At 38.8% G+C, this 72,089-nt stretch overlaps 4 protein-coding genes across 4 annotated transcripts; 2 read left to right on the top strand and 2 right to left on the bottom strand.

Annotated features, from left to right (window-relative positions):
• Positions 1–2,509: 2,509 nt before the first annotated feature.
• On the bottom strand, positions 2,510–11,775 carry LOC139719115 (peroxisome assembly protein 10-B-like). Its single transcript, XM_071630546.1, has 7 exons — positions 11,571–11,775; positions 6,903–6,983; positions 6,350–6,426; positions 4,773–5,024; positions 4,157–4,320; positions 3,381–3,516; positions 2,510–2,584 (listed from the first exon to the last, which is right to left on the bottom strand). The coding sequence occupies exons 1-7, from the start codon at positions 11,686–11,688 to the stop codon at positions 2,510–2,512; spliced, it is 903 nt and encodes a 300-aa protein (XP_071486647.1). The 5' UTR covers positions 11,689–11,775.
• A 9,505-nt stretch (positions 11,776–21,280) lies between these two features.
• LOC139719104 (uncharacterized) lies at positions 21,281–35,034 on the top strand. The gene is made up of 12 exons (XM_071630537.1): positions 21,281–21,673; positions 23,952–24,131; positions 24,966–25,153; positions 25,706–25,917; positions 26,733–26,829; positions 28,046–28,177; positions 28,916–29,113; positions 29,880–29,970; positions 31,315–31,438; positions 32,063–32,148; positions 32,278–32,411; positions 34,877–35,034. Exons 1-12 carry the CDS (start codon positions 21,348–21,350, stop codon positions 35,032–35,034), a joined length of 1,926 nt encoding a protein of 641 aa, XP_071486638.1. The 5' UTR covers positions 21,281–21,347.
• Positions 35,035–45,401: 10,367 nt separating this feature from the next.
• Positions 45,402–50,020, top strand: LOC139719139 (bifunctional peptidase and (3S)-lysyl hydroxylase Jmjd7-like). The gene is made up of 4 exons (XM_071630571.1): positions 45,402–46,160; positions 46,947–47,145; positions 48,151–48,271; positions 49,853–50,020. Exons 1-4 carry the CDS (start codon positions 45,404–45,406, stop codon positions 50,018–50,020), a joined length of 1,245 nt encoding a protein of 414 aa, XP_071486672.1. The 5' UTR covers positions 45,402–45,403.
• Positions 50,021–62,281: 12,261 nt separating this feature from the next.
• On the bottom strand, positions 62,282–71,433 carry LOC139719100 (uncharacterized). Its single transcript, XM_071630534.1, has 4 exons — positions 71,382–71,433; positions 68,077–68,192; positions 66,975–67,055; positions 62,282–65,812 (listed from the first exon to the last, which is right to left on the bottom strand). Exons 2-4 carry the CDS (start codon positions 68,183–68,185, stop codon positions 64,746–64,748), a joined length of 1,257 nt encoding a protein of 418 aa, XP_071486635.1. The 5' UTR covers positions 68,186–68,192; positions 71,382–71,433; the 3' UTR covers positions 62,282–64,745.
• Positions 71,434–72,089: the final 656 nt, after the last annotated feature.

The raw sequence follows: 72,089 nt of genomic DNA, 5'->3' as shown, positions 1-72,089 counted from the left end.
ACAAATAATTTTGATACATAAGTTTGTTCAGTATATCACAGTTTACAGTTATCTTCATATATACAATGTATCTAGTTGATAATTGTACCTGTAACAATGTGAGCCCCTAAAAAAGTGATGGAGCCAGATGCCTATACTGTATACAGTAAATCTGAATGAAAACCCAGCCAGCCCCATGACCCCACACACATAGTCACAATCATCACGAAGATGACATCACCACAAACCTAAAGTGGCAGCAAAAGACATGGACATACTTGGATTTTAGAATTAGAAATGATGTCCGTCAGAAAAAAAAAATAACAAAAATGTTATCCCGCTTTGATGTGTACTGATTTCCTTTCTTTATTCCCCTTTTTTTATTTTCAAATTAAACTTACCCAAAATGATAGCCATGTGTGGTATCCTACGTAGTATAGACTTTCATTATACAGAACACAAAAATAACAAACTTTCATAATGACAAGATTTAGTACTTTCTTTTAAACAAAAGTTCACAGGATTCGTTTTTGTTTGCTTCTTTTTTTTTCTTTTTTTTTTGCATAAGTAGGGAACACAATCTCTGGCAATTATTGATAAGCTGTAGGCAACCACCTGAACTGTTTGGGTGGTAGTGATACACCTTACTTTATGTAGTTTTCACTATTGCCGTACTTAATCACTTTGAGCTGGCATTCTACAGACTTTAGAATGTCCTCTTACTTGAATAACCATCAGTTTTGAAAGTAGCATGAAGAAACACCCCCTACAATAATATAATCCACCTTCTCAAGGTACTGTCAAACCTATCTATAAGGGCCACCTAAGTGAGTAAAAAACTAGAAATGTCGCTATGGCGACTGGTATGCCTCCGCCATAATCCATGATTCTCCTAATAGGTCTAGATAGTACATGTGGACAATGTGTGACTACATTTTCACAAAATTGGTAAAATATTAAAATGACAAGTTCGTCACAAATGTGTAGAATATTCACCTTCCTTGACCTACATGTAGGTTTAATTGGATGAATAGGAGAGCATGTATTTGGGATTTAAGGACTTTAACTGGACTTTGACCCATTCATACATTTATGCATTGAGTAATTTTTGAGGTATGGAGAAAAAGTGCAATTTCTGTTACCATTTTCATCTGGCCTTTAACCCTAAAATTCATAAGATAATCACTGTCAGGCAGAACATGCAGTGTATATGTAGTACTTTTCAAGATAACTTGAGCCACTTTAGAGATATGGAGAAAAAATTAGTTCAGCACTTTCACTTGATCTTTGACCTTTTGACCTTTGAGGCAAAAACAAAAGGAAAAAAAAACTTTCCAGAGAATCTCTATTAGGTTATACATGTATGCATACACTAAGTGTAACAAAAAATGTATCCTCCTGGCATTGCATAAACATGAGGGAAATAGTAAAATTTTGAAGTGTTGCCCTTGACCTTTGACCCCTGACCTTTGAGCCCATGAACCCTAAATTCTCTAGATAATCACTGCCAGTCAGTACATTTATATATACTATGTTCCATGAAGATACCATGAACAATTTCCATGGTACAGAGAAAAAAGGTGAAGTTTTAATATTTTTACTTGACCTTTTGACCTTTGACCTTTGACCTCATGACCCAAACTTTCACCAGAGAATCTTAATTGGGTAAGACATGTATACATTAAGTTTCAAGAAAATATCTTTAGGCATTGCATAGATATGGTGGAAATAGTGAAATTGTATGTATTTGACCTTGACCTTTTGACCTTTGACCTTGAGCATGTGCACCCAAAAGTTGATAGGCACAACTTCACCCCCTAATACACATACATGCCAAGTTTCATTAGGATACCTCAACAGCTTTTGATAGTTACCTTGTCCACAAAATTCATTACGGACGGAAGGACGGACGGACGGAAGGACAACCCGAAAACATAATGCCTCCGGCACCACTTCGTGGCGGAGGCATAAAAAAGTGGTCATTATTGGCAGGTGGCTGCTGTGGCTGCTGTGGCTGGGGTCTATAAAATCCCCCCCCCCCCCCCCCCCCAAGATGTGGCTTGTCCTGGGGGGGGGGATTTTCATTTCAATTATTAGTGGATGCATATGGCAGGTGGCCACTATAGACAGGTGGCTGCTGAGGAAGGTTTGACTGCAATTTGGCTGAGGCAAGAACAAGTGATGACTATCTGAAAGGATATATTAGTCTCCTTCCAGACTGAGCTGTATGAAAGTGACAAATGGAGAAGGAAAAAACACCCAAAACAAATCCCAAACAAAACCAAATTTAAATCCAAACCAAACATGTGGAATCAGGCTTGACAGGCACAGGAAGATGGGAACCTATACACAAAAAAAAAGGTTTAATCAAAGCAGAGTGGGCAGATGGCAAGATTTTGTGGGTTCATCACCAAACTATCGGCCTCGGCAGTGATATGAGATGATTGGCGTGGAGCGATTGAATGAAATTGTGAGTGTGCGCAACTGGGTTTCACCGGCAACGCTGTCAACTTCTGCCATAGTTCCACTGTCAACTTCTGTCGTAGTTCTGAAGGCGGACGAGCCTGGACGGCTGGAAACAGTCACGGCAGATTGGACACTCGGGCTGTGGAGAGTAAGAGAAGGGAGGGAAATGCGGGCAATTAATCATGAACATTGCATGACATGATGAGAACAAAAATATTGTGCAGTCAACTTTAGGATCGTAAATAAATGCCGAATAATAGGCTACGTCAATGAAAGTAAAAGTCCAAATGCACATTTGCAGCCTTACAATGTACATGTTATTTCTCTAAATATGCAGAAGTTGACTAGTGCATATTGAAAGTCAGTGTGTTTTTCTCATTTCCATCAAGATCTATTTTACGTGGAGATGACTGTATTCTCAGCACACTGCAAGCTTTCAGTGGTTTGTGCTCCAGAAAACTTTCTTTATCATTCATAGAGTATGGAATAACTACAGATAGTTTTAGTAAGAAATTGTTTATTGTCATTTCTTCAAATCAACAGATAGATTAAGCTTAACAAGAAATATCATTTTACATGTATACACTGAATTTTTTTGTATGAATTGATGAATAGAAAATTAATTAAAAACTTAAAAAAACTAAACATCTACAGTCATAAAAAAGAAAAAAAAAAGAAAAAAATGAAAAGAACTGATATGGCAAAAAAATCCTTTGAATAATCTCAAATACATCAGAATATGAAGATGTGTGACTCAAATAGTAATGGCTCATGAAAATAAAGTGTACCTGCTTCTTTAAGCAAACTTTGAAAATAAATGGTTATATAAGAAAAAGAAAAACCATAATAGACGGAATGTGGTAAATATTATCACAGCCAAAACCAGTGCAAATTTTACTTTCTCTGTACTGATGGAGGCCCATGGAAATAGATACCTTTGTTCTACACCACTCCATAATACACTTCCAACAATAGAGGTGTCCACATGGGGTGCAAGTGGAATTTTGTCTTCTTTCCAGGCAGAGCGAACAGCGCCATCGTGGGTCCACTGGGTGCGAGTCTGCCATGGTCCTGTAAGAAACAGCGAAGAAAAAGTTGGCAGAGGTAAAATCTAACATATCATTTTGACAGCAATATGAGGTAGAGAGGATAGGTTCACAGAAGATATTTCTGACAGCAGTTATAATACATTGAACAGCATTGAATTTAAACACCTGTTCTATGTGGATTCAAGAAGACTAATATTAATTATTTGTATGTATTCAGAGTTTGTTTGAAGTATTGTTAAAAATTACATTATTCTTTTTCAGACTTTTTCACAAATGTTTGGGGGAAACACAACAATGAAACATGTATAATGGAAAGCTGTGTCATAAAGACAAATCACAGACTCGATTCTGCAGATTTATACATATTTCATATTTGTGGAAAAATGAGCAAAGAAAGTGGGATTAACAAAAATGTTGCGCAACAGACCACTATAGATCTGCATTATTGTTTGTTGGTTTTTCAATTTCTTTGTACATGGTTGGTCTTCTGATATAGAATATGGGATTATAAGAAAAGAAAGAAGAAAAAACTATACCAACAAAACAAAACAAGACAAAACAAAAATAGGAGATTCCCTTTAGTCATGTTGTTACAAAAATTAGTCTGGGGGCTTTCATACTGAAAGATACTACAAACATCTAAATAATCTACAAACACCAACCTCTCCTTCTCCTTCACAGCTAATGAATGCTGGCCACTCAAGACATGTCTGAGCTGCAGGGCATGCCACAACAAACTGACCCCCAGCTGGATGGCAGACAACCAGCCAAGGAGGTGGAAGCTTTTCTGGAGGCCCCTGGATACTGCCTGTCTCCGCACTTGTATCTGCATTGTTGTATGGTCATGATTGACAAGGTTTCAAACAACACAAGAATATTTAAATTTATGAAATTCTTGCATCAATTTTTCCCCTTTTTTATTGCAACTGATTGACAAATTGCCCTATATCGACATACGATGTAGGGCAATTTGTCATTCAGTTGCAATAAAACACACACACGCACACACACACACACACACAGAAGAATAGTACAGACTTGCACAGACACAATGCTGGAACTAGTGGAAAAACATAATAATATGCAAAATTTTCAGTGCATTTTTCTTTTGTTCTTTGTTCTTTTTGTACGGGGGGGGGGGGGGGGGGGGGGTGTCTTTTTCCTTCCATATCAATGTTTATATATCAATGATTATTTGTATCTTGCATGATCCCAAATTATTATTTCTTGCATTATAAATGTATAATCTGCTTGTAATCTGCTTGTAATCTAACTTACATAGTGGATGCCAGAGAACCGCTTAGCCAGGTGATAAAAGATGCCTCGCAGATAAAACACAGCAATGTGAATGCGATTGACAAAGGTCAGTGCACTTCGTAGGGTGGGAAGCCAGTGGTGAAGCCGGTCGCTAGCTCTCCGTGAGAGGCCGGGGAGGCGGCGACCAGACTCGAGCTGGAGGGCAACCCTGCTCAGGGTGACATCCAAGAGATAAGGTGCTCCTACATGGAGAGCTACCAGGAGCAGACGCCTCTGAAAAAAACAACAACAACAAAACAAAACAAAAAATGAAACCTAACCCTGTGAATGTAAAGTCCAATTCATACTGATCCCCATTATATCCAATTACAATGTATATAGCAACTCGTCCCTCCCCCCCCCCAAAAAAAAAACACTACATACAAATGAATCAAGAATATACATGAAGATTACACATCAATAAGCTGCTGAAGTAATGCCCATCCCAATCCTTACCAAATTTTAAAGTTTGACCTGTTGCTTCAATCAGTACTATGTTGTAAAGGCAGGTTAGACTGACATAGTCAGGTCTGACAATAATAGGGACCATTAAATCAGAAGTTAGCGTGTTGGGAGTGGCATCATAAGTGTCTGTGTTGATCATTGACAAGATAAATCCAACACCAGGGACTTTGTGTAGAATGGGAAAAGCTTGGAGAAACCCCCATGTTGAATATGCAAATTGCATGACACAGATTATATCTTTCCACAAATCTATGAAACAGAATTATTATTTGGTTTTTTTTTTCTCTTTCCGATGTTGTCACACCCCCCTGTCTTTATTTTATTTCTTTTATCAATATCTTTATCATTATTGTTATTATAATCATCATTACTATGTGTGTATATATACTTTGATTATTATGTTTAATTACTTTCATTTTGTTAGCCTCCTCCTGGTACACCTTTCAGGGCTCACTGTTTGCTCAGCCCCTCCCCCCCCCCCCCCCTTACTGTTGCCTTTTCACTCTTTCCCTTTCTTTATCCCTCTGGTGTTCCTTATCTTCTTTGATGTTGCCTCCCTTTTCATCCTTTTCCTTCAATGGTTGCCCAATGATCCTCAGGATCACCACTGACCCTCCTCTGCCTTTTGTCTGTCCACCCTCCTGCTCTAATCCCCCTCCCTTTACCTGCTGGGCTCCTTGCCCATGACCTCCCACCCTCTCCTTTGTTGTCTTTGTTCTGTGTACCCAGCCTGTCCCTGACTGTTCTTGTTGTGTAAGTCCTTATGTGATTGCTTTCCCTGCTTGTTTGTCATTTTGCCTCTGATGAAGATTCTGCTAGGATCGAAAGCTCAGGCCCCTTTTGACTCCATTGGCTCGCCTTTATTGGATAAGCAATTTTCAGCAGCCTTTTTTGTTACACTTGTTATTTGCTTCCTACAAAGCTGCAATTTAGTGTGAATTATGATTGCAAAACAAACATGGAATACTGAAAGCCTGATTAGTGATAAGAACGACAAAGTAGGAATTAAAGGGAAATGAGGAAATATTTTCTTTTTTAAATCAAAAGTGTTCCTATCACTAAAAAAAAAAAGTTTGTGTTTCCTCTCCTCTCACCAGATTAGATGGTACTGCCCTCTTTGTCTCATTGACCTGTAGAATGTTGACATACTCTTCTCCTAGTGTCTGGAATCCTGAAAAATGAGAACACGTTTAATAGCATTTGCAACGTAGATTTATGATAATTTATGCTGAATACAATATCACTCAATACTAGTATTGGTGTACAAAACTATTTTTTTGTTTCTTTGTAAACATTTCAACTAAGTAAAGGTCCTACAACTGTATATATGTGATTTTCAGGGCATATCTGACATAAAATGAAGTTAACAAGCTAGAATCTTTCATTACATTCTTTAATATCCACACAATGCTTCCCTGCTGGCTGAATATATTGTTATTGACTGACTTGGTTGAAAATGTTTTGCCTTATTTCCATCAATACATTCCACTTACTAGGAAGTATTCACAGACGATGAAACAACAGTATGAAAGTGATTATGGAACTGATATTCAAGAATGAAATTACTTATTCGCATTATGTTTGTGAAATCTCACTAACCACTCCCTCCCCCTTCTCCCCAAATATGTGCACTATAAGACTACTTACCAGCAATTGTTGTCAAGCCAAAGTACAGAGCATCAGAAATCAGGTCCAGTTCCTTTCTCCATCTTGCCCAAAATCTTGGCCCTGTGGATTAGGAAATCAGGTCATGGCAAACAATACAAAAAGGCCATCAATGATAAGTAATCTATTAAACTAAAACACAGCAAAATTGAGGTTTGGGATTAGTAGCACATGACATCTGTGGTGTAGCACAAACCTAAGCAAGCTAAGATTAAGAAAGAAAACATATTATGCAAAATTTCCTTTTGTTGTATAGGCAAGCATGGTATTACCGAACACCAGGTATTACCGGACACACACATTTTTGCGTAATAATGACATTCTGTAAGCGTGAGACTTCATAGATTAACCTTTCGAACAGATTTTTGTGTGGACTAAAATCGCAAAATATGCAACATAAAGATGTAAAAACGCGAAGAAATTCACATTTTACCTCAAATTTATAGTTGAGTGACCCGCACCTCATCATAGTTAATATTTATGCATGTTTGAATCACATTTCACGTCTGAAATTTTATGAAATCCCACTCACATACAGGCAAAATGCTGAAGATTCAAATATAACCAAAAGTTCACTGATCGATATCGGAAATTTGTAGCTAATCGTCCTCAAACGCAAATGATGCAGAATAGTTGTGTGCCAAGGGCCCCGCAACTCGTAATCCGCGCGTGCAGCTCCCATATAGACAAAGCAAAAAAACTAGAAGTAAAGAGTCTCAAAAGTTGTCGATTTCTCACAAGGTTTTATTGCGTGAACTTTTTGAAATGTTAAAGACAGACATTTTACTGTAAAATACGACATTTGAGCTTCATTTGCCGATTTTTTCTTTGTCATCCGCTCGGTGAGAATGTGTACGGTGATTTGTGGGATTAATTGTGATCCTGGTGCAAGGACTAGGTGCAAAAGACTCCGGTTATTCGATTACGAAAATCACATCCGGTAATACAATCAGCCATTCCATGTAACTAGACACCAGGACCTTAAAATTTCAAGTTCAAGCAATTAAGAAAGAGTATTCATATTTGGGTAGGTATATGATCAAAGGGTGTAAATCTAAATTTTTACTGCTTTTCACTTCCTAACAGCCGAGTTACACCTCCCAGAACAAAGATCACATTTACTACAAAAATGATGCCTCTTTGGTACTTTTTTGTATTTCACTATTTAAGGCATGTTCTATTATCTATAGATTCATACTTTTTTCACGTAAGGTCTTATTTTATACCTATTTTACCATATCAAGTTGTTTTTTTCATTTATATGTAATGAGTTTGGCAATATTTTCGATTGAAAACACCCTCGAAATGTGTCACGCGAGTCACAAAAATAAGTCTAAATTTTAGATCGCTTAAAAAGTAGTAGACTATATGAATTAAAGCTGATAAATAATGAGGATCTAAGAGTCCTCAGTCATACCAGAAAATAAGGTTTCCATTTGTAAACCCCTTCATTGTAAAAAAACACCAGAACATTTGTGTCACGCGAGTCACGCAAGGATTTCTTAGGGTTGTCACGCGAGTCACAGTTTACAAGTTTGAGAAAATTAAAGACCAGAATGATTGAGATTTTTAAAAATAAATTCTGCCTTGAAACTAAATCATGTAATATGTTTGATTTTCCCAGTAAAAGTAAATTTTTTATGTTAATTGGCAAATAAGTAGTGTTATAATAAGTAATGAATAGCTAACTGGATTGTCAGCTTCCGTCTGGTTGGTCAGTAGAAAAACTGGTAGGAGGTGGGTGGCCTCCTCATCAACAAAAAAGTTAAATGCATCAGGAACTCTTCATGAAAATTACATCTACTTGTACTGTATGTCAGCTCCACTTCTGTGAAGTTCTTAAAACATTGCTTCATAAAGTGGCAACAATCAGCAAGTTACATTGTATAAAAATGACAAGAAAATTGCTTCAAATCTTCCCTCAGATTTTGCTGTACTCCAAATTGGCTTCACTGAGAATCATTCATGCTCCAGTTAAGATAAAGTTCAATCTGCCATTTGGAATCAGGTGCATATAGCTCTCTACATATACATACCAATGTACATCAATCATGTGACCCCAGGAGAAAATTATTACAAGTCATTATCAATGATGAAGCCTACGTTAACAGACCATGGCAAAAATATGTTGTACACTGTAGATTTTTTGGATAAACTTCTTTAAGTGGTCAGCAGTGAAGTGCACTGGTCAAAATATGGTTATATGGTCCTGCAAGCCAATTCAAAATAGATTTCTTGTCAGTGCCCTATGCTGAATGGAGAAACACAACATTGACCAACAATGTAGTGTGGAATTTCAGCACTACAAGTCAAGGGAAAGATCCAGTTGAGTGGAGCAAGCCTGAAGCAACAAGGCTGCGGCTATGTGAAAAATGAAATCTTGTGCTCTACCTCCACTGCTGAGGAATTTTGTCTTGCTGTAATTCTTTAAACTCTTCTGACAACTTTCATCACAATCAAAGGGAAGTTGAAGATTGTTCTGAGGGTTTGTACCTCCCTGTTATCTTTGGAATATAGCTGCACCACATAACTTAATCATCCCTTCGATATATCACCTTAAAGTGAATATCTTGTCGCAAAAAGGTTCACTTCTCAGAGAAGCAGTGGTGATCTATCCAATAATGGCCGTAATGATGGTGGAAACGAGGATAATATTGGGCCTGCAAATGCAGGCCCAAAAGGCAATTGGCTGATGGTGGCAGCTGCCTTCAGCAGAAAGCATCCCGCTGCATCTCTGGCACAAGCCTCCTGTGTGGTCAGAAGTGACAATTACTTTAAGTCACCTAGAGAAAAGGGGAATATATTCTACTGGCTGGATAAAAGAGCCATGGCAGCCTGAATCACACATCTAATGCAAATTACAGCAGCCATATCTTGTCAACAATAGAAGACTTTAAATGAATGAAAAGATTGGGTCTAAAAAATAAAAATAGAATGGCCCCAACAAACTAGGCATGAAAACTGTCTCCACGAAGCAGTGATAAACTTTCTCAAACTACAGAAGAGACACTTTGGCAAAGAAAACTTAATATACACTGTAGTATATACTGTATCATGTAGTTTGCTATGTTTAAATAAGCAAAACATGGTGACCATTCTTCACATCAGACTCAGTAATGGTAGATAAAGAAAAAGAGTATCAGTATGTATGAGCATTATATATTATTATAAGAAGTGAGGATTCTTTGTGCATCAAAATAACTTTAAAGTTTCAAAAAGAGCTTTAATGGATTCATATAAATCCATAAACAAATATGCAAGTTAACCTAAAGAAAGTTTGAATTTGATTCATTTTGAATAGAAGACTAGTTTATACAATTATAGTAAATAAGAGAGAAAAAGAAAATTCATTGAAAAAGAATGATTTCCCGGAACTCTTGATTTGACAAGGGAAAAAAAGAGGTTCAAGTTTAGTTTTTTGCTGGATGTTTTATGCGTTAAATAAGCTATGAGCTCCCATGATCCCATCAGAGATTGGAGTTAGATGATTTCTTTGTTTTAAAGATATGTGTGATGAAACTAACCATAAATAACATATTAGGTTAAACATTTGGCTCATTTTACTCCATAAAACTATTATATTAGGCTCAACTTTTGGTCCTGAATGATACTCGTCACGCGAGTCACACTCATGTGTCACGCGAGTCACATTTTTTATATGCCAATTGAGTTAAAAGGAAAAGTCAAGGCCTGATAAAATTTTGATTATTTATCGCTTAATGTCTCAATATTGAATGCAGAAAATTCTGTGTACATAGGACAAGCACTTTCTTACGAAAATTCATTTACGTACAGTAAGGTCAGAAATCTTCAATAGTGTTGCGTCACACGAGTCACAACAAAAAAAGTGAAGTATCTCTTACTAGAATGACTTCACATCAAAAATTTCTATGAACCAATGTGAAGGGTCCATACCTTGATTGAAATATATAAACTAAACAGGTCTGCAAAATAAATTTTTCAAGTATTCAACCATAACAAGTCAAAATTTTGTATAAATGTCACGCGAGTCACAATGGAATGGCTGCAATGAGATTTTGCACCACGCAAAAAACAATTATTTTTAGAGAGGTATGTTTGAAGCATATTTTCTAAAAACTGGAATGAACAATCAATATAAGTTGGCTGGCTGCATTCGTAATTTCCAGGAGTATGTAAATAAACTGTGGTATTATTTTTAGCCGAAATTTCATCCTCTGAGTGCGGAATTCGAAGCCAGGAAAAAAAGCGTGCGGTAATTGGATCTACCACCCTACTAGAAATTTGTAGGATACAATCATAATCATGCATGCTCACACATTACCAATCACAAAAGCTGAGCCTGATGTGATGATAATATGTATAATCCTATTCCTAGATTTCATGACAAAAAAAAAAGGAATAAGAATTAAGAGAACATACTGTATGGGATGTGCAGTAGAAATTTGTATCTGCCAAGCACTGGAATAGAAATAGTGACAGGACATGGTTACTCAATAATATTTACTGAGCTAGAGAATCATCTCGTATACTGAGTCTAACGCTAGGTCTAGACCTATTTAATTCCAGGTTCACACTGCACTGACATAAAAAGAGCTTATTTCCATTCTTGAGTCTTGACCCTTAAAAAATTTCCCTGAAATCTTGGCTCACAGTCGAAGAATAATTTACCCATGAATGTCTGAATGGCATCATGCACTTGACCTCTCAGCTGTGCTTGGTAAGTCTCGTCCTTCTGATTGCTGCGTATAATTTCAGCCTGCCCCGCCGACTGGAAGGTGGTGGTCATCGCTGCGGAAGCTCCCCCAGGGCAGGCTTAGGGACGAATTGGCCGATGTGAGTGGTAGTGGGCGGGTAGACCTAGTTGTTGGCAAGATCAAGTCTAGATCTACACGCTTCTTGTGAAGATAACTTTGAGGGAGAGGTAATTCAGCACAACCAGCCCACTTCAGATTATGCTGCTGTCAAAATGAGATGGTGCAGATTGTGGATATCTATATTGACAGCGGATGATCAGGCTGATTTCGAGGCGAAGAAGTTTAAACAGTCCGGTTCGCGCCGCATCACCTCTAACGCCTAATGCCCATGGTACGGTACCCTGACTCGTATCATCACCTCGCAACCCGCCCGCCTCACCCATCCGCTCCGCTATAGCCCCGTTCTCTGCTCGCTCGCGCGGCTATAGGGCTGCGGTGGTAATGGTGAATATGAAAGGTGCTTAATAACTATGGAAAGCTGTACGGGTATTTTTCTTTATTATTATTATTATTATTATTATTATTTTTTTTTTTTTTTTTTTTTTTTTGAGGGCGGGAGCACTGACCATTGAACACCCCAGGTTCTCAGGACAGCAGTATTTTCATTTTATGTAAATGGAATCGCAATCTGACTCTACTGACAGAGGGTCATTCAATCAAATGAAATGCTGAAGATTGACTCCACAGTGGTTCTCAAAACTAGTGCACTGTCCATATTCCTGCTTCAGGTAGCCTGGCTAATTGGTGGCATCATTGTTTTCTCCTCCTTTTTTTTTTTTTTTTTTTTTTTTTGGTTTCATTTGCATGACATGCAAAAAGAAAGAGCAAAAGATAGAGAGAGGTTTCGGGATTAGAACAAGAAAGTAAAAAGACGCATCTCGCGCTTTATAGGGAGTTTCAGATTTTTGCGACGGACATTCAGAGAGAGAGAAAAAAACTGTTCTGAGCATGCGCAGAATCGCGTATCAAAGTCGATCTGTTTATAGCTCGCGTCGTCTGAGTTTTCACTACGCGTTCTGTGCTGTTTTTACATCCGCTCAAATCACGACGTAGAGAGCTACTTCAATGCACCGATCATATGTGGCGCCATTTTATTTTTTATAGGTTGCGTCTCGGAGTAATCTAGAGTTGTTGTTCAACACGACGCAGGAAAGAGGAGAACGTCCAATTCAAGCGTCGTCTCGAACGTCCGCGCCGCAAATCTAAATCAAGCGGTACGCACATAAATTATACATAAATAAGTGTGTGAGTGGGCGTGGGCGCGCGCGCGCGAGGCGACGCTTTCTGATACGTCATGTAGGCCTATTCTCATCCAGACGACCGCTGGAATTGTACGTGATGCAGACTAAAGCAGGCGCTTGTGATTTTGAAAATTACGTAATACAGACAACGGTCATACTAGTAGTCATAGGCGCCGGAAGTGGGGGGGCAGGGGGGGCGGCCGCCCCCCCAATCCAAAAAGTTGGGGGGCAAAACGCATTTTTGCCCCCCCAAAAAGCCCCCCCCCAAAAAAAAAAAAAAAATATAAACAAATAGAAATAATGATAATAAAAATAAATGAATAAACAAAGAAAATAAAATAAATATGTAGATCTGTATGAATAAAAGGGAAAAAATAAAGCTACAAACGGCAGCTTTTGGACTGTAAAATGTCAAAAATTTCAAGCTCGCTCGCTTCGCTCGCTCGCATCCAGCAGTTGAGCCCGATGCGCCTCCCCCTTAATTTCTAAAGCGAAAAACATAGCTACGACGGCAGTTGTTGGACTCTAGAATGTCAAAATTTTCAAGCTCGCTCGCTTCGCTCGCTCACATTGAATCGTTATGCCATTCTCCTAATGTTGCTGACAGTAATTGCCAGTAGTTGCGCCCGATGCCCCCACCCCTTAATTTCCAAAGCGAAAGATAAATATAGCTACAAACGGGAGTTTGGGGACTGTAAAATGTCAAAATTTTCAAGCTCGCTCGCTTCGTTCGCTCGCATTGAATCGTTATGCCACTCTCCTAATGTTGCTGCCAGTAATTGCCAGCAGTTGCGTCCGATGCCCCCCCCCCCCTTAATTTCCAAAGCGAAAGATATAGCTACAAACGGGAGTTTTGGGACTGTAAAATGTCAAAATTCTCAAGCTCGCTCGCTTTGCTCGCTTGCATTGAATCGTTATGCCATTCTCCTAATGTTGCTGCCAGTAATTGCCAGCAGTTGCGCCCGATGCGCCGCCCCATTTATTTCCAAAGTGAAAGATAAAGCTACAAACCCCAGTTTTGGGACTGTAGAATGTCAAAATTTTCAAGCTTGCTCGCTTCGCTCGCTCGCATTGAATCGTTATGCCATTCTCCTAGTGTTGCTGCCAATAATTGCCAGCAGTTGCGCCCGATGCGCCCCCATTTATTTCAAAGCGAAATATGTATATAGCTACAATTAAAACTCCAGTTTTGGAACTGTAGAATATCAAAATTTTCAAGCTCGCTCGCTTCGCTCGCTCGCATTTTATTGTTATGCCATTCACCTTATGTTGCTGACAGTATCTAATTTGTCGATCGTTTCACACCATCATTCCATAATCCATGTAAGGAAAACTTACAATGTTCCTCAATGACTGCGTTGTTGAATGTATCACATTCCGTAATGTATTGTAGTCCCATTATTGCTCACGCACACACGCACAAGCATACAGACCGTCAAAATTACTTTATGGTTCCCCCCATGTTTCGACCCACCGTACGCCACTTTACATTTATATATATATATATATATATATATATATATATATATATATATATATATAATAGATGTGTGTGTGTGTGTGTGTGTGTGTGTGTGTGTGTGTGTGTGTGTGTGTATGTGTATATTGTGTAACATATGCATGGTCTAATCTTGAGCCCCCTCCAATGTTTGCCCCCCCAATCCAAAACTGCTTCCGGCGCGCCTAGTAGTTCATGTACCTATAGTCGCACTTGCACAGTCTACGTTTGTGAGAGCTTTCCGCACTGTGTTGATGACATTATGAGATTGTATACCAAAGAAATTCTAATGTACTATAACGTGCGCACGTTCGCGCCTGTTCGGGAGCGGAAGTGCGGTCGAATGCCTCAGCGAAAGCTATAAAGTTCCCTGTCCTTCACCACCTTTGACATCATGTCATTTTAGCTTATACCGCTGTACTATAGGGCTTATATTAAAGAAACAACCTTCACATCATAATCATTGTTTCGATATACGACCTGTGTCCAGATTAATTTATTTAACGTTTCAGATGTGCGAACTTTCGGGACTTAGTATATTATTTTCAATGTTCTTTTCGATTATTAAATCAACGAGTCAAGACAATGTGCCATGGTTTTAACGACAAACGACGATGATAAGCTGTTTAAAAACATTTCTGCAGTTTTTACATGATTGAGCCACTCCAAAAATGTTGATTATGACAGTCAAGTTTTCTGCACTGTTTTTGTTTTTACTCCCGAAGTTGCACGTTCCTCAATCCAGTATCGAGACCATCGAAGCAAGCAACAAGCTTGCGTATCACTATAATCCCCTGTCATAATAACAGGAAACACTACTAAGATTCATGCAATATTGGAGCAATTGTTGCTGTCATTTTGGAGACAAATAATTTCAAATGACAACTGCTTGGTTTGGTCAACGGAAAAGTATGAAAATTATCAGTAGAATATAATTTTGGCCCATTTTTTAATTGATTTATCTATTCATACATATATCAATTGTTTATTTGTTTTTGTCACATACTCTTCTTTTGCTGTATTTTATATGATTCATATGCTTTTACATGGCCTCTAATGAAATAACTAAATGCTATGGTATAAACAATTAAAATAGGGACTGAAGGCTCCAGAGGAGGTAGCCATCACAGGGGACTCAAACCAGGGACTTCCTTCACGGTTGCTATATCCAAGTGGTCTTATCCACTATGGGCTGCTATACAATACCATCTTTATCTGCATCGATGAGATAATGCTTTAATGCTTTCAATAAACGCCTTTCTGAATGCACGATTCGTACTGACAAACGCCGCACCATGAATGATGCTGTTTGATGATGCTATGATACATGCGGCGTTATGAATCGTTTCCGGCATGTCCACTTGATATGCATACTGCACGACGAATATGAAACTAATGTTGCCGGTCATGATGACTGAAGTAAGCGTGACGAAGACGAGGGTGACGACGCCTCGTATCTTCGCACGATGTCGGGGCTGGAAATCGTGGTCCGCGCCCCCAGCAGGCTGACCATGGCCTGCAGCAGCTCGAGGAAAGAGAAGACGATCACGCTTCACCTGGCGATACGCGATCATGATAACATGTACATTGCAGATTAAGGCAATCAAGAGCGGCAGGAGACACGATGTTATCACTAAACTCAGCAGTGGAGAATGTTTCTTGACCAAGGTGTCCACCAGAGTTGAGTTGTCGAAGGTGCAGAGGCCTTCTAGAACGTCCTCTCTTATCGCAGTGTCTGCCCAGCAAGCGGCTGTTATAGTAACACCAGAGATGAAGACAAGTGAAACTGCAATTTTTACGATGATGGGTCGAACGACAGTGGGGTGGTACAATGGGAAAGCGATAGCCAAGTGGCGCTCAAATGCTATCAGACTACCGATTGTGATTGAGAAATACATGGTCATTGCAATTCCTATGATCACAAATTTGCACGACCCGTGATGAATGGATGCCCAGTCATTAAAACTGATGGTGGAGTAAGTAACAGACATCAAGACACTGCCTGTCATGTCGACAAATGTGAGGGCTTGATAGAGAAGTTTCTGTGCTCCCTCAAACACGTCTTCTCTGGTACATAAGATGTACATTGTTACAGGACTAACTGTAAGAGTTGTAAACAACACAACGGCATAGACCATACCAAGAAGGAAAGACATTTTACGTGTGTTCGGTAATTATATGTTTCTTCGAATTTCTTGGGCAACAGTAATGATAGCCTGTGCAAAGGATGCTATTAGGCCCCCTATATTTCTGCTGGCGTTTGTATGCGTGCTTGTTTATTCGTTTTTGATTCTTTAGTCCGTTGGCAATTCTATACTCGACGGCTTTGGAACGGATTTTTTTAGAGTAGATCCATTGTGGTCAGAAGTGACCAGGGATCAATGATCGCTTGCGATGCGGGTTATGATTGATCGATTATTAGTTAGTGAACAGTTCCAGTGTCCTTGACAGAGGTTTGCGCTCTCGATCGTGAGATGGGTTTATAAACCTAAAAGCGTTCCCTCTTTCCTGGCCATAAATCCCGGTAATAATAGTGTCAACAATTTTGATTTTCTTGCGCTCACAGTATTTATCACTAACAAGCCATGAGTGAGCGAGAACGATCGAATGCCATAACTACGAATGTATCAATAAACAGATAATACATGTACATGCAAATGTAACTTTTTCTTTTTGGATAAGCGCTGAAGTTGTGTGAAGATTTAAACGATGATCCAGTAAACTGCGATCTCCGGATGCGGCGACAAGAAGGGCAGATTATGTATTTTTGTCCCTTGCAGATCACTCCATTACTCAAAATATTTAAACAAAATGTTCATATTTTAATGATGGTCACTCGACAATGGACTCGATGCATATTCCGAACAATGCGGATAGAGAGAACACAAATGACAATGATACTCAAATGTTCCGTCGTCGTAGATAAGCCTCCTTTTCAAATTGCTGTAGATTATTTCAGGAAGCATTTAGCTTGTATCCTGATGCATGATCATGGCAACCACTTTATGATCCTCGGTAGAATCTGATCGAAGCTGCTTGGTCGAAGTCAATATCAATACACATTGCATAAACTGTCTTTTGCGTATTCAGGCACGTCACCTCAGTGTATCCATGTTACGTTATAAATGGGAGCACACCTGAAAACTGATTTTGATGGAGATATCATAACGGTCATTTAACGGACATAATTTGACAGGAGGGGTGAGTCCCTCCACCTGGACGCTACACACGACTGTAAATTCGCTGGATTGTAGACTGGCTTCGAATTAGCAACACAGAAAATCCCAGCAACAAAGAATCGATTTCGCGGTGAAGTGAAATGAAAGGCAATTCAAACCAGGCAAAATTGGTTTGAATAAGGGGGAATATTTCTATTTCAAGCGATTTAGTTCAATTTAGTTCAAATCGAATCAATTCATTTCAACTCAATGCAATCGAAATCAATCCAATCCGGTCGAGTTCCATTGAGTCATGTGTTGACAGTAAGTTGTTCCTCAACGACTCCGTGGTGTCTTGTCACTAACCACTTGACTAACAAACAGGTCGTAAGATGGCTGAAATTGTGCAAATTGCGCATATACGGAAATTATACCAGATTCAATAAGTATGATGATGACATTTCGTTCTTGGAAAGTAGGTAATTACAACTGGATGGGTGGATGACAAGTAGAAGTGGTTGCCTCGCTGTCCAACTTGAAGGAACAGATGCATCACAAAATGTAAAGAAAAAGTGGGAAAACTACATGCAATTGCAACAGAATATTGCTATTACGCCCCTATAGCTGTCACAGACATCTCAGCAACTTTTGTGTGAGAGATACACTATTGTGCGTTGTGTGTGTGTGTGTGTGTGTGTGTGTGTGTGTGTGTGCGTGTTTGCTATTCAAAACAGGACAAAAATTCAATCTCCCTGCTATAAATATTATAGCATTGGTAATATTCGGCGTCTCTGATACCACCCCCCCCCCCCCAGCTTATTGTGATGTGAATCAAGTACTAAACTGAGCATTACCTCTAGATAATCATAACGGCTAACGTTATCAATGATCCATGTGCTCTCAGAACTTAGATATTTGCTTTTTTAGATCTACAGCTATCGCTCTTGCCTGAAGGAAAAAAAAAGAGTTAGATGCATAGAAGAGATATAAAAACAACCAAAAGAGCAAACATGTGGCTTTATCATTAAAAGCCGAGTCTGAATTAAATTGAGATCTTAATTTACTGCTGAGCACTCGCCTCGTTGCAAACAATCATATAAAACTGGCTAAAATTTGATGATATGAGACACAGAGAGAGAGAGAGAGGAGGGGGGGGGGGGGAGAGGGAGAGAGAGAGAGGAGGGCGGGGGGGGGGGGGGGGATAGGGAGGCACGCGTCACATCACTAACTTGACAGCGCTTCACCCGTAATGAAAAATTGAGTCTCCTTATCGCATTAATGTTGACATGGAGCAATATTTATCGTTTCATTCAAATTAATCACGATGATGGGCCGAGGCCTTTAGCACTTTATTGTTCTATTTTTCTTTACCCGTGTAAGCCTACATCAACAATACCCAATGTATATAATTCAGATTATAGACAAATACTCCTCAAACACCGCGCCCGCGCGCGCATACACAAACATGACTGTAAAACATGATATATTCGCGGCACGAAATTTTCGCGAATCGGAGCCGACGGCCTTTTTCGTGGCAAGAAATTTTCGCGAATTGCCTCTTGCGTTCAATGCATATAGTGTAGATAAGAAATTCGCGTGCATTTTAATTTCGCGAATCTTGGCGCTCGCGAAATTCGCGAAATTAAAATGCACGCGAACATTTCTCGTTTTACAGTATACAGCCAAGACACGCCACTCACGTGTCTTATGCATGACTGCGTCTGCTTTTTATGCGTGCATTATTGTATACATGTGTTTTTGCGATAATATACAAATGATGCACAGGATAGAGTGTGTTAGTGTAGGCGTGGTGCACTCGAGGGTATTTACAATTGTGAAACATGCACTACATTGTAAATACCCGAGAGTGAGCTACGCCTCTACTAACGCCACGAAATAATCCTGTGCATCATTTGTTTTATAAAATGGGTCGAAAATTCGAAAACTAACATCATTTTTCAGCGTTTTTCAAGTACCTTTGTGGGTCAACACGTCCGAAGATGTTCGTCCCAAACATTTACGCACGTCGCATTCGCGGAAGTCCCGCACATACAGTATAAGTATAATGGGGGGTTGGGTTTCCGCACACTTAAGTTCCCGCATGAAAACTTACTTATTTTACATAGAATATGCACCCTTTACCTTAAAGACTTGATATAGACTCCTCATATAGGCCTACTAGACAACATACTCTGAAAACGGCGTGAGAATTAACCTGCTAAATCGTTGGATTTGCTCTTCAAAGTGACTCCATGTACGCGTCCGGTCCCATAACGCTTGGTCTACTGTACTGTACAAAGTGTACGTATAGTAGAGTATACGTACGTACGCCACACATGTTATGCACAAGGGAAGACAGGCCGGCCGGCCGGCAGCCCGAACTAGAAGTTGTTTACAGGATTGACAGCGCGTATGCATGCAATTCATCAAAGGAGCCGCCGCGCGCACAGACGATCGGCAATCTACCATAGGATTACAGGCAGTGCAATTGTACTGAAGTAAAGGAAGGAGGTGTGTCTCATTTCAGCGCTTCCTATTGGCTACATTCTTGAACCCATTTTATAATTGGTTATAGGTGTGCTTGTTTGTTTGTTTGCTTGCTTGCTTGCTTGTGTGTGTGTGTGTGTGTGTGTGTGTGAGTGAATACTTAGTATGCCTACAAGAAAGAGCTCATATTGACTACCGATACTTTGTAATTCACACAAAAGATATGTACATACAACCTGTTATTTCAACAGGTGTGACAGCAAGTGTTATTTGCACCCTGTATCAAAACCCCCTCCCACAAAGAAAAAACACATCACCACCAAAAACAACAACAACAAATAGACACACGCACACATACACATACACACAGACAGACAAGAGAAAACTAAATAAAATATTTTTGGGACAAAAGAAAAGGAAAGAAGAAAGGCATAATGTATGCGGAATCAGTAAAAGTAAAACGGAGGAAAGTTTTATGAGGAGGATGATGTGATATCTACAGCAGGGCTCGACACTAATCTCTTTTTCTCCTCCGGTCACCCGTTCGGACCACTAAAATTTTTAAAACTGAAGTTTTTTGTGGCCAAAAATAAAATGAAACATAACGATCCACTTTGAATTCTTCAGTGCCCGATCGAGCCACCAAAAGATAGCCATGTTGGAAATTTAGTGGCCCGGCGGCGTCGATTTTATGATGGCACCGGGCCACCGCTCATGAATGTCAAGTACTGTCACATCTTAGTGTAATCATGGTGAAATCGGGCTGCTAAAATGTATTAGCAGTTTTAATGCCCACGTGCCCTATGGTTGAAAAAAGAAAATGGCCGGTGTAGTCAAACCAGGAGTCTTGTACCGTAGGGTAGGTCTGAGGCATAGAGCTGCATTTACAGCTCTATGGTCTGAGGCCACTTGACGCTAGTCATTGGTTATTTTCTACAGCCATACATTACCACTTATGAATAGGTACACTGCTGCATGGTACAGAAAAGGCAAGAGCAGCCCGAGTATGCAAGGGACCGGTTTTCCAATTCTTGTCCGTGAAAAAAAAAAAAGAAAAAAAGAAAAAAAAAAAGTGCTCATCTTGAGAAGAAAGCACGTAAATTCAAGTTCTTACTGTCGGCGTTCCATACTTCACGAATTGTTGGTTTTCCGCACCGCTGATTACGCAATCTACTCCGAAGCTTCGTTTGCATTTGTTGCGAGTGTTTTTATAATGTTTCAACTTTCTGTTTAGCCCTCTTTGGCGAACGACGACGCGGCAGTAGGTGTGGTCATGTGCCAGAAGTTCACTCTGATATCTCGTAAAAATGTCTCTCTGGTACCGAATACTTCAATCATTTATCTGTCTCTCTGCTGTGCTCATTCAAATCAAGGGACAAGGGCAGAGCAACGAAAATGAGAGGTTTCTGCCCACATTCACTCCGATCGAGCCGGACCTTGGACTACGCAGTTCTTTGCTAACGGACAGATCTATGAATGGGACTACGAGTTCTGAGAACCTGAGCAAACTGAAAGAGCCTAGTAGGAGCCTGGAAACCGCAAGTGGCCAGAAGATCACGATATTTGACAACGTGCTCGACTTCAAATTGCTGAATGCAGTACAGACTTACTGCAATTTTGTTGCATCATGGGAGTAAGTGAATGTCACTATCACTGTCAAGTGTCAGTGTGCACACCACTCAGCGTAGCCACATCCCACAATCACGAAAACTGCTATCTCATGATCTCGCAATCTCGTTACGTTGTATGTTAGTATACAAATACGTGAATGGTCACGAGTGCAATGCCAATGGTACCAGATTTCGCACGAGGTGAAAGAGATCAGCGGATAGAGGCGCTCTGTTCAACGAGGCGAAGCCGAGTTGAATAGTAATGAATAGTAAAGTTTAGTTGAATAGTAGTTGAATAGTAATAGTAATATCTTTTCATTTTTGAAGCGCCATGAGCTGAGCACTGAAAAGTGGACCTGTGTGCTATACAAGTAGCCACTATTATTATTATTATTATTAATGGTTATTAGTATAGTGCGCCTCATCTTTCACCAAGTGCGAAATCTGGTTCCATTGCACGAGTAAAAAGCATACACCGTTTTATACAACACCTCAAGCGTCCACTGATGCCATTTGGTACTCACAGTCACACTCACAGATTCTTGAATTTAGCACAGAAATGGCAACCATTTTCTGTGACAGATGAATGAGTAGCCTCACAGTCGTAGTCACCGTGTATGTACATTGTGTACGTACGTATACGAAACGAAGTTGTTTAAAAAAATGAGTGACAAAAGTACGTGCTTGTAAAGCGCGCTTGTAATTGTTGAGTGCGCGCGGCACATGTTTGTTTATTGTGACATCAGAGCACGTCAGTTCGGGAAACCCACTCACAAGGGGGGCCTCTCCTTATAAGTAACCCGTCCCCCTTATAAGTAATCCCGTCCCCCTTATAAGTAACCCCCGGGGCACCCCTTATAAGGAGTCTCCACGCTTTTTTGCAATGCAACGCGAAAATGAAAGGACTGCAGCAATTCGCTTGATTATGTCCATAAAGCTTCACAAGTTTCCTAGTTACTCACGAAATTTGAGCAAAATCGGTTTGAGGCATCATATCTAAAATCATGGATTTAAATGCGATGTCAAACGACCCATGCGAATGCTGAAATGCGAGCGATTACTGGCGTGAGTGTCGCCAGGCGCGGGATAGCCAGTCGCCACGTCTGCACTCAAGCATTGCCGCGCCGCCGCGCCTGGCGACACTCACGCCAGTAATCGCTCGCATTTCGGCATTCGCATGGGTCGTTTGACATCGCATTTAAATCCATGATTTTAGATATGATGCCTCAAACCGATTTTGCTCAAATTTCGTGAGTAACTAGGAAACTTGTGAAGCTTTATGGACATAATCAAGCGAATTACCGCAGTCCTTTCATTTTCGCGTTGCATTGCAAAAAAGCGTGGAGACTCCTTATAAGGGGTGCCCCGGGGGTTACTTATAAGGGGGACGGGGTTACTTATAAGGGGGACGGGTTACTTATAAGGAGGGGCCCCCCTTGTGAGTGGGTTTCCCGAACTGACGTGCAATGGAACATTTTGGTCAAACAAAATTGCACCGCTGAGACAGCCAGAGCGTGCAATGGAACTTTTCACTAAATGTCACGTGATGGGCAATCGACCAATCGGATAGCTACATTCTAAATAGGTGTTGTATAATTTCTAATATATGCAATCAATCATCTATGCAAGCCAGGGCCTGGCCAGTGTCAACCTTTTGTTGATGTACTGTCGAGTAATTAGTTAACGTCATTCATATCAACCAAGAAGTGGTGATTGTCTTGTTAACTTCAGGGCTAGGGCCTCTTGTTTGTATCATTCAATAATCTTGGCAGTGATGACCCGCACCCGATGACTGGTGAATGAACTCCCACTAAAGTCAGTTTTACCGCTGTCTTTGCCAAAAACCATTCGAATGTGGTTAATCAATGTATTGATTACAAGTCATTATTAATTAATGCACTTAATCCTTAATCAGTATCAGTGCTGAAGTACATTTGACATCAAATTTAAAGTGCTAGAAGGTCTACAGACTTACACTGTACAGTGAAGGTTTAGTACTTTTACTGTAATCTGAATTACAAATCCCTATCTCATACATGTTTTTACTGAGGACAATTTACTACCTGCTCTATATACATGTAATTATTGATTTACGTCTCAATTAGCGCATGTGAATTTATATGTCTGTATTTGATAAATATTTTCTCACTCTTTCTAAATTTTGTAATGTGGAGGTGCATACAGTAGGGAACTCTTGCATGGGCCAGAGCAAAAAGCACTCTTCCTTTAATATTCATATTCAGTGGACTATTATGCATCAAATCTAATTTGAAGCCATTTTCTCTTGTCTCTTCCATTCAGATTTAAAAATACCAAAGCAGATGATTGCGTGAGCCCCAGTCCATGGTTTGCAACGTTGGACCTTGAACCTTTTGAAAGCTCCGCTCTGCTCTCTGTGGTGAAAGAACACCTGGTGGTTATGGACGACGGTGCCCCAAATGTGTTTCTGCCGTACTCCATCAGTCTTCATGTCTTTCGAAGGTGCTATATAAGTGTCTCTATTTATAACATAGTAAAGTTATGTCATAATTTTGTGTTATTACATAGAACAGTACCATGTGCGAGACTAGATCATAGATGGCAATTTACCAGTAATTATGTTCATTTTCAAGAGAGGGAGACAGGAATGAAAGTACCTCCTAAAATTTTTTTTTTGTAGTCATGGTCCTGACTGAGATCCTGATTATCCGAGAAATTTTGGTTTGCATGTTTATCAAATTACATTAATTGTACTAGAAGGCCTATCAACATCAGAGTTTGAAGTGCAATTAACTGCGTAACAGTTGAAATAACAATGTACACTGTTCAGTGGCTAAGGTATAGAATGCTGTTATACTGTACATTGTACACATAAGTAGGTAATGAAATCACACTCGCATCTAAAATAAGAAACAAAGTGATCTATGACAATTGTTGTGGTGCAATTGCATCTCAATTACTTTAAAAATTGTGAACTCTTCAGGGGCATTTGGAATGAAATATAAGCATGAAGTGGAAGAACAGCTGTGTGATGCACTATTTGATACATTTGCAATAGCTTCTGTGTATAATCAGCAAGATAACCAAAGTTATTGTATTAGTGTGTGTACGTTGTATGTGTACACATATTTAATGATTTTCGATTCTTCTGACTGGGATGTGATAATCTTCCGAACAAATCATAAAAAGCAGCAGTTTATCCTTTACCAGCCCTTCATAATATGTCTATTTAAGTTTAACCCGTTCCATTCCGGAACCTGGTGGCCTGTGTGTTAAGTCTGTGGTGATTTCAAAATTCAGTATGGAGTGGGTTAATACTATTATTGTCTCGTGTAGGGGTGACCAGGTCTATTTGATGAGGGACAGCAGAGATGGCCAAACGGAGCGCTCTGTTCTCCTCTTCTTCAATCACTTCTGGCGCAAAAATGACTATGGAGAACTTTTGTTCTACGATGATGACAATGACAGCTTTGCAGCAGTCAGTCCAAAGTACAACAGAATGGTTGTATGGGACAGTTCAATTGGTAAGAACTTGCTGCAAGGAACTGTGAAACTCTGATAATATGTTTTGTGTGTATTCCTTGTGCATTTGTTTATTTTTTACTTTAGCTCAAATAAAGGTTAAAATTCAAGATAATGCTTTTCTTTTCTTGTTTAACAAATTGGAAGCAAGCAACATGAGCTTTCCAGTAAAAGTGTCTGATTGTTTTGCTGCCAGGAATAAGAAAATACTCATGATATTCCTTTACAAATTCAAATCCAGTCACCACAAGATTTGGAATCTCTCTTGAATCTCTTGAATATGTATCGTCATACTTTCAATGAATCAATCGTGTGTACAATGTATTTAATATTCCTTGCTGTTATAAAAGCTATTTGAAATGATTCTGTTTGACCCCTCATACAATTTTGCAAGTGGGTTATTGACTGCTCATTTGATCACAATTTAAAATAAATAAACCAATGAACAAATAACAAACAAGCAAATGAACAAATAACAAACAAACAAATAAACAAATAATGTCTCCCTTACCCCTTTGAGCAATTGTGCTTGCAATTTGTGCATTTCTGAGCAGGTTATATTCACAAGCCCCCAAGCATGGACTTCAAGCAAGGAATGGTGTGTTTGAAGTTGAAATTCACAACCAATGAAACAAAGCATGCTGAGGCCCAGCAATCAATAAGACGCCACATTGAAGAAAGGACAGATGCAAGACGGAAGCTCTTCTCCGAGATGAAGGGGTCAGAAGTGAAAAGTCTGCAGGATGTAAGAAGTCGACTGACAATGGTAGGTCTTTGCTTCCAGTTCCATATATTTGTTTCTTTTATTTGATTTTGTAGGTCCTTCATATTTTATAAATGTTTTTTTTTTTGAAAGTGTGGTAAAGTAGGAGGTAGGAAAGCAAAACACAGAGTGAATCATGTTGATAGTCCATTTAAGTATCTAAACACAGCAGATGTTGTCTTTTGTCTTTTCCGTACAATTTTCTTTCAAATGAAATTTGGGTTTTTGCACTCACATACATGAACAATAATTGTAATATGTTTGTTTCTGTGTTGCTGTATTTTTTGTGTGCCATAGGGGAATATTATGTAGCTATGTACTGTGTAATTTCTTACATACTCACATAAGGTGAAATCGTATATTTGAAACAGATGTTCACACTTGTATCTAGTTTCTCTCTCATGCTTCATAAACTGTGGTCAGTTTCTTGCTATTTAATAGTATGTACATTCTCTTTCGCCTTCTTTCCCTTAAACATTTGCACAGTCTCCACCATGATTTGAGATTAGTTGAATAAGATTGATGGAATAAACAGAAAATTTGCCTGACAATTGCACACACATTGAAAATATTTTCAAACTAATGTATATATTGGCCAGTAATGTCAGCTGATAATACATTATTCAGGGACCTATTACGACCAGTTTGGTCACATGTTGACTATGACATAATACCAACTGGTCTTTGATTTGGAAAAAAAGGATCAATATAGCTTTCTTCCACATTCAGTGTCTGATGGCATACCCTGGTAATCATTCTATACTATGAAATTCTGAAGAATGCTCTTATAACTGTGTCAAAATGTCAACTTTTGACAGAACTTCACCACTCATCAAGGGAAGAGGGTGTACGTCTTTGATGGAATCTTCAATGAAGAGGACCTCATGAAGCTGAGGAACTTTGTACCAAGGCATGGTATGTAGCTTCATCATAGTAGACTAGCAGGCACCCTTTAACACAGTTTTTATCATTGAGAGATGCCAAAAATGACTTTTTGCACCTCCACCTGTTTGCCTATTTTGAAGGGTTCGTATAGTTTTGTTTGAGACCTACCTTCAGGATTCTATAAACATTTTTTCATGAAATAATGAGGAACCTCTTACGAAATATGAAAGAGAATGTAATTCCCAGAGGAATTCAATGTCTTGTTTCATGAAAATTTATTTTGAAATGGCTAAGAAAAAAAAAAGAAGAAAAAAAACAGAGTGATCCTAATAAAAGGTGAGACACTCCTTTTATTACAATGAAGCCTGAAGCCTCATCTCAACTGAAACTATATACAATCATGTACCACCCCTTCAATGTCAAGATGACTTTGCTGATTGTTAATGGGTGTGTAGTGAGCTTGATTTCAAAGCATGTCACAGGCCACCCTATTCTTGCGGTCGGCTACACGTCACTTCCGGTTGACTGGAGTGAAAACAAACAGCTTGCAAGCGCTAAGCCTGCATACCGGGTAATGCGCATACCGCATGCTGTGCATGTGCGACGCGTATAATTTATGAGCAACTCTACGCAGACATGGGGACTGTTTTTCCTTTTCATTTTGTCATTTGTGCCATCATTCATGAGATACATGCATCATGTCTTGCCAGCAATATTCTAAAAATCTGGATCCTGTTGATCGATCGGTCCCAGTATTTTGCCAAGTTGAAGGCAGCCGGACTGGACCTGTGCCCGTATCGTATGAAATCGCGGCAGGACTCTGGATCAACGACCCGACAAAATGGCCAGATGTGCAATAGAACCTCTTTGAGTAGGCACTACTCCGATATCTACGCTTACTTAGTACCTCATGGAAACTTCAGGTAGGTCTATAGGCCTAACGTTAGTACTGTAGTAGGCTTAGGGTAGGGCCTAATTTAGGGTAGGCCTAGGGCCTAATCCTACCGCCTGCACAGATACAGTAGTACAGCTTGCGCTAGCGCTATGTTCGCGGGGCGCCCCGGCAGAAAACACGTACAGCGTTACCACTCCAGGCTCACGCGACTATATAGACTATGGTTTGTTTTCACTCCACCGCTATCCATGACCCCGTGACACGCAAAATACTCGGATGTCCGACCATGAGAATAGGTGCTGTCTCACATAGATGCCTCCATTGCTGGACTGTCTTCTTCTCTTTCTTCAGGTCACTTCTACTTTGACGACAGCCTTGATCTGGACAGTGACAACGTGCAGTGGATTGCGGGCTTCAAAATTGATGATTACGCTGGTAGCAAGATGTGGCCTGCCACACGGAAGGTTGCCCAGTTTGTGTCAGGTGGGCTTATAGTCAGACTTTGTCATCTTTACATATGTTTAGACATCTTTGCCATGGCTTTACTTTTTGTTAAGTTCGGTGCGCTTTCATATCAGTGATGATATTGATCAAGATTTTTACTGTGTGTGACTTTTTGCTTTCAATAACATTGTTGGGCAAGGATACCCCTTTAATACAATGAGGTGGCCAGAACAGCTGATTTTTACCTCAGTGTAATTGGTGTCTCATTGTGAATGTACTAGATGAGACACAAAGTCAGTGCAATTATGCAAAAGCAGCTGCTGAATTCACCTTGTTAAATGTTGTACCTTGTCATGAGAGTGCTAGTTATGCAAAGGGTTTAAAGGGATCGTACAGTTTTGGTTGAGACCTAATTTCAAGTTTCTAACATAGCAGGTTTGGACTTATTCTACAGTGCACTCCTAAAATAATGAAGTCCTCGGGACTGGCAGTTTTCTTTCATGAATCGAAATTTCATTACAGCTGAACAGTATAGTGTATAAAGATATTTAGATGATTATATCGGGACCTGGATTTTTCTGTCGATGTAAAGAGAATTTTATTATAACCATGTTCGTTATAATGGGAGTGCGCTGATATTCTGGGTGCTGCATTGCAGTGAATTTGTCTGGGACATACATGGAGATATCATGGATCACACCGTCAGAGTATCTTTGGTAACATTCATGTGTTTGTACCAGCAGTGAAATTGTTCTGTGTGTTGTCTGCTGCAATTAGGCACTGACCAGTGGTATCCTTACGACATCTCCTGCAACCTGCTACGGACCTATGACTACACGCGGATCCACGAGGACTGTGAGCAGCTGGAGAAAGAGTGGACGTTCCTCGTCTACCTCGCCACCAACTGGAGCGCCGACAACTACGGAGAAACGAATTTCATGCACTTCAAGGAGCACGGTTCCGAACATGTCATCAGTAAGTTGCTTCTTGATTCTTTGCCATGTTGTGCACATTTTGTGCACATTTAAGTCCAGTTTTGATAGCACTTTTACCTTTCTGCTAATCTGATATTACTGTATTTGTTCGAGTCACGTTGAACATAGGGTTGAATGCGCAAAGATGCCCCTTTCCTTACGTGAACCCCGTGGCATCAACTGATGTATGGGAACCTGGTATACCAGGTTCCCAAAGTGTAGACAGGAGAGCCTGCATTCATGGCCTAAATTCATGTTAGATTTGGTTATGCTCCCCTGAAAAATGACTTTAATAGAAAGATTAAAGTTTCTTCTATCAATATTTGTTTTCTTTCTGTATGGAAACTTCATGTATTGCAGTGTTATTTGCCTCTTCTCCACTGTAGTGTATGCTTGTTTTGCTGTAAAACCTCTATGAAAATGTATATGGTGATCAAGGTTGAGCTCAGTAGATGTTTTATTTAGCTGACCTTATTCACGGCATCTTTTGTGTAGAACAAAATAGTTTGTGAACCCATCAGTGCACGCTCTATTCATACCTTGTGCCCGATTGATATTTCCATCGTTCGATGGCACGTGGAAGGAGCTCAGAGAATTTCCAGAGGAACGGATTAAAAGTTGCCCTGTCCCGTAAGTACCTGTAATATATCATTTTTTTATTTTTGTAAAACATTTTTTACAATATACCAATTTTTAAATATGACCATCTTGCTTATATATGGGGCTTCGATGTGCTAATATGTTTGTTTGTTTGTTTGTTTCATCAGGTGTTATCCCCAGGTTTGGGAGAGTTGTGATCTTTGAAGGAATCATACCCCACTCAGCCCGGCCTCCAAGCCCAGCCTTCAATGATGCAAGGTTTGCACAAAGTCGCAGTAAATACACGATAGCCTTGATTTAGTTACCCCCCCCCCCCCCCCCCCCCCCCGCCCCCCATATTAACCTGTTCCTTCCACAATTCTCTGATTGCCTTTAATGCCCCCAAACGAGATTCTTTTCGCCCGTCGACAGAGGCACACAGGTTGGTAATCCAGCTGTGTGAAGGCAGTCAAGCGATTCATTGTGTCCCCCTTTCTATGGTCAACTACATGTGCCCGTGAACAATGGAATATCGCTCGGGTGCGAGGTATGAATAGAGCGTGCGCTGATGAGCTCTCAGAATCTTTTTTTCTACACAAAACCAGGTACCTGAATGAGGTGACTGGGGTCAGCGAACCCGCATTTCTAACTGATCTCAGCCTTGATCATATGGACATGTTCGTATGAGTTTACAGCAGAACAAGCAAAAAACTAAATCAGGAAAAGGTACATACTACTGTAAAACCCCTTATTTTTAACAGCAGGAGAACAAATCCTGAAAGAATAAACTCTGATCTTTTTATCAAACCCACTTTTCTGAGCATTTTAACACAAAGAAACATGAATTTAGGCCACTGAAGCAGGCACCTTTGTCTTCATTTTGGGAACCTGGTAAACCAGGTTCCCGTATATCAGTTGCTCCCACGGGAACCTGGTAAACCAGGTTCCCGTAAGGAACGGGTTAAGTATTCTGAACCATCTCTGCTATCTACACCCAATTTCAAGATATGAATCCCTGATAAGACCAAGGTCTATAATGTCCTTCGACAGCCCTAAATTACTGTATAGTGAGTCCTTGCTAACCTCAAAAGTTGATTTGATGTACAATTGCTATCTGCATAAAAACTTATCTTAGTTCCTCTACCAAGCATACTGGTCTAAGTAGGACAAACTTGGAGTTTCGGTTGGCTCTAGCTTTTGGAATTTGCTTCATAAGGCTCAATTTTTTAGGTGTGAGGATACTTTCTGTTACATAAGAACAAACATACATAACCTCCTTTGTTATTGGTCACTTATGAAACAGATGGAGAAATCAAAACAGGCATTTATTAGACAAAACATGGCAAATGCTGTTTGACAGTGGTCATTCTTATACTTGTCATCAAGGCTTTTTCTAGTATATACAAAATGGCAACTCATTTTTCAAATGTACCTTGAGTTAAGGAATTAGTTTGCATAATGTTTAATAGGGTATCCAGAAAAGAAAATAAAAGTCAACAATGAATGAAGGAATGAATGAAAAATGTAACAAGATACTTAACCCATTTAAGACTATCAGCGAACGAAGCACGGTATGAAGGGTTAAGTATTCAGTCATTGGCACTTCTTTTATTTCCCAACTAGACTCACGTTTGTGGCCAAGCTGTCCATCAACGAGTGGGTCGCCCGAGTCAAGTCGCTGAAGACAGAGTTTGGACATGAGGCAGGGATGCATCAGGAATGTCTGGGTCTATTTAGGAATTATCACGTGAGTTCCTTCCCTCAGTGTAAGAGCATAATTTGCCCAAAGCTATTGCTTATTTCTTTGAGGGAATTGCTACTTTGTATAGACTACTACCTATCAAACTCACATCTTGATTCTGTTATTATCTTTCATGTCGGCATGCTCCAAGTTTAAATCAAATTTGATACTTTTTCGTAATAGATAATGTGTCAACAAGTATATATTCTTGTCTCTAAATGCTTATCTTTTTATTTGTCTTACTCTCAGTAAGTACATTTGTACGATATATCGCATAATAATCCTCTGAGTAAAAGAGCTTTCAAACTTTTGGACCTTTGAATGCTTAAAATGAGTGTTTGTTGCACACTTATGCAGAACTTAAATGTACTTTTGATAAAGTTAAATTCAGTTCATTTGAATGCAATTCAATTCAGTTCAATCTATAATTTCCATCCAACAAAAGTTAATGCATAATGCAAAGTATACATATGATCAATTATGCTGTTTTAGCAATTCTTGAGAACTAAAGAAATATAAGTCAAAAAGTGTAATGGCTAATTCAGAGATCATGTCTATTCTCATTGGATTGCTAGCCATTAGGGGATGAATTAATCTTCTCATATTCTTGTAATGACATTCCACACCTAGGATAAAGATTATGAAGAACAATACAAACTCCAGCTGTTGGAAAATGCGGAAGAGTTGAAGGAGATTAACAGCCTCTACGCCAAGAGGTTTGACAGAAGAAACCATCCCATGCTTCTGGAGGATGATGAAGATGATGCTGCTGCTGCTGATGATGATGAGGAGGAGGAGGCAGAGGAGGAGGAGGAGGAGGAGGAGGAGGAGGAGGATGAAGAGGAAGAGGAAGAGGAAGGAGAGGAAGGAAAGGATGAGGATGAAAAGACACCAAGCTCCCACCAGTTTGTCTCCAGTGATGAAGAGGCTACAGAGGAATATGCAGAGTATGATGAAACCCACTTTGCGGATGATGAAAGTGAGTATCTCACTGATGATTACATATGAATACAGTGTTACAACGAAATAAGAATCCAGGTCGCAAAAGTACCGACTGTCTCTATGTGTTTTTATTGTTTATTTGTTCGGTTATAACAAAATTTTGATATAAAGAAAGAAAACTGCAGGTCCCGAGGACTCCATTTTAACGGGAGTCCACTGTATGACAAATTGATTGACAGTCAAATTGAGCTCACAATAACAGAGAATTTGATATGGAATTTATTTTCAGTGCTCGTACTGCCATTATTTAGTTCAGTTATGAAACAATATTTGGACAGTGTCAACATTTTTTCCAGTAGTAATTGACAAATAAGAGCCTGTGGTTCAGTTGTTGTCATTATTAGTTAGCTAGTACTTATTCTGGATAAGTTAGGAATCAATGGTATGATATTTACAGTTATGGAAAAATGTCAACTCATTCTCTCTCCTAGTACAGACTTCTTTAAAGTTATATTTTTAAAGTGATATTTGTAAGTAATTACCGGCATAAATATCTCCAGTTTTTTTTTGCGTGTGTGTGTGTGAGTGTTTGTGTGTGTGTGTGTGTGTGTTTGCATGTGTTTGTTTTTTTTATGCCTCCGCCACGAAGTGGTGCCGGAGGCATTATGTTTTCGGGTTGTCCGTCCGTCCGTCCGTCCGTCCGTCCGTCCGTCCGTCCGTCCGTCCGTCCGTCCGTCCGTCCGTCCTTCCGTCCGTCCGTAATAAATTTTGTGGACAGGGTAACTATCAAAACCTTTTAAGGTATCCTACTGAAACTTGGCATGTATGTGTATTAGGAGGTGAAGTTGTGCCTATCAACTTTTGGGTGCACATGGTCAAGGTCAAAGGTCAAAAGGTCAAGGTCAAATACGTAAAATTTCACTATTTCCTCCATATCTATGCAATGCCAGAAGATATTTTCTTGAAACTTGGTGTATACATGTATTACCCAATTAATATTCTCTGGTGAAAGTTTTGGGTCATGAGGTCAAAGGTCAAAGGTCAAAAGGTCAAGTTAGAATATTAAAACTTCGCTTTTTTCTCCGTACCTTGGAAATTGTTCAAGGTATCTTCATGGAACATAGTATATATACATGTACTGACTGGCAGTTATTATCTAGAGAATCTAGGGTTCACAGGGTCAAAGGTCAGGGGTCAAAGGTCAAGTGTAACACTTCAATTTTTTTTTCTTTTTCCCTCATACATGTATTTATGTAATGCCAGCAATTTTTTTTTCTTTTTTTTTTGCACTTGGTGTATGCATGTATAACCTAGATTATCTGGAAATTTTCTTTTTCTCTTTTTTTTTTTTTTTTTTTTGGGGGGGGGGGGGGGTTGCCCAAAAGGTTAAAGATCAAGGGAAAGTGCTGAACTAACTTTTTCCTCCATATCTCAGAAGTGGCTCAAGTTATCTTGAAACTTACTACATATTTATGCATGTTCTGCCTGACAGTGATTATCCTATGAATTTTAGGGTCAAAGGCCAAAAGAAAATGGTAACAGTGTACTTTTCAATACAGAAATTACACTTTTTATCCATACCTTGAAAATTACAGTATTCATACACTTATGAATGGGTCAAAGTCAAGTTAAAGTCCTTGAATCCCCAGATACATGCTCTCCTATTCATCTAATTAAACCTATGTAAAGGAAGGTGAACATTCAACACATTTGTGACAAACATGTAATTTCAATATTTTGCCAATATTGTGAAAATGTAATTATACATTGTCCACATGTACTATAGACCTATTAGGAGAATCATGCATTATGGCGGAGGCATAGCAGTCGCCTTAGCGACATTTCTAGTTAATCTCTACAATGTCTGAGTATGTCTCAACTGACTAAAAGCATTCTATTTCTTACACTACAATGAGACAACAACAGATATGATGTAAGTGTGAGACTTACTTTGTTTTGGGTGGTCACTAGATGAGTGAAGAATGTAATATTTAGCATTGTTTGATTGATGGGTATAAGATGTAACAGCCAACCAGTGCTTTGAACAGTGGAAGAAGGGTCAATATACCATACCATGGTATCTAGTACCGATAATTGCATCTACAAGCTTCACTTGTTGTTATGCTACTACTGCTACCGCTGCTACTACAACTACTACTACTACTACTCATCATTATGATCATTATCATCATCATCATCATTATGATTATGATTATGATTATGATTATGATTATGATTATGATTATGAATACGATTACGATTAAGATTATGATTATGATTATGATTATGATTATATTACATTATAAACTTGTGTGTGGTGTCAGTTTTAACCCGTTGAGGACGAGTCCCGAGTACAGTGTATCGACTTTGGCAAGTGTCTATGGGAAATGCATGTTGTAGCAAAATCAAACCGTCCTCAACGGGTTAAAAAGAGCCATTTTTAATGAAATTTTACAGTATAGAAAAACTGAAATGGTCTGCCCCTGTCCTTGTTTTTAACAGTGTATCCAGACGTACAGATGAGGAAGAGTTACATCATGAAGCTTGTGTCGGACAGAAGTCAAGATGTTGCCCTCCTGCGTGAGCACTATGCGCAGTTCTTGTTGGACATGAAGGCCATCGAAGAGAAGTATGTGAAACAGCTTGAGAAACTTATCTGAAAGTTTTCGAAAAATACTTGATTAAACATTGATGGAAGATAATGATAAATGTGGTGTGGAGTCTGAATTTTTTCTTGGGAATGTGGTGGATACATTGTTGAATTAATCCATGGAGTACAAGTGCAAATTTAAATCACTTTCCGGAATGAATATACGATAACTTCTACTTAATTAAGTACTAGATTGCAATAAATTCCTTAAGTATGTATGCCTCTTTTGGGTCTCTATGCTTACTTTATACTATGGACGTTTACATGCTGCCAGCTGTATGAGCCATGTTTACTAATAAATATTCTAGTCAATAATGATCAAGAATATATTTATGTTACTATGTTATGCACCCCTTACCAAAGTGTTTTAGTAAACAAATAGACATGCAAACACACACGTGTGCAATAAAGATATAAAAGTTCATGCATACAAGTATAATATGTCTTTTAAAGCAGCTTGTGGTTGTAGTGAGTAATTTTGATTTTAAGTACAGAAACATACTGCAATGATAATGCTCCCGACTTGTGGCCAAGTGACTTTGTTTTGTTTTGTTTTGTTTTGTTTTGTTTTGTTTCATGTTATTTTGTTTTTCTTTACTGTAGCTATTTTCTTATCAGTCTTCCAATACTGGCAAGCACCAGTATATAGCATAGTACATTGTATTTGATTCAAGCAAGTGAAGCAGTTGAACAATTACAGCCATTTCATGGAAACCAATTCATGGCAATTGATTAATGCAATATGAGGGGGGCAAGGTGGCTCAGTGAGTAGCATATCTGCCTTTCAGTTAAATGGCTTGGTTCACGTGCAGAATTGCCATCCCTTCCATAGATGCAAAGCACTCTGTCCATCGGATAGGACATAGAATGGAGGTCCTGTGTGTGAGAGAGTCGCAACCCATGCATGCTCCCAAAAGATTCCACTTCATATACATTCAGTTCAAAGAGCAGGATGTATAACCCGGTGAAGTGGTCCACTGCAGTACACTGTACTTTTAATGCATACAACTGGACAACGTGGAAAACCGCCTAGTGCAGCTGGATATGGACTATCCAGCCATCTTTTTAGATGGCAAATGAAAACAAACAAACAAACAAACAAACAAACAAACAAACATGTCTGGAAATTGTGATTCAAGTCAGGAATGCACAGGTGGAAAACCACCAAGTGCAGCTGAATATGGATTATCCAGTCATCTCTTCAGATGGAAAATGAAAACAGATAAACATGTCTGGAAATTGTGATTTTGGTCATGAATGTACATGTATCTGAGACACCACCATCATCAGTTCAAACATTACTGTACCAGGACCAGTATCAGACATATTGTAGTAGGTTTGAAAGTTGGGTACTTTGCAAATGTGAAAAGATGATGTGTATTGGATGGTAATTTTTGCTTGATGAGAGGCTCATTTTTGTACAGTAGTACATTGTACACCACACACTGATAATCTGTGTGTTGGATTACAGAACCAATTTTAATGATGTGTTTGCTTGAAGCAACTCTTACTCCAAGTAAAGATTTGGTGTAAATTATTTGAGTGAGAATATATGTAAACATAAACTGGAAGTGACATATGGCTTGAAATGATAATGAGCTCAAATTATTAGGTGATTAATATGCTGTATGAGCATATCATTTGTAAATTGTTCTTGTTTCACTCAACGTGATATTCATCACCAGCTCTCACTGAGCAGACTTGCCAAGGAACTTGATTCAATACCTTTGCTTTTTTACTTTATGTCATGTTTGTAGTATGTAGAAAATCAAATCTTTGGTAGTAATGGAAGATAAGATTGTTGCATAATATCCTCTCAAAAAGGGGATTTTTAAAAAAAATGCTTTGGTAAAGCCTCTATGCTTGGTGAGTGATTCCAAAAATGTCTTGTGTGGATCAGTATTTATGTTTTCAGTTATCACTAGATTATATGTGTACTTCCTATTTGAAGTCAAACCTGTACATTCCTGCCATATTAATATTATGACTGGTGGTAAATGGTGTATATATCCATGTATTTGATACAATGAGTTTTATATCAAAGGTATTTTTGTGCTATTTTCATATGAGTATTGATTTGAAGTCAAATTTCCTACTGCATAGATTCATACATTTAATGATCAGTACTGTGAAACTATATTAAAAATGTTTAAATAGTAGGTGGAGGAATAAATTCCAACTTTACCTGGCTATATTCCCTGTCAATTTCATTTAGTTGTTTCCTTGCCATTATTTGATAGGTGTGTGTGTGTGTGTGTGTGTGTGTGTGTGTGTTTTGTGTGGTTACGTGGTTGTGAATAATTAATGTACATGTACTTCGTTTTTTTTTTTGTAATTGCTGTACTTTTGTTATTCTACTTGTTATATTAAAAAAAATGAAATGCATATTATCTCCATTGCTGCCTTTACCAAAGGAATTATGCAATAAATGCATATACATATGATATCATATAAACAAAGTTAAGTACAATGTGACTTGCAAATCTCATTTGAATATGCAAAAGCGACATTGTACTTTGTTTATATGCAAATGTCAAATTGTATACTTTCGTCGGAAATTAAAAATAAAATGAAATTAAATGAAATGAAATGATGTTGCATTTATGTTACATTGTACAGTAATACCGAAGTGAATCAAAGTTTGTTGTATTATTTGAATGGAAGCTGGGAATAGATATTATATATACATGTATATATTATATAAATAAAAAAAATATACATATAAATACTCACACAACTGATGCAGTGTATAGTCTGTTTCAATGCATAATACATTGAAACAGAAACCCATGCCACATGCATTTGCAAATATGTATACATTCAACTATTCAGGTGTAATATGATCGGAATCAATGCAAATTTTATTTCATCTCAGAATGTTATTGCAAGAGCATCAAACCATGTAAAAGTAAGAAGTGGGCTAATGGAACAGTTTTCAAATTCACTTTATTCTTTTTTTTTTGTGCAACGGGCTAATGAAACCACATTACACTAAGTCAACACAATTGAATATACAATGAACATTTGATTGAACAGTAAGTCATGCAGTGTGTGCAGGAGTGTTTTCTTTACCCGCAGTAGACTGCCACAGATGTCACCCATTATGTAAGGGAATCACACTGTTTTTCATAATACCAAAAAAAGAAAAAGAAAAAAAGTGTACTGTCACTACTATTCGCAGTGTATCTTTTTATTTTTCAAAGATTTATTCAAATGCTCAAAAGTGTCATGGTTGGTGTAGTACACTGTATATATTGCTACGTGTATGTGCAGCTGGATATCCTTGGTTTGCTACCGGTAAATATAGTTTGTTTATTACATTTGATATGATTATTAAACTTGTACTTTGTTCAAATGTTGCAAGGCCCCCAAAAAGAACCGTAGACATGAAACCACTGGTCATGGCAGCTACTCTGGGTAGAGAAGTGTAAAATGAATAGGTAAACAATCCCTATTGTGTTGTAAATGGTCTTCCTCTTGGATTAAAGCATAGTCTGGTCCTTGAGTGGGCTTGCAGCTATGTACCAGCCAGTTCTTACAGATTTTTGAAAGATGATGAAAAAGCATGACAGCCTGTTAAGTGCCCGTTGCACACAAGTTACAATGTACAATGTATAAAGCCTCGGGATGTTCACTAATGAGTTTCAGGTACATATTTAGTATATTTAGGCTATGCTGCATTTATGCATGCCAGTTTTCCTTCCTTTTTTCCCTTTTTGTATGCAGTGCAAACTCGAACATCTTGTCGCCTTTTTTTTAAAATCATTTGTTATAATTCATCTTTAGTTTACTCATTCACATGTTTTGTGTGTGTGCGTGTGTATACTAGTGTGTGTACACCATGCACTTTCTTTTTCTTTGAGGGGCTAGTGGAGATTCATTACACATCACATTTATGGACCTAATGGCCAACTACCTACATTCCACCTGCTAAACTGCTGCAGAGCAGACCAGTAATTGTCTGGATCTGTTGGTTACCCACGATAAAAACATAATCAACCCGCCCCCAAACAAAACAAAAACAAAGCTATAACTTTTTTTTCCTCACTTTGAAAAAGCAAGAAGTTGCATTCTATCGGCCGAACTATCAATTGATTCATTCATTTATGTCTAATGTATCAATTTGATGCATGGGCAGATTCATTCAAAAAGTAGGAAAAAAATCATGATAGAATATGATAAAAAAAATATTATCATGAGCAGATGAGAATCCTGGGTTTTAGAAATATAAACTGACACACCCCTCACAACTTAGCCCGCCCCCCCCAAAAAAAAGCAAAAGCAAAACAAAAAACAAAACAAAACAAAACAAAACAAAACAAAACAAAACAAAACAAAACAAAACAAGACAAAAGCAGGAGGGAAGGCGTGAGATGAAATTTTGTTAATCATGCAACCAGAACACATATGGTTGTTGATAATTTTTCCAAACTGTTCCAGACATTTGTGCAATAAATACAAACTGTACTGAATGTAAGATATGACCATAAGAGCAGAGAATAATCAAGGAACACCCCGTGCAGTTGTCTGTCAAGCGAAAAAATAGAGTAATGCAGTGGAGGAGCTTCTTCAAATCTCTTGTGCCTGTCATTGTGTGAAGGATCGTTGATATGGCGCACCCCCTCGTTCCCCCCCCCCCCCGTCCCCACCCCAACTCAGTCCTGTCTATAGGGTATGCATATATGGCATATATATGCTCATTCTGTCTCTCTCTCTCTCTCAAAAAAAGAAAGAAAGAAAGAAAGAAGAAAAAAAAAGAAGTATACACGTGCTCCCTCTCTCTGGGCTGCCAAAATGTGTGAACCGCCCTTTTTGGGCTTTTCACACGCTTTTCCTGCCTTGAAAACCTCCCTATACCGGGTGTCCCAAAAAAAAGCGGAACGGTGGATTTTCAGTACCTTGCGTTCTAAAAGTGATATATTTTTTGACATCATTAGAAAGAACATCTTCCGCAGAAGACCATGATACCAAAATCATTAAATTTGGTTCAGTACTTTTTATTCTATGCCAATTTCTGTAAATGCAGTCATTTTCAATTTTTTGCGACTTATGAGATAATAATTTGGGTGTGACACGCGTTTCATACGGTGACTTGTGTAAGCTCGTTGATCCATGTCAACAAAAGATAACGCTTTCATATTGGGAGCGCGCACACACACACACACACAGACACACACACACACACACACACTGTTTTTTCCTGGCCCGTGCTCAATGTGAAAGCTGTATCTTTTGTTGACATGGATCACCGAGCTCACACAATATTCACCGTATGGATAGCGTGTCGCACTCAAATTAGTATCTCATAAGTCGCAAAAATCCGGCAAAATTTGACAATGACTGCATTTTCAGAAATTGGCGTAGAATAAAAAGTACTGAACCAAATGTAATGATTTTGGTATCATAGTCTTCTGCGTAAGATGCTCTTTCTAATGATGTCAAAAGATATATAACTTTTAGACCGCAAGGTACTGAAAATCCACCGTTCCGCTTTTTTGGGGACACCCGGTATAGCTATACATTGGGGAAAAAAATATGTTATTGGGTAAGCTCTCATTTCTACCCTTCACTACCTCAAGACAGCTGGCATCCACCCGCTTCTCAGATGTGCATTTTACAATATGCTGTCAAGTTTTTATTCTTCTTCTTGTTCTTGTTCTTATTATTACTATTATCATTATTATGATTATTATTATTATTACTACTACTACTACTACTACTACTACTACTACTACTACTACTACTACTACTACTACTACTACTTCATATGTGACCCTGCATCACCACACAAACAAAAAGTCGCCTGACATCAGTGGACATGGATTTTTAGTTCAGGGCAGATTCCACAGAAAAGCAGACTCTAAGCTTTAAAATCATGGGCGTCACCGGGGTGCGAACGAGGTGGGACAATCCCCATCCAGCGGGCTGGGTTACATCGCTCCCTCGCATGCGTGCGGGTGAGGGGCCTTATATATATATATATATATATATATATATATATATATATATATATACATATATATATATTTGTATATATATATTTTTTTCTGTCAGCTGAAGAAACCCGAAAGTGGAATCAGAAATACAGTCATGTATAGTATAAACGCCCTCCCGCCCCACCCCCCCCCCTCTTGAAAATATGGTGATGACTGAAAATTACGTATAACTCAATTCAAATGGACTTCCCTAATTTATCTGAATATTGGAAAGAAAGCACACACTTTGGAACTGAGAAAACGAGGCTCTGAATTACAGGGTCTTTTCAAGCCCTTAATCTTTACCGAGATGTGCTAGCTGTGCGATGAATGGGACCAAAAAAAAAACAAACAAACAAACCAAAACAAAACAGGATAAACCACCGTACAGTAACAACAGTGAGGGATTATCGGCTCAGACTGAAATTGAGCACGCTCCCTAAACACATTCTGTTTATGATTAATTCCAACTTTCATAGCAGATAGCGTCATCCTGTCAAAAATTATTGCAATTGAAAGTGCACAGTGTGCAAAGAATTTTCAGGAAATGTGAAAAGGGGGTGGTAGGAACAACTGCTGAAAACAAACCTTTACCATTCATTTTATGATCCCAAATTTTAAGCATATACAGTAGAAGAAGAACAGCTCGTTCAGAAAATATCTCAAGATTTGCTTGGTTGACCCGTTTCACCTTTTTGAGTCCTCACTTAAAATTATGGGGTGCAACTTTTTGTTGGTTTTGTGATGCACTGTCACATATTAGCTCATAAGAAACTAAACAAAAGTGAAAATCTCATGACATGAATCTTCGACATGTTTTTCTTTTGCTTTCAAGATATTCTATAACCTGGCCCGGCCCTTCAATTTCTAAAAGGTTCTAGAGAAAGAGAGAAAAAACACCTTCTCTAAAAGTAACCTCCAGCTAAAGAGTCAAACAATGATGATAATTACAGGCCCTATAATGATTGTTAATGATGATTATAACAGGGCGGATCCAGGAATTCTATAAAGGGTGGGGGGGGGGGGGGAGCGTAACTAATATTTCTGGTGCCACTTCCGGGTTTCATTTCATTGTTTTCTTTTTATTTCTTTTGTTTTTAACGATAAATAAGGGGGGGGGGGGGCGTGCGCTTCTTGTGCCCCCCCCCCCCCCGGATCCGCCACTGTAATAATTATATCGCTTTAAAAAAAAGGTAAAAAGATTCTCGCTTAAATGGCTTCACCATAGGATCTACAACAGAAAAGAGAAGTTTTGAAAGATTTTGCAAATTATAAAATACAACCTTGATTTTTCATCTTTGTTTGTTTTTGTTTGTTTGTTTGTTTATTTATTTGCCTTACAGCTTTAGGGCAGGATCTCGTTGAGCGAAAAGGACCCTTAAAGGGATAGTACAGTATTGGTGGAGATGAGAATGGGGCTTTTAACTTTTTGCGAGATACCAAGGAAACACGTATAGTACAGAGCATACCATTTTAAGAGGAATTCAAAGATTTTGGATAAAAATCGGGTTCGGAATAACTTGAAACATCCAAAAACAAAGTAAAACAAAGCGATCGTAATAAAGTGTGGGTCCCTGACTTTATTAGAATCGCTCTTCTTTTTTTGGATATCTCAGCCATATATTTCAAAACCAATTTTCGTCAAATAAACATTGAATTCCTCATAGAATTACATGCTCTTTCGTATTTCATTAAAGGTTTCTCATTATCTCACCAAATAATGTTAGAAACCTGAAATTAGATCTCAACCAAAACTATACGATCCCTTTAATTTGGACACGCATGCGCTTCCTCAGACTCCGGAGATGAGGTAAACACTGATTGTCCGAAACTCAAAAGCTATTGAGCCGCCGCTCTTTGTAAATGTGCAAGAGGCAATTAATTCAAAAGGAAAGGACAAAATACTTAGTTTTCTATACGTAGAAAATACCTGGCTCTCTTGAGCCCTTCGAACTGGTATATTGATAATTCATTGCGTACACATACTAAGTAGTCGAGGACATGCAAATCAACCTGTGTCACGCTATCAAGTATCACCTGTGAATGCTGCCGTCTACCGACATCGATCGCCTTCGGAGCACCCGTGCATTTTCACTACCTCCTTCGCTCCAGATCCGGGGCTTGCATGTTCATGAGCGTCATGGTGTAAAGAAGGGGAAATCCCTTTCAGTGATGCTCGACTCCCCAGCCAGGTTCCAAAGCACTGGACAGACACCTGTAGAGCTGTGATAGTTGCTTGCCTATTCTTCTCATGCGTGTTAAAGTCATTTCCAACGTTAGAATGACTGTCTGTCTGTGGATGTAATTTGCTGATTTTGAGGTGACCTCCTGTAAGTATGCATAATGTGTGAAAATTTATATTTTGTATTCCGTATAGAGCTAAACGATGTCGATCATGGGATCTAGATGACTTAGTTCCAGCTTATTAGGCATTGTAGCTTGAAAACCTGATCTATACCAGGGAGGTGCACCTCTCTGCATGGTTATACTAACCCCGTGGCTGTGCGAACGCTTCGCGTTCGGGCTGGTTGCAGTTTCGAGGCTGTTGTACATGCAATCGTGGCAGTCGTTATACTCGTGCATATCATGATACACTGTACCATATTATATACTCGGGCCGACCAGCTTATATTGTTGGCTTGGTTGCTGGTAGACTGAGTTATATGCAACAGCAGATGAGAAGAGCAGTATCCGTTAGGTATTGGGTAGAAGTGGGAAATCTTGCTCGAATTGTCCTGCACTCACAAACACACAAGACGACTGATTTGATTTTGAGACTTGACATGGACATTCATCATACACAGACGTACGTATGCATGAGAATATCAAGATCATAATTCACAGAAGAATACACAATTCATAAAAAATGGCAGCTACATGATAGTAGATTTCACTATTGAAAGCTGCTCGGCAAGATCTCATTTCATTTCTTTATTAATTTGTCCAAATTCTTTATAAGAACATGGAGCTTGGTTTTGTCACATACATTTCACTAAATAGAACTTAAGTAGGCACATATTGAAAAAAAACCACAATACTATACCCACATCAAATTCAATGGATGCTATGATAAATTGTTATGAAAGACTTCAGAACATTTTAATAATCACAACACAAACTATTGCTTTTAAATAGGTAGTACTCTAGTATATAGAAAAGAATTTATGCATATATGCATATCACAAAATATAAAACTTATACATGCATATAGGAAGAGTTTCTGTACTAACTAATATGATTATTCAGAAAAAAAAAAACTGACATATATAAATAATCAGACTCAAGCTTTGGTATTTACTTTAAAATTTCATCCAGCAGTTAAGTTACTGCATGACCATTTTTTAAGATAAATTTTGGTGTTCACATTGAAAATCAGACATGTTATGACTGCATAATGTACAAATCAAAACAATACTACATTGAATGAAATATAATACCATATAAACAATAAAATAATCACCTAAATAAGAACCTTATCTACCTAACCTCTCCCTTTTCATCTTTCCTTCCTGCCCCCTCTCGTATCGTTATAGAAATCTTTAACCCGTTGAGGACGAGTCCCGAAAATACTCGGGAAGGTGTCAATGGGAAATGCATGTTATAGCAAAATTGGTCCATCCTCAACGGGTTAATTATTCTAAAACATTTATGCTGCAATTGCACAAATGCAGCTTAACCCATTGAGGACGAGTCCCGAGTATGATACGTAGACAGGTGTCTATGGGAAATATGTGTTGTAGAAAATCAAACAGTCCTCAACGCGTTATAATTGGGCAAGATACAAACATGCCAAGAAAGAATTGCGCAAAAGCCTGGAGTACACTAGCTACAATCCCACACATCATGATTCAATTTATTGAAGAAGATCAGTATTTTTAGACATATCACCCTACCCCCACTTATCTATTGATTATAATATATTATTTCTGCAACCCCTCCTTCCAACAAAAAAATAGAATAAAATACAAACAAAAACAAAAACAAAAAAGAGCACACATTCCACCAGTAATCACAACATCTGCATGTTTGTCTTTTGTATGTTTTTGAAAGCATTTTCAAACTAAAGTATCCATACCCCCATCCTTTACATTCTTTCGCTGATATGGTGTCTCATCTCAGAAGAAAGGTAACTAGAATATCAATGTCATTATGACATTGTTCTGTCTGATCTATGTAGGCCCTAATTGTGATGAATTATAACATTAAAAACTGGGATGCATTGCTGAACTAAGAAAAAAAAACATTTAAGACTGAAAAAAATGCCTTATATATTATATATATGTCTCACTCTGAGTGAATTCTTTCTCTTTGCTGTAAAAGATACTGAGACTGATTTATTTTTCCTTATTGCATATCTTTCACAATTATGTTTTTCTCTCTCTCTCATGTAGATGATGCATGACAATGATAAAAATGTTGCTCCAAGTGCTGTTTCTCCATCTCACACTTCTGTGTCTGGAGGCTGAGGAGTTGCCACGAGGCCATTTGGAGCCATTTGGGGGTCATCAACCACCGGATGTCGACATCGACGAACTCTTCGAGATCCCAGATCCTCAAGTATTTTGGGACAAATATGTGTCGGTCCGCAGAGTGGCCGTCCTACGACAGGCAGCCACCCACAGCCCTGGATTTACCAAGTGGACTGAGGGCAACCTCAAAGAACTTTACGGTGATGTTGAAGTCCGGCTGGAGGGAAAACACGAGAGAAAGAGCCGCATCCCTCTGGGAGAGAAAGGTCTCGGCCGTGACACCTTGCGGAGCTTCCTGGAGACCTTCCGTGACAAGGACACGTACATCGTCTCGCAGCTTCCCGAACCGCTCTACGAGGACTTCCACGTCCCGCCCTGCATCTCGTGCGGAAACATGCGTGAGCGCATCGTCGAGGTTGACCTGTGGATGAGTTCGGGGAACACGCAGAGCATCATCCACAAAGATGCCTTCAACACCATCAACTGCCTGATGAAAGGCACCAAGCTGTGGAAGATGATTGAGCCCAAGTATGAGAAATGGCTGTACAAGACATGGGAACCCAAGAGAGAGCAGGGAGGGAACTCACAAGTGGAACCAGACAGTGTGGACCTCCTCAAGTACCCTAACATTGCCAAAATCAGGTGGTCCAACATCACCATCAATGCTGGGGACTGTTTGTTTATTCCTAAAGGTGAGGCAAAATTTTACTGGGTTTTAGTACCACATACAGGCAAAGGTGTACAGGTATATGCTTCTTTTAGTTTGTAAGATTAGTATTTTTCAGTTCTATACATTGCATGACATATGACACACTACCAACCAAAATATCACATACCATATATTGTATAGGTGCACAACTCACCACAGGATAAGTAGAGAGTTGCAGGTTAGTTGTGGTGTGTCACCACTTTACCCTTATAAAGTCTGAGATCATAAAAGGTAGAGGAATGTGCATAGAGCCGACTTTAGCAACACAATTTTAACATTTTTCTAACTTTTAATGATTAAAAATATAGATATATCATATACAGTGTATATATATGTATATATATATATATATATATATATATATATATATTTGTGTGTGTGTGTGTGTGTGTGTGTGTGTGTGTGTAATGAAGTTGGGCAAATTATGTATTTATCAATTCCCAACTTGCTGCAGAATCCTAGGTTAAAAATCCCAGTCAGGCATAAAAGTTTCTACCATCATAAAAATGCCACTTGAAGTCCAAGAAGAATTAGGGGATTAATATAACCCGTATTCACTGACATTCAGCTCCATTATATCTATGGTGATTATCAGAGGAAGCAAATTAGAGCATACAGTGAATGTGATGTAGTATGGGAATAAGCATGAAATAGATAATGAGCAGTCACATCAGCTAGTTATATTGATATGAAAGCCAATTAGCCTCCAACTGTCGGATTGAAGTACTTATCTCCCCCCCCCCCCAAATCTATATTTCGATCGTCACAGGCTACTACCATCAGGTGAACTCATACGGTGACCCTAACATGGCCGTGTCCATCCTGTTCGCCAGGATCGGCCACTTTGACGACACCGGTTGCAACGAGACCCGCATCGACTACACCCCTCTCAGCGACCTCAATGTCCTCTGGAGCTGGCCGGGGACTGGTGTGATGACAATGGGCAACATGGATGTGTGGATGATGCAGTAAGTCACTGGAGCAGAAAATCGTTTAAAGATAATATAAAGTTTTGGTACCTCAAAAGTTTCCCTGAATTTTTGTGTTCCAGGTTAAAGTACCTTTTATATAACTGACTCTGTGAGACTTACTCGCCTCGAAGTGCTCTCATGTCTTCATGCAATTAACTGCGACCAGCAGCCCCATACGCATTGCGTAATGGGGCTTCGCATTGTAGCATTCAGGATCATGACAGATTTAGTATCGTGGGTAAATATCAACTTAAAAATCCAAAAATTTCTTCAATTTGAAGACTTACCAATTAAGATGAAGTATTTAAAACAGGCCTAGGGCAACATTTGGTTCTGCCAATAGTCCCTTTCTGTTCGAATTGATGACTGAATGTGACTCGGTCGAGAGGACCTTGGGAGGGCTACATACACTGAATACTACGGCCAGCGCATGCGCACACAAACATCTTATCCATTCATGGATTTGAAATTTGTGCGCATGTGATGTGTGATAAGAATTTAAAAAAAATAATGATAGCCAATGTCTATGTTCTTAACCCTTTGAAGATGAGCTGATTTTGCTATAACACACATTTCCCATAGAAACCTACCCAAGTATGCCCAGGGCTAATCTTCATCTGGTTAGTGATCAAAAACGTCAAGTGGCATGCCTTCATTTAGGTTGACACCAAATTGTTGTAACTGTTGTCTTAATGAAATTTGACCCAATCCTAAAGTCACTTGATTATATTGTTATTTCCATCAGCAAATGCAATACCATAATTCCTGTGTAGTTTGCAGAACATATAGAAGTTATATTTGGCATCTTGATTGTTTGGCATTTGTTTTGTAATATTATGGTACAATATACTTGTCTATCTTTCTTTTGAAATTGATACCAATGTGCGCTCCTCTGCCAATCTGCAAAGTGATAATGCACTGCTTGGCAATCATATAGAAATTAGTTTAAATCATTTTTTTTTTCTCTCTTTAAGTTATCTGCTATGATTTCTTGACTCACAGGAAAAGTTACTTGGCATTTGCAGAGGAGAAAGGAAAACTGACTGCGGAAGACCTGCTCAAATTTATGTCCAACATGATGCCAGAGTTCGAAGAAGAAGAACTGGAAGAAAGCGTGAGAGAGGTGATAGTGCCCTCACAGTTGTAGACTGCTAGAAGGAATTTTCTGCTTAACCTTGATATGTCACAATTAGCCCATATCGTTTACTGTGTTTATGCATCACTTACTCAGGACATGTAATTTTTAATAGTTTAAGTACATCTATGGAAATGTTGTGACAAGTTTATTATAATTCTTTTATAATATGAAACTTTATTCTCACAACATGGGAAGAGAATAGATATGATACCCTTTTAATTGCTTGCTGCCTTACGCCCATACTTCATTTGGTAATGTTTTGTACAGGGGATTTTACACATAACCTTGTACATGTATCACTAAATTAGCATCCCCCCCCCCTTCAAAAAAAAAGAGAAAAGACAAAGAAAGAAATGAAGAGTTTGTTTGCAAAAACCGATAAGTCCATATTTGTCAAATGGAGATATTTGCGATTAAAGGTCAAGAAAAATAAAGAGAATAATAAGAAAATTTTTGCTTCTTTTGACCATAACTTCAAAAATATACCTTTATATGTAGTCACCAATATATCATTTGAAAGGTATTATTTTGTACTTTATGACAGAGACCGTACTTCAAAATCTTCAAAAATGGACTTATCGGTTTTTGCAAACAAACTCTTCAAATACTAATCTATATATCTATATGTATCGTGTTTATCTATAGGGTTATGTCATGTTTTGAAGGATTAGAAACGACATTTCAACTCCATAATTATGAGTGATTTACCAAATGGAATGATTCTGATCAGTAATTAGATATAAAATTTAACATGAAATGATGTTCTGTTAAGTATGAGGCTCTCAACACTTCCTCTTGTTGAATTCTTTAACTGGAACTTTGCATATTACTTATCAAGCACATTCTATTCATGATAACTGCAGTCATGTTGTCGGTGCTATTGCTGACCTTTTCTTTAATATTTCATACCAAGCTTTTACCTGCCTGTGATGAAAACTCAGAAATGTGTAATTCTTGAGGTCTCTGAATAATCATATGAATTGGACCCTTCTCATGCAGATTTAAAGTGTTAGGCAACCACTTCCCTTGCCATTACAAGACGTAAAATCAGGCATTGCCAGTCTTGCAGCAGGTGTAATTTTGTTCCAAATGAATTGAAGATAGCAGTGTATGCAGCCCTTAAAAAGAATAATTTTAATGATGATATTTCACAAAAGTAGTGACCCATTGCAAACCTTCTATTTGTCAGCAAAGTTATGGAATGTGTTTCATTCTTGCACCTGTGGTAGACAATTTACAGGAGAATGGTTTTCTTAATAGCCACCAGTCAGCATATCGCCCCAATCATAGTGTAGAGACATTACTCCCTGACTTGACTGATCAAAGTTGGAAGCAGATGGATGCTTGAAATGATCACCACTGTAGTTTACTCGATATGTCAGCAGTTTTTGATACTGAGGATAATTCTGTGTCTTTGGCTCAGAGATGTATACAGATTAAAGTGTTATACCCTACAGACCCACGGTTTGTCTGATAATCAGATGCTCAGTTTCAATAACTCACATTCAAAGATGTTAGTCATTGATCTGTGCTTTCGTCATCCATACATGTTTGATAAATATTTAGGCGTGGCTCCTGATAGACAAGTCTGGTAAGGGGTACCTTGAGGCTGAGGATGTGTCTGCCTTGGATACCGACACAATGCGGAGACACAGCGTCGCTCTGATGGGCCAAGAGCCTTCCAACACAGAGGACTTTGAGTACTTCCACATTTCAAGAGACGTGATCGAGTGAGTGATGCGGATGTGTAGTCCCACCTATTCAAAACTGTAGTGGTGACTGCAGTTATGGTCTCATACAACCAAACTGACAAATGTGGACTCTGTTTCAGGATTGCAGACTTGAGATATATAAAGTTGGACCACATACATTCTAATTCTAAATGCAAATTGCATTAAAATTGCAAAAACCTCACAGTTATTTTACGATATTCAGTGTAATTATTTTAACAATAATGTAGGCCTAAAAGTTTCCAACAGAATCCAACAAATCTGTTTCTATTAAAAAAAGTTATGTGTGTGTTCCAATATGAACAATTTCTCTAGATATAGTGTTCATGTGGTAATCAGGAAAAAATATAGTGGAAACTTTAATGCTAGAAGATTAGGCAAACAAATTTACCTCTTATGTGCTATTTTACCACTCAATTGGGATATAGTTTAGATGAATTATACTGCTAATATTCCTCACTAGTATAATTATATTACATTGATTGCATCGATGATTCCATTTCGACAGAGAATCACAGAGATTTCAATACCCTGTGCATAATTTCCAAGTGTTTCCAAATAGGAAAAAGACTGCTGATTGCACATGCCTGACATCTGCTATTCCACTGTAGGGCTCAGTTTGTGTGACTATGAAGTACATGCTGAACATCTTTCTGTTGGTCGTATCAGATTTCAGATTAAAACCATACAGTTCAGAGTTACTGTATACGCCATATATTTAGCGAGTCTATATTTTCGCGAATCGGAACTTCCCGACAATTTTGCGAGTGATTAAATTCGTGATCATGGGGTCTGTACCGAACGGAGAAATGTGTACACGTTCATTACATTCATAGCATGATCAGTGTCAATATTTTCGTGTGTCTTTAATTTCAGAAATTATAGCACCTGACTCACGAAATTTGCGCATATTAAAACCTCACGAAATATTTGGCATATACAGTACGGTACTCTATGCAAGAAATATTGCAGAAACAGGACCAGAGCATTAATTCCTGTGAAAGTCACCATGTTACATCATAATGTGGGATTATATTCCAATATCGAACTGTCATCGTTGACAGAGAAGCATGTGTCCACTTCTGAAGTTTTTTGTATATTTTTTTTTAATGATGCCATGCTGGTTTAAAAACTCAGAAAGGTCTTGTTAAACTAGATTCTCCTTGAAACAGTGAATTTTGCCCATATGATTGCACTATAGATTGCACATGAATTTTTTTCTCCTCTTTTTATGTTTTTTAAAAAAAATATGCAGATACTTACTGCACAGACTCATTGAAGCCTCTCCAAAAGGCTTGGAAAGGAAACATTTTGTTTCAAATTACGTCAGCTACCTTGGTGGTTCTGAAGAGTATGGCAATGAGGTAAGAATGGCAAGGAATATGTGGAGAACATTTTTCTGTCATGAGACATGAAATATCATTTCTTACTGTTGTACTCAATACGAGGTAGTTATTACTGCTATTGTGTGTGCGTGTTTTTTTTTTTTGATACTTTATTTTTGTTTGTATGTGGTCACCCTTGTCACTAGCAGGGGAGGCATTTCACATCAAAGTAAACGAAGCAATCCAAATATAATCAAAGCAATTAACACCCACAGGGTCCTACACATTCATACACTAGTTTGGTTCAAGGAAATTAGTAGGAACGAAGTGTAAAACATGGCTTTTACTTATCATAATTTTGTGACAGGTAATATCCCACAATGATTCACACAAGGTTGCAATTATGTTCCAGATCTTTATTCGTTACCTTCAGACCTTTTGTCCAGGACTATCAATTTTGAATCATTGCTCACAGAAACAATAAATTGAGCCTTGTATTAGTTCTATTACCACATTTTTAGGTGTAGGTTAACACCACTTGTTGCAATTAGGCTCAGGATTGTCACTGGTAATATACGTTATGCCATCAGCTAAATTTTGCCACAATTTTGTAAAGTACATGGCACAGTCATTTACACATTGGTTGGGATATGTATCTGAATTGGGTCTGAATACTGACAAATGTTAAGAGAACAGATGTCTTAAAGGGTCGGTATGGTATTGATTGAGGTGAGGATTCAGCTTTTAATTTTTTGCAAGATACTTTATAGAAACCACTCAATTGAATATTAAAGAGCATGTGATTCTTAGAGGAATTTAAAGTTTATTTGATGAAAATTGTTTTAAAAATGGCCTAGATATCCAAAAATAAAATAAAACAAAGCTTTCCTAATAAAAGGTAGGTCCCACCTTTTATTAGGATCAATTTGTTTTGGATATTTCAGCCATTTCAAAACCAGTTTTCATCAAATAGACTTTGAATTCCTCTTAGAATCATATGCTCTTTCATATTTCATAAGAGGTTTCTCATCTCACAAAATCATCATCAAGAAGCGTTGGAAACCTGAAGACCTGTCTCATCTGAAACTGTACCATCCCTTTAACCTCACTGATCTATTTAATTCATCTTCCAACTGCATTGCTTCGATTGATTGACATGCATGCATATTTACATTTTTGGTTTCTGAATATTAACCTCCATACAGATATTTGATGGACTCGCTGGAAAGTCTGTTGACATGGCAACGGTGGATGAGATCACTCAAAACATGGATGCGGCTCTCCTCAAATGGGAGGAAAGTGAAAGCATGGAGTCGACACCAGAAATCGATGAGAGATTCGATGGGAACCACTACGTGATTAGGGATGAACTCTGAGGGCTCGGCGATAGAAAGGCGTCAACTCTGCTGGAGGCCAGTGTCACACTAGTAGGGAGGTGGCCTTTTGGCAAGGCCTCGTGGCTGAAAAAGAGACTAACTGCAAGAGAACGGGTGAACGCGAGACTGAGAGGCGCAGCCTCAAGGCCTTTTGGAACCTGGCATGAATTTCTTATCTTGAGCCTTGTTTCTCGCCGATTTTGCTACCAAAAAGGTAGCGGCCAATCGCTCACAATGCTGTCGCATCTAATGAATACGCATAAGTATGCATGTCGGCGGCTCGCTCATCCGTATCCAGCCTGCGCTTCTTGCCTGTGGTAGCTGCCTGCATTGCCAGCGTTGACACATCCTCGTTAGCTTGCCAACCAAGCTCTGACTTATAAATATATGAATAATTCATAATTGCATTTGTCTGGAGGCGGTAGGGGAAAAAACCCAGGTTTCAAAAGGCTTCGTGGCCAGCTGCCGCCATTCTGTCTCGCGTTCACTCGTTTCTCGCAGTGTTCGGTGTGGTGAGTTAGTCTCATTCCTCAGCCATGAGGTCTTGTCAAAAGGCTAGTAGGGGGGATGGTATTCCACCTTTCCGAAACCAGTGTATCACTGGATGGGTTCTTCAGGTGCCCCCTATAACCATGATGGCTTTTCACATCGTTGGAAAATAGTGTTATCTTCTGATCATTTGGGGTGTATAAGCCTCCCTGTACAAGAAGAAGCTTTATGGAAGTACAATGTATCTGCCACTACATATTGCACATAAGGCCTATGTAAATCAGTTTATTAATACTTTAAAAGTCAGTTAATCTCGTGATAGGGATTTAAAGGGCTATATATCGAAATGATTATTTAAATGGATCTTTGTTGTCTAGGAAAACTGTTTAAGCTTCCTTGATAACAGATTGATTTCCAGCAGCTTATCAAGCTCCTACCTCACACCATGTGTATTCATTTTTGTTGGCCTTGGAGAGCATTATATTACCACCTAGCTGCTACTGCGCCTACAACTGGTATGCGCTATACCCCATTGAAGTGAAATGTTGAAATGAGAGGGATGTAAAGCCTATTTTGATACATTTGTTTTTTTAGCATGGTTTGTAAGCACATTTTCCCACATGTTTCAGGGGCAGATCCAGGAATTCCATAAAGGAGGGGCACCTTTACAAAATTAACGAGGGGGTGCACATGCCCCATTTTATTCTTTTTATTTCTTTTGTTTTTAACAAAAATTAAAGGGGGGGGGGGATCACGACCGGTGTGCCCCTGCCTTGATCGGCCATTGTGTTTGAACCCAAACATGGTACTTTCCTTCGATGGGATGGTATACATTTGGTTGAGATGAGGCTTCATGTTTCCAATTATCTTGTAAAAACAGTTTGAATCTGAATCCCCCATCTCAACCAAAACTATTACCATACCTTTAAAATTACAGTATTATATATATGATGTGTAGTGTGTGCACCTGATGGCATTTGATTTATAATCCCCAGAGGTTGGCAGTTCTTCTGCTATGGAGGCAGCAAGATAACCAGTGGATTATTCTTTCATTTGTCATTACATGGTATGATGCAGATTTGTACTTAATTCGGGACTAACTTTCTGTTAACCCGTTGAGGACGGGCCAATTTTGCTACAACATGCATTTCCCATAGACACCTGCCCGAGTACTGTATACTCGGAACTCGTCCTCAATGGGTTAAAGAGATGAACAATGCAAGGGCGACAGTATGAGGGAAAGGCTGTCACCAAAGCGATATGCTAGCTCCTTCTCCTGTTCTTCCGTGAGTGAGCAGTGGCGGATCCAGAGGGGGGCGCAACAGGTGCAGGGCCCCCTTTATTTTTTCGTTAAAAACAAAATAAACAAAAAGAACAGAAATGAAATGAAACCCGGAAGTGGCACCAGAAATATTAGCTGTGCCCCCTTCCCTTTACAGAATTCCTAGATCCGCCCCTGGTGAGTAACGTAGTCTTTTGCAGGTCATCAGTTATAAAGCTCAGACGTGAAGCCCTGTCAGTCAGAAAGCTAGAAAAGTAACCTGAATATGTACACTGTATGTACCAGGTTGAATATTTGAGAGTCAACATCCAAATCATCGAACTTTCCTTTAAACAATTTGTCTGCAGAGAATAAGTTTCATTTTTGTATATAATGATATTAGATTCTCTTTCCAAGATTGTTCATCAAGCTGTTCAATATCTTTTGTAATACTTCATAGGAGAGTGTTTTCCAGGATGTACATTGTATTTTTCATTGGGGAATTATTTTAATCTATGCATCATATGCAACTACAAAACTTTCAGGTGCCTTGAATTAGGAGTATTTCATTCCATGCTTTTATATATGATTGAGTTATACATGTAATAAAAGCAATTTATTGTTTTAATCAGTCATACGAATAGATAACATCAATGCTATTGGTGAAAATGGTGCAGAGTGCTAGTTGAAAATATGTCTTATTCCTTTAGCTGTAATAAGTGGTGAAATGTACATTCTATTCCATGCTTTTATATATGATTGAGGTACAATTAAAAGCAATATATTGTTTTAACCAGTCATATAAATAGATAACACCAATACAATTGGTGAAAATGGTGCAGAGTGTTAGTTGAAAATATGTCTTATTCCTTTAGCTCTATTAAGTGGTGAAATGTTCATTTTATAAGTTTTTCCTGATTATATTTAGATGATTTTATGATGACAATTTATTCTTACTAAAAGTCAGAGTCATTCCTATGACATTCTCTAGCATGAACTTGTCATGCTTGTGCATTACCAAGAGATAATACATCCATAGGATAAGCATGTGTTCTCTCTCAACAAGATTGGAAAGAAGTGAACATGCACTATGATTTGGGGGCCTTTTTTTAGCCCAACCTGTGTGCAAATCAAAATATTGGTAATTCATGTTTGTGTTTGTGTCTGGAAGAGGGAATAGAATTTTGGTTTACAATGAAGCAGAGATTGTCAAATATGTAAATGTAAAATTGTGTGTATTAAGCTTGGTTGTGGGTGTCTGTGGGTGTGTGTGTGTGTATGTATACATGATTACTATAAAACCTGACATTATTGTGTGCCTGATATTTTCGCAAATTTTATGAGGAGCCAAGATTCCCAGAATTAAAGTGCATGTGAAAGTTGTTGTCTAGGCTTATCCTATGCATTGAATACCAGTAGCAATTGTTGAAAACTTCATGCTGCGAAAATGGCCGGCGGCTCCAATTCACATGGCAAATATTTCTGGTTTTACAGTAATGCAAATTCACATGGATTATGATCAATTTCAAAATTGAACTGTTGAAATAGCAATACATGTACCTGTAGCATGTACATGTATATAATATATATATATATAAGGTTGTCATCAAGTGAATTATGATGGAAAGGGGATACCTTTACTCTAATTGCTTCTGAAATGTGTCTTTCAAATTAAAATGTGGTGGCCTTACTATTTGTGCCAAGCCAGTAACTTTCAGATTTGAAAACTGTTGTGAAAGCAGTGTGTAAATTGTGTACATGTATTTGGTCTGCGTTTTAGTTGTTAAGGTTTTTGTGAAAGGATAGTACATGCCTCCTCCCAACACACACAAAGATTTAACAGGTCAAAACACTTGATACAGAGGAACATTCTCAGATATTTCAGATTTTACTTGTGCATTAATTCTATACCAGAAAGGGATAAGAAAACAAAATAACCGGGTTTACATACATTTGTATCATTCATGAAAACATTCATTCGTCATCACGGTTTGACATGAAAATAACAGAAAACCTTATGTGTCAATAATAGCAGGCGGATGCATACACTAGTAGGTATAGGCCCTTGATAGAGTCACTAAATGTTTTATATTCACTCTCTTGCATAGGTTGTACAAATGTAATTCCTCCCCTGGCATGTGTAAGTGAATGTGACGTGTGAAATGGGGGGGGGGGGGGGGGGGGGGTTGAGAATCACAGAATATGCAATACGGTACTAATAGTTTGAAGTTTGAAGGGAATGGGACTATGCAGGAGAGAGTTGATGTGCTTGTCGTTGAGAGGGGAAACCGACTTAGAAATGGACACACACACACACACACACACACACACACACACATACACCATGAGAAACCAATACATATTAAGTACAACTCGTGCAATAAGAATACAAAGGGAAAGAAGCATCTTTCATCCTACAGTAGCTGAATTAACCAAACCATTTTATTCTTTCAGTTAGAATCGGCTTAACCAAAACAAATTATACATAGTTGACATCCCCAAAACACTTACAATCAGTCAATCTACAATAACTGTGTTTGAACAGAAAATGATTCGATTCTTAATTTAGCCCATTCAGAGATTTACGGTTACACAACATTCTATTAAACAGTAGTATTTGATTTGAACCCACATTTTAAATGCAGTAATAGATGTTGCTTGTAATGTTACCATTTAAATACTAGTGTAACAACTTTCATGATTTGATGTTGGTGGTGGAATAGTGATGTAATAATGCTCTCTTTTCTCAATTAACCTTCATTTGCAAAATATTTACAGTGCCTGGATGAGATAGAGTGGTAGTCTCCAGTCCAGGTTACTTAGAATAATGTCTCCATATTTAACACCCAGTGTAAACACATGATCTATTTGATTTTCTTGCTCAAAGGCAACTGAGTCGGGATATTGGAGCACTTATAGGAAATTCATCTTGAACAACAACAACAAAAAAAAACATCGCAGCCTCACTCTTCACTGCTACAAAAACTGAATTCAGTCTATTACAGCTGTCATTCTATTGCTACTCGTTTACTTTACAGATGACTTTTTTTTTTTTGAAATTGTACAGGCTTACAAACAAGGGCTCCTAGAATGACGAATCCCCACCATCTACACATGAAATAATAATGGCTCTTTCTTGGTGTACCATTTTTCACTTCCAAGACTTCTAAAAGTGGATTGTGACAGAAAATGTCAGCAAGACGTGAACCATCGCAGTGTGTTTTCAAGAGGGGAAATGGTTTTATTGTGAATGAGCATCTTTACAAGTGAGTTGGTCAACACATGTCTAGACAATTGCTGGCTTTCAAACTACTTTACATACTGGTATACATCTGAGTTTACATGTGTTTGGCATAGTATACCATATGCATTCCTCATGCAGAGCTCCAATGAACTCTACTTTGGTTTCTACATACACCACATCCTACACGGTACGTACAAGTGTAGTCACAAAAACAGACAAAAAGTTTACCTTTCCCTCCTAACCTATCTACCCGTCACTCTTGGGGTCATTTTCAAGTGATTGATATTATACGATTACACACCTATGTACAATGCACGATGACATTCATCTCCCTGTCAAAACTTTAGCTTGAGCCTGAACCTGCAGGGCTTTGGCGACTACTACCAAGACTGGGCACAACACATTACTGTCCCGCTTGCCAGACTCTCCCTGGCTAACTCTATCTGTGGCTGCCAGGTTTGCCGATACCCCACCCAGTCCCAGGAACCACATGTCTGTGGTGTGGTACTGGGTGAGTTTCTAGCCGTAATTTCACAATTAGTGTTCCCTGATATAAAGAGAGATAGAGGGGGAAAAAAAAATAGGATCTCTTTCATTCAAATCAATCCCTTATTATACAGGGCTGCACACTAACCCATTTTTTCTACTGGTCCAACCTTTCTGTTGGACCAGTAGGTACCGTACCCAGTTTTTCCATTTTTTACTAGTCCATTCCTGAAAAGGTTACTGGTCTGACAGTGACTTTTACTGGTCAGGGACCGTCAGACCAGTGCCAGTGTGCAGTGTCGACTTATATTACATAAAGATTTTTTGTAAATAGTAAAATGTCTATTAATCTTTAAAGCTATAACTTATTCTTAAATTGGCAACCCACTGAAAAAAAGAAATAAAGTTTCTGCTTCTGTCTACATTTGGCATTAAAAAATGTCTTTGTGCACATATCATGACTTCAAGCACTTCCATCTACATTTTGTAATACAAGATATGAAGTGACATTCAGTGTTGCCAATTTGATAAAACAAAATGGCAATTTCTGGAGCAAAAAGAAGAAAAAAATCCCCCATGACTTGAGCCAGTTGAGCCACATTGGTGCTACTACTCTCATACACAATCGAGATCTTAGTACAGCAATGATAATGGTGATGACAAAGAATGAAAATTGCAAGATTCATAACCAACTTTCAAGCAACTTCGTGTTCACAGAGGGATATCTCACATTCTGAGAATACCATGGAAATCCCTATGTGGGTGTGTGTGTGAGTGTGTGGGTTTGAGAGTGTGTATGGGGCTTGCTTCTATCAAACATTCCCCTCCACTCGCAGCAAAGCAACACTTAAACATTGTAAAGAGAAACAGATACACACTAGCTGCAGTATCTAAGTGATGCTGTGTATTAAAACTCACACACACACGTACACACATTCACATAATTTGAAAATTCTTGTCTTTTCTGCAACCTTATGGTCAAACAATTGGAGATTTGATATTTCAATTACACATAAAAGTCACAAAGAAAACACAAGCAAGTGCAAATGCTAAAACACTTGGTCAGTAAAGTTGTCTATACATACACGACATGTCACAAGATGAGGAAATGCCTTATACACTCTGTTAAAAATGTAAAAAAAAAGAAACAAACTCAACGATATATATTTACATCATGACAGCAAAAACTAAAAAGGACAAAAACAAAACAAAACACACTTTCGAAAGAATAAAAGCAAATTTATCGGGCTTTGTATAACTCCTTCAGAAATCTATGTCTTGACTTGCACACATAAACTAAACACAGCACTGCCTGACACATTTTTCCATCAGTTTGCTTCTATGCCAGTGAAACTATCAGAGCTACATACAGGACTAAAATCTGTGACAACGTGGGATATTGACTCGCTTTGTTCACATGGCAAGTGTTGATCACAACTGAGATACTGCAATTGTTCATGAATATACCCCATGTCCATTAACCAGCTTTTGGCACACTTGCAAAATGTCACTTCCATATAAGGGAAGATTTGGGGGGATAATCAAACGGAGGGTTGCATGAGCAAGACTACAAACTGTACGTAGTTATCATTAACAGGACATAGGAGGATGCCAACACTTGTAAACGGCATTGATGTATTCTCAGGGCTGAAAAAAAACAAAGTTGGGGAGAAAAACAGCATTTTTACCTTTCCTGCAATAGACACGAGTAATTAAAAAAAAAAAACATAAACAAACACTATATTCCACAAAACCAGTATCTTTTGGCAAAAAGGAACAAAATTCATGTATTGCAAAAAAAAAAATAATAATAATAATACAGTCTGTAGTTGGCATCTCTGGACATACTAATCTGTTAGATTTCAGTACAGGAACCTGGAGTATCCATGACAACTCAACTCTCTCTTGTCCACTAGAGTAATCGACCCAGTTTGCAGCAGGGTGCCTATTTCTGGCAGGGGCTCTTTCACTCAATAATAAAACAGCTTACGAACATCATGTGTGTTTAGACCCACTTTAGAACACAAGCTGGAGTTACTCGCAAGTGTTATGGGACGTGACACCTGATTGGGCCTTTTCATCAATGAATGAAATGGCCCCTGCTGCAAATAGGCACCCTGTCCAAGCCTGATGCAAATGGGGTATTTTACTCTAGATAGGAGTATGCTTTGAAGCAACATGGTAGTGATAGGTAACAAGGTAACAATGATTTACATGTAGGCCTATTAACTAGAGCAGAGTGCTTTCACAATGAAATACCACAGCAATCTAATGACAGCAATTAGATGGGATCAAATCTGAATACACAAACTGCCAATACACGTAACTGAAATGCAGGATTAGAATAGTTTTTTGTGGAAAGGCTGAAATTCCTTTCATTGTATCTCCTATGCAACAACTTCTCAAAACTGTACTACGAAGTATCCTATGATGAAGATATTCTCTGATACATGTTTAATTCTACCCATAAACTTGTATACAACGATGTATGCTACATTTTGTCAATATCAGGGTTAAGTATGACACCCCCACCTACACTTTTGTAAAAAGAAAATCAAAATTTAAAACTTATACAGTGTGTAAAAAAGTCTATCATTTTGTTACAACGTATTTCATGCTGGGCTGATGATGAAATCAATTACCCTTTACAAATCTTTCAGCATCTTTTGATGTGTAGTACATTGTAGTGCAAATTTTTCAGCATCTTTTGATGTGCAGGAGTGCAAATGTACCACCCAACAGCTATAATATGGCCCTAACAGAGGCAACAGTCAGCATGATACACATCTGTACTTCTGTCTAGGTTGCACACTAATAACCTACACTGGTGCAGGGAACATTTGTTGCAATCTCTTTACTCCTTGTGTTTCCTTTTTTTCCCTTTTTTTGTGTTATATGGGGTGGGGGGGGGGGGGTGTGGGTTGAGCAAATTGCTACCCTACCTCTCCTGTCATGGGATCGTACCCACAGTGTAATCTACATGTAGTCTCAGCAAGCACACCACAATAACATGAAATCATGTTGCCGCACATGCCAAATGATGTGATATACACAGGCAACCATCCATGCTCCTTCCCTACTCATTTCAGAAGAATGACAGCAATTGTTCTTCACAGTTGGCTAACCCAGCGTGTCGTGGGGAAATTATCCCAGAGCATATTTAAAAAAAAAAAAAAAAAAAAAAAAAAAAAACTTTCAATGGCAAACTGTAGCTGATAGAGGCATATATCTTACATTCAATCTGAGAACCTGTGGAAGAGATTCAAAGCAGATGAGGAGCATCTACAGAAAACACAAACACTTCAAACTTGGTGCCCTGTGCACACCTTCATACAGCATTGTTGTATCAATGCCAGCATTATACAGTATTGCATCATGAATATTCAGTAAGAGCTTACATTATCATAATTCCTACACTAATAGTACATTTGACTATATTATAACCTCCACATAGATGGTAACTTGTACACAGTTTAAGTTGGATGGGGGGGGGGGGGGTGATATCCATAAAGGAATACCACATAAAGATATTGAACTTGTCTGAAAGAATAAAAATGATTTGTTATACAGGTATCATGTATCAATGCTTAAATCTTTTATTTATTTATTTTTTTTTTTAGCTGCAGCTCATAAGCAGAAGCCCTGGATAAACATGAGTACATTCAGTAAAGAAGATGACTAAACAATTTTCGGTCACATGAATGGAACGCCTCACTTTCACGACGCAACAGGGCATTACTATCTGAATGCAGGAAACCTCTTGCTGCCCTATCTAAGCATGCAGCATGTCTGTTATTTACAATGGACTTTTGACATTCCTAGCTGCTGCACATTCCCCTGAGTCCCACAGGACAAAGAACCTAGCTGCGACTCTTCAACCGTTGACGACTAGTCCTGAGTATACTCGGGCAGGCCTCTATAGACGAGGCTCCAATGACGTCACTAAGCCATTGCTGAGGGGCTGCAAACTGCATACAGGGTAGGCGTTACATCTCACGTCCGATGACAGGCAGGCTGTTATGCGGTAAGCATACCGTGCGCTAAAGCTATGTGCTTAATACACACATGATCTGTTTTTGCCCCTCACGCGACACGTCATTTCATATCACGGAACCTTGCCTATAGGCAACATGCGTTATATACACCATAGCCGAATCAGCTCGTCCTCAATGGGTTAACACCAGGATAAGCGCATGGATCATTTGGAATTGATCTCTGGCCCTCAGCCTTCCAATTGCATCTCAGCCAAAGTTTGTTGCCTGACATGGATGCCGCATCAGCAATCTCGGTGAAAGTACTCAAAAGTGCACAAAATAAATGAAAGATATGAAAGGAATACAGTCCAACTGTTTGAGTCGATTTCAAATCAATGGGGTAAATTTCGCTACTACGCTGAACCTCTGAAGAAGTGAAGACGGTGCTTCTAATCCACGATAGGATTATTGCACACACACTGGCATTGAAGTTGATTTTTCGGATCACAAAGGACATTATATATCTGATTTCCACTGAAGATTATGATTTGACTACTTGAAGATGCACCTACTACGTGTGCTGCATACGATTATTTCAAGGACAATTGGTCATACAATTACTGAATAATGAAGTTGTCACAAACCTCTACTACACTTTGGTTTTCTGCTGTTACCACTTTATAGATGAAAGCATCACTTTTGTGAGACTTGATGAGGGATAGAAATGTTCTAGGTAAAAAGTCAACATCATTGCATGTTTATCATGACAACATTTGAAAAGCAAACTTTGGAATAGGATTGATTCATATTACAGCTTTGAATGTAAATGTACATGTATTTCCTTTTTTCCTCTCTTTCCAATAAGCACAGCCTACCACCCCTTCAAACAGATTGACCTAAAATTCTTAAGTGGGAAAAAATGAAATATACATGTACAATGTCTGTTATTGTCTCAAACAAAATACTAATGTACTTCTATATTAAAGTGACAGCCTTACTGTGCATGTGCCAATTGAAGGTTCAACAAAACCTATTTTCCTATTTACATTTCTTGATAATACATCCCATTAATACATACCAAATTGGATACCAAAGACACTGTTGTTTATGGCTCTACAAATTGTACCAATGGATATGAAGACATGATATGGTGGAACATTGAAGATTTATCCTACATCTTATATTGGCAGGAAACTTAATGTTGTAAGAATAAATGCCACACAGGTGACCCTGAAACTTCAGAACATTACAAGATCTAATACACAGAAAGCCAGTGGATCACTCTGAGGGTGAACATTTAAAGTATCTTACGCTGTTACTTAATTTCATAGAAAAAGCACAATTCAAATACTTACTGATATGATGGATGATTCCTTGATACAATTCATTCGCATTTGTCCCATTTAGCACTTTAATGACAAAATTACTTTTGGTGGTAAGTGACATTAAACATGCTGTTTGCTTCCACAAAACAAGGAAAATCTGAAGAGATTTCCTTTTTTTTTGGGGGGGGGGGGGGGTTGGTGAAATTTTGCAGCATAAATTCACAAAATCAATGGAAATCCAGAATACAACTATATAGTCTTTTTCTCATGAAAGGGAGAGGGGTAAAGTTTGCAGCACAAAATCACAAAATCAGTGGAAAGCAAGAAGGATAGACTTTTCCATTACTTAATTTTGCTACTGTTGTATTGGAAGGGAAATTACGTTTCGATCTCAATTAGTCTACCGTGTGAACTACCACATGATACTAGTTTAGACTATGGCATATCATACACACTGTGAAGAAAAGTGTTCTTGCAAACATTTGTTAAAGTCTACAAAAGGTGTATTGATGTGTACATGTGTACTTCTGGGACATACTACCATGGGCTAAAATCTTTCTTGGCCATAAAGGGATGTTGCTTTCGTGTTTGTGCATGGTGGCCACTTACAACATCAGACGCATAAATTGAACCTGGTGTAACTCACCACATGGCTTCCAGAAATGATCAATGACGAGGCTGTAAGACTACAATGAGTACGCTTGAATGTACTAACGGCCACATCATCATCCTAGACATTCGCAGATCTACAGAGTTACTGCTGTGTGTGCAGAAAATAGATTCATAGCTGTAAGTTTGTCTTTAGTGAAGCATCTGCCACAACATCCTCAATTTCCAACTGTGCTGGTCCTGACCAACAAAATGCTTCACACTTTAAACACAAGTAAATCTTAAAAGATAAGAACAAACTATCTGGTACATTACATCCATACAAATTTGTGCTGTGTCAGGACTGCTATGTTAGCTGATGGTACTGAGAAAAAAAATGAAGTAGTCTACCTCTTCAGAAGAAGCTAAGGGTTCACACCTGTGGACATTCTTCCAACTGAGAGATGCCACAGACTTTGCTAATGAAGCCCTGAAACACGCTGTGAGTGAACAATCTGCCTGGACAATCATCACAAGAAATTGTCAAGCTATGTTTGGTGAGTTCACTCTGAGGTTCTGCGAGAGTTCAGAATAAGCATCACAGGCGGCAGCTACACTCGGCCGTCCATGGGGGAATTTCCGGCGACCCAAGCCCGGAACCTCATTCTGGACCATCAGCAAAGTCAAACATCTTGCTCGTGCTGCCACTGTGTGTTCTCAGGTGGCGGACTGCAAGGTCCTTTCGGCTGAACGCCTTGTCGCAGACTGGACAGTCAAAGGGTTTCTCACCAGTATGCGTCCTCATGTGGTCGCGTAAGTGAAACCGCTGGCTGTAGGAATTGCCACAGTACCCACACTTGTAGCGCTTTTCGCCGGTGTGCGTACGCATGTGCCGCATGGCGGAGTACTTCCGGCTGAAGCTCTTGCCGCAGGCGTCGCATGAGTAGGGCTTCTCGCCAGTGTGTGTGCGCAGATGGTTACGTAGGTGTGACCGCTGGGTGAATGCAGCAGTGCACTGGTCGCATCGGAAAGGCTTTTCATAGCCATGCATCTTCTCAAGTTTGGGGAGGAACTCTGCCATGGAGCTGGAGGCAGAGGGCGTGATAAAATCCTCCTGGTGGAGAATCTGAAGGTTGTCCTCAGTGTGCGTCTTCATGTGCCTCAGCTGAGAGTACTTCCGACCAAAGGTCTTGCCACACACCTCACAGTCAAACGGCTTCTCTCCTGTGTGGATGCGCTTGTGCACCTTGAGGTGGCACTGCTGCCGAAACGCCGTGCCACAGTCAAAGCATTTGTACGGTTTTTCTTTGGTGCTGTGCTCGTTGGAGTGGCGTTTCCTTTTCGGCTCCTTTTGTGGCGGTGGCGGTGGCAGCGGAGGAGGAGGAGGAAGGGGTCTTACAGGAGGGATGTAGGTGCTCTGCTTGGGCGGTGTTCGCTTCTTGGTGCCTGCGTGGATCTTCATATGGCGGACGGCCGAATCCAGGCGGGCAAACGTCTTGCCGCAGACCTCGCATCCAAATGGTTTCTCTCCAGTGTGCGTGCGGATGTGGGCCTTGAGGTGACTGCGCTGGCGAAAGGATGCACCACACTGCATGCATTTGTGGGGCTTCTCTGGAGAGAAGGCCGATGGTGCACGCCGTGATTTCCGGCCCTTGCCAGAGTTCTGAAACCCTCCATTGCACTCATTAGCATCGGGATAGAACATGATGGCATCACCACAATAGATACCTTGGCAGTATCAGAGAGAGAGGGAGAAACAAAGGGTATATAACGAAGTTGAGAAAATTTGGCATCATAATGTGATACGCCACTGCATGTTCAAGATAAAGAGAGCAAAATCAAGCAAACATGATAAAGCTTCATCAGTATTGAAGAGAAAAGAAGAATGCCCCCAAACATTGACATTTAATATTATTCAAACAAGGATCCATGGATGGGGGTTAACCTTGATGCAACTTTCCTGTGGTGCACTGTCATGGTATGCCATTCACATTGGATCTTCAGTAGCCCTCAGGTTCCTCTTAAATGATTAAAATTTCTATTACTCTTTACCTACAAGAGTGTTTACTTGTTCTACTGGGTAGAGAGTGGTGACACCTACCACATCTCTTCAAAATGTACACTTTGTACCTTGGAGAAAATTAGGACAGGCTATATTTCACCCACCAGCTCACTAATGGAACTGCCACGTACGATGATTATCTTTCCCCCAGTAGGTATCAATACAAAATACTGTATATAAGAAGCTGCTACTTTTGCATACAGATATTTTCGCGAATGAGGTGGTCATGAAGCTGTCGTATGTGCACTATTACACCAGCACATGGGCGACAATTGGCGGAGGCATAAAAACAAGCCATGAAATACATTGTTCACCACATACAAAGTACTTAGTCAGAAAATTGCACCCATCAGGCACAATAGCTATAAAGAGAGAGAGAGACAGAGACAGACACAGAGATAGACAGAGAGAGGGAAAAAGAGATAGAGAGATAGATAGATAGATAGATAGATAGAGAGAGAGAGAGATCCATAGATAGACTGAATTTTCAGAGAGAATTTCAGAACACATCAATAACACTGTACTACTGCACTGTGGACAAATTGACAAAGGCATCACTGTACCCTGGAATAGTATGCTGGAATTTAAGGCATGTAATGTGGCCGAGGTCTCTGTGTTTGTGACAAGTTTGTCTTTTTTTACTACATTATGTAAGTTTCTTAATCAATACTTGTTAACCCTGTAATGAATATGCAATGCAAACTGTGATAAGAATGCTTGTTTGTTTGTTTGTTTGTTTGTTTTAATCAATAAAATTTAGAAATACAAAAAAAACCAACCCAGCAACAACTACAACAGTGTCTTGTCAGAACAATGTGAACAGCTTACCATCATTTTCCTCGCCTCCATGATAATCTGTCTGGTGTTGCTGATCCTCACTCATTGGCATCCCAATCTTGTGATCAGAAGCTAAAAAAGAATGATGATAATAACAAAGGAATCTTCATCTTCTGGATTCCATCATCTGCAATGGAACTGACATTAATTCTTGACATACAGCACACTGTAAAGGTGGAAACTTTTAAACAAGGAATTCACTTTTCACACTCAGCTCCATAAGATGAATTTGGCATGTCTTTCATTTCATGGGCCGATCATGGCAATTGAGTACAGTAAGCACTTGAAACACCTCCCTGCTGCTACGGCAGCTAAAGTTTTGGCAGCACATACTACAGTGCAAACTGGTCTGCATTACAACAGCAAATTCATTCATGCCACATGATCTAGCAACTGTGACGAAAAATTCAAGTAACACTGCGGTTATATCTGTGCCTTGAAATCATAAAAAATGACACTGCATGTAGAACTAAAACGAGCAAAGAGTCATGTACTTTTATTTTCACACTAGCTTCATGTTGTGCAAAATGCACAAAAATTTCTCCTTTTAGAGTAAGTGACAATAAAATTTGGAGTCTTAAGTGTCAAATTTTGGAATGGAAGGTTTGGGTTGTAAATTATTTGTGATATCATCTCTACTTTTCTCTGCATGTTTGTAATTAAATGCAATTAATTTCATTCCAATGTCATGCACATAATGGAGCCAAAACTGAGTAATTGACCCAGACAACAACAAACAAACAATCTTATAAACAAAACACTACCATGAGTGCGTCAACAAGGTACATGTGCTGGAGACACACCACATTGAGTGTCCATGCCAGAACATTTCTTGTTATTGCTTTGTTTGCTTTTTTTTTTCGCTTACCATCAATCATGTGCCATTTCTTTCTCTTCATTACAATATGATACAAAATGTAGTTGGTTTAAGATGTTTGAAATGAGGCTTAGTAGTGAGCATAACCACAATCCCTCCCTATGACCTCTCCCCCTACAAAACACACACACACACACACACACACACACACACACACACACACACACACACAAAAAGACAAAAGAGAGGGGAAAAAATAACAAAAACCTAACATACCTGTAATGATATCGCGGTGATCATTTCCACCAATAGTTAGGAGCTCCTTTCTCATATGTGGCCTCACAGGCCGTATCATTATTGGATCTTTCTTTTCCATCATCAGCATGAACTACCTGTAAATGAGATGAAAAGGTGAGTCTTGACAATTAGACAGTAAAACAAAACAAAACAAAAATGGCTGGCAAAGGCAGAAATTGAAACTTTGGTTGCTTGATAAGAGAATGTAAATTCAAATATTTCAATGGCCACTCTCACCAGTGATATAAAAACACCAAAAGAAAACAGAATTCTGTCATCAACAATAAGGACAAATGGCATGTACGTACTACTACACTGTGAGTTGGAGACCTGAATACAGTAACGTGCCTTGCAAATAGCCCTATTATATAACTAAAATTTGTAAGTGGACATCTACACGTCATGTGCATGTACTTTATCTACACAGCATGTGTACATATATACAATGTATGTGTGTGTGTGTGTGTGTGTGTGTGTTCATACAATTGTATGTTTGTGTGTGTGCATGTGTGTGTGTACATTACACTGGTGAGGTCAGACATTACAGCCAACTAATCTGGAACTTGAGGTTTATCTTGTAACTTGTTGCAGGACATAGAATTTGAAATTAATTCAAACTTTGAGTATTAGACTGTCTAATCAGCTCCAGTCCAAACTCTTCAAAGATTGTTTGAAATATAAGTAACATGTTTTTACGATGTATCTTGCTATGATGTCTTAAATTGATGCATTTTACAGAGGATGTTCCCTTGCATGCTTGACTGGCTTTCGGATGACTTTCTGTCCATCTCCACGGTAGGTTTTTTGAAAGAATGTGGGACAAATTAAAACATGCGCAGAAAGCTGAAAATTGTAATAATTTCAAAATGTATAAAAGACAAATTTTTAACACAACAGAGGACTGGCAACGAACTACAGTGTTTCCCTGAATAAGACTGAACTACACTTTGGTAAAGGAGTAAGAAACAGCAGATCAATTGATAGGAGAAATAACAAAATGAAAAGAATAATAAAGTTTCTGTTCTGCCGTTCATGTTACCACATTATTACCAATGTGTAATTATGTACATGTACTTGCACATGTGACCACAAAATATGAGTGTCACAATCATCTTTACTATCTACACTTTTTTTTAATATGGTTACATACAAGGTACAATAATTACTAAAAAGCTGTTTTCTTTCTTTTCTTCATCCCAAGAATTGAAAGAAATTGATTATTTTTCTCTCTGTACTACTGTAGTTGTGAAATAAGGAGAAAAGGCACAAAGATCTTTTTTTCCTTCCAAGGAGAGAGAAAAAAATTGATTATTTTTCTCTCTACTAGTTGTAAAAGAAGGAGAACAAAAGGCAAAAAGGAGCACCCCTGCCCCCCCCCCCAAAAAAAAAAAAAAAAATCAGGGAGAAAAATTCCTTACAGGACTTGTGTGTGTGTGTGTAAATTCTTAGTTTATGTCATTGTTTTTTTACCAGCTTAAGCCATGTATGTACAATAATGTGTAGCTACTGGTCCTTTGAACGGACAATAATCATAAATTCGTCATAAAATCAATGTCATAGCAAAGTTTGAAACTTTATCTAAACTTTGCTCATTGCAAGTCCAGCATAAAAACAACAAAAAACTTACATGGATTTGAAGAACAATGTTTTCCCACAACATGCCTACATTGTAGTCTCAGAATAATGTGGCACACAGGGGGCTACACGATGGCGCATAAGAGTTAATAATTATCTCAATATCAATATACTACCTGTAATAATATAGATATAGCAAAAAGTCTAATACATATTGCCCAGAAGCATCAGTGCGATCAAAAATTATTTTCAGAAATTTTGTAAATGTATGGAAGCTTTTTCAGAACCATAATATATATTTATTATATACTGTATATTTACATATTTTATACTCATAGGAGTGAAACAAATGATTGGAAAGAGTTCCTTTTGGGACAGCCGACCGGCCCCAATTACATTGTACATGCACACTTCTCTACACTGCCCTACCCATAAATAATGCTAAGTTTGTATATTGCTAGCTTATGCATGGATGCAGACTCTACTTCTACTTCTACGTGGATACTCAGCAACGTCCAAAACTGGATATATTACGCCGAGGTGTAACTTGAGTGCATGTGAAGTCGGTGGTGCATAATATGTACAAGTGCAAGTAAAAAACCATCCCTTGGAGCTAGTTGGATGAGATACACGTATGCACAGCACACATTTGGTTGGCAGGAGGTTGTAGTGGAGTATTTCAGAGTTTTTGGTGGCTGTCCTAAAATCAAACTCTTGCTGACAGATGGACTGAACCTCTCAATTATCTATATTTTCTCATTGATACAAAGAAATATTAAAATAAAAGAAAGTATAAAACTGTGAAACGCGAAACGCCTGAGGGAACATTTAGTTTGACCAACTGCACTGTCTGTACTTCTCAAATTCTTACGTCACCTGCACACATCAAGGTTCGACCATGCGCAAAAATACATTCTGGGTTTCACAAATGTGTAGCAGGCAGTTGAATTTTGGACAGCATTGGATTGTGGTCGAATCATGCGTACAATGTAGCTTGCAATATTAAGTTGTTAATGTTACTAACTTTATAGTTAGCCATAGATCTACATGTCCCATAACTTTACATTTAGAATTAGATGTTGTAGTCTTGCTTGGGTTCTATTTAATACTTAGTAGGGCCTATTTGGTTTGGGATTGGATTGGTGTTCGAATTAGCTAGTGAAGTAAACACACAGTGATACACACATAAATTTACAACTTGTGTAGGGATACACGGTGTAGCAATAGGCCGATTTTAACACTAACGGTTGTATGTAATGAAAAGGATTCTTCCAGTATCTCAATCTGGCATTTCACGACTGTAAGTGTATCGTTTGAAATTAGATAAGTGTATTTAACACCAACACAACAGTAAAACAACAGTAAAACTAGTTAAGTTAGGTAGGGCCTGCCTGCCGCGCAATTCGTTCGGCGAATTGAAAGGCCAAGAAGGGCAATCGTTTATGGAGTAACATTACACAAATATAAGTGTATTTAACACCAACACAATAGTAAAACAACAGTAAAACTAGTTAGGTAGGGCCCGCCTGCCGCGCAATTCGTTCGGCGAGTTGAAAGGCCAAGAAGGGCAATCGTTTATGGAGTAACATTACACAAATATAAGCAGCTGGGACTGCACACTTGTTATTGTCTTTACTTGACCATAGCTAGGGATCATACCACAAAAATACCGAAAATCTTTCATACAATTAGCCAAAAATTATACTCACCTCAAGTATGAAGCCGTCGTATACCTTTCTTTTGAATGAGCAAAGAGCAAAAATGCCATGTATTTTGCGGTACAAGAAAACAAAAAAATAAGCGAGATGAAAGATACGCTACCTCCTGCCAATAGAGGGCGACAATAGCTAGCTGTCTAAATAAGATGATCGGACGACAACTGGATAATATGGGCGGCAAGCGAATGTTTTTACATTGCGCACAGCGCTCTTGAAAGCGACGACGAACCTTTGTGTGTGTGTGTGTGTGTGTGCGTGTGTGTATGTGTGTGTGAGCAGGGAGGTGAGTGAGTGTGTGCGTGTGTGAGTGCATTGTGTACTCATATTGTAAGCGTGTGTGTGTTTCATGTGTGTGTGTGCGCGCGTCTCGTATCGGAGTCGTTTATGCATTCTCATTTTTTTTTTCCAACACAGAGATAAAGAGAGGGTGTAAGGGTACCTTTCGTATTTTGTGTGTGTGTGTGTGTGCGTAGCGCAAGGCCTAAAGGGGGTGTGTGAGGGAGTGTGTGTGTTTGTATGTTTGTGTGTGTGTGTGGGAGCGTGTGTATAAAGTATTACCATTCTGCGTGTGTGTAAGCGCGTGCACGCATGGCGCGAAAATCTTCCAACAAAGTGGGCGCTCAAAAACCACTGCACATACCAAGTATAGGGCATAGGTTGTAATTACAATTCATAAAGACACATTTAAATTTTCCTCCC

This window comes from Diadema antillarum, unplaced genomic scaffold (genome assembly GCF_040938485.1).
Source record: "Diadema antillarum isolate AM-2024a unplaced genomic scaffold, OU_Dant_1.0 scf00000104, whole genome shotgun sequence".
Taxonomy (NCBI): domain Eukaryota; kingdom Metazoa; phylum Echinodermata; class Echinoidea; order Diadematoida; family Diadematidae; genus Diadema; species Diadema antillarum.
Note: the sequence above shows the minus strand (reverse complement) of the source record. Positions and strands in the feature narration are given on the sequence as shown.

What these genes read in the sequence shown, in the direction of transcription:
- LOC139719115 (XM_071630546.1), bottom strand. Translation starts at nt 11,688, where the DNA reads ATGACCACCACCTTCCAGTCGGCGGGGCAGGCTGAAATTATACGCAGC. An exon ending in TGCCATTCAGACATTCATGG is followed by an intron (nt 6,984 to 11,570) that starts GTAAATTATTCT and finishes CCTAATCCACAG; the next exon opens with GGCCAAGATTTTGGGCAAGA. An exon ending in GGTTCTCTGGCATCCACTAT is followed by an intron (nt 4,321 to 4,772) that starts GTAAGTTAGATT and finishes ACAACAATGCAG; the next exon opens with ATACAAGTGCGGAGACAGGC.
- LOC139719104 (XM_071630537.1), top strand. Translation starts at nt 21,348, where the DNA reads ATGTCTCTCTGGTACCGAATACTTCAATCATTTATCTGTCTCTCTGCT. An exon ending in GGTTGCCCAGTTTGTGTCAG is followed by an intron (nt 28,178 to 28,915) that starts GTGGGCTTATAG and finishes TGCTGCAATTAG; the next exon opens with GCACTGACCAGTGGTATCCT. An exon ending in CGGTTCCGAACATGTCATCA is followed by an intron (nt 29,114 to 29,879) that starts GTAAGTTGCTTC and finishes TTGTTTCATCAG; the next exon opens with GTGTTATCCCCAGGTTTGGG.
- LOC139719139 (XM_071630571.1), top strand. Translation starts at nt 45,404, where the DNA reads ATGATAAAAATGTTGCTCCAAGTGCTGTTTCTCCATCTCACACTTCTG. An exon ending in CTGTTTGTTTATTCCTAAAG is followed by an intron (nt 46,161 to 46,946) that starts GTGAGGCAAAAT and finishes CGATCGTCACAG; the next exon opens with GCTACTACCATCAGGTGAAC. An exon ending in ATGGATGTGTGGATGATGCA is followed by an intron (nt 47,146 to 48,150) that starts GTAAGTCACTGG and finishes CTTGACTCACAG; the next exon opens with GAAAAGTTACTTGGCATTTG.
- LOC139719100 (XM_071630534.1), bottom strand. Translation starts at nt 68,185, where the DNA reads ATGCTGATGATGGAAAAGAAAGATCCAATAATGATACGGCCTGTGAGG. An exon ending in TCACCGCGATATCATTACAG is followed by an intron (nt 67,056 to 68,076) that starts GTATGTTAGGTT and finishes ATTCTTTTTTAG; the next exon opens with CTTCTGATCACAAGATTGGG. An exon ending in TGGAGGCGAGGAAAATGATG is followed by an intron (nt 65,813 to 66,974) that starts GTAAGCTGTTCA and finishes GATACTGCCAAG; the next exon opens with GTATCTATTGTGGTGATGCC.